This window comes from Lolium perenne, chromosome 1 (genome assembly GCF_019359855.2).
Source record: "Lolium perenne isolate Kyuss_39 chromosome 1, Kyuss_2.0, whole genome shotgun sequence".
Classification (NCBI taxonomy): Eukaryota; Viridiplantae; Streptophyta; class Magnoliopsida; order Poales; family Poaceae; genus Lolium; species Lolium perenne.
Window position 1 is genome coordinate 6,491,553 of NC_067244.2, and position 72,089 is coordinate 6,563,641.

The following is a 72,089-nucleotide window of genomic DNA, read 5'->3' on the forward strand; positions in this document are numbered from 1 at the left end:
CGTGCAAGCAAAACAACCTCGCAAGTCGCATACGACTGCAGAGGTGAGAAATTTGGCACCACTAGAGCTCATACACTCTGATCTTTGTGAGATGAATGGTGTATTGACAAAAGGTGGAAAGAAATACTTCATGACATTGATCGATGACTCTACGAGATACTGTCATGTGTATCTTCTGAAGACAAAAGATGAGGCTTTGAGCTTCTTCAAAATTTATAAAGCTGAAGCAGAAAACCAACTTGATCGAAAGATTAAGAGGCTAAGGTCTGATCGAGGTGGAGAGTATTTTTCCAATGAGTTTGATTCCTTTTGTGCGGAACATGGTATAATTCATGAGAGGACGCCTCCCTACTCACCCCAGTCAAATGGAGTAGCCGAAAGAAAGAACCGAACTCTAACAGATCTGGTTAATGCCATGTTAGACACATCGGGTCTCTCTAAGGAATGGTGGGGGGAGGCACTGCTGACCGCGTGTCATGTCCTAAACCGAGTTCCCACAAAGAACAAAGAAATTACTCCATTCGAGGAATGGGAGAAGAAAAGATTGAAACTCTCTTACCTACGGACTTGGGGATGTTTGGCCAAAGTCAATGTGCCAATTCCCAAGAAGCGCAAGCTTGGACCAAAAACTGTTGATTGTGTTTTTCTGGGCTATGCTTTTCATAGCATTGGCTATAGATTCTTGATAGTAAAGTCTGAGGTGTCCGACATGCATGTTGGTACAATCATGGAGTCGAATGATGCGACTTTCTTTGAGGATATATTTCCCATGAAGGATATGCCTAGCTCATCAAATCAGGGGATGCCTAGTACATCTATCCAGGAATTCACTACAATTCCTGAATCCACCATTCCGATAGAACACCTTGAGAATCTGAAGGAGGATAACAATGAAGCTCCTAAAAGGAGTAAGAGACAAAGGACTGCGAAGTCCTTTGGTAATGATTTCGTTGTGTATCTCGTGAATGACACTCCCACTTCTATTTCAGAAGCCTATGCATCTCCTGATGCTGACTACTGGAAGGAAGCTGTCCGAAGTGAAATGGATTCCATTTTAGCCAATGGAACTTGGGAGGTCACTGATCGTCCTTATGGTTGCAAACCTGTAGGATGCAAATGGGTGTTTAAGAAGAAACTAAGGCCGGATGGTACTATTGAAAAGTACAAGGCAAGACTTGTGGCCAAGGGTTATACCCAAAAGGAAGGAGAAGACTTCTTTGACACTTACTCACCAGTGGCTAGGTTGACCACTATTCGAGTACTACTTTCTCTGGCCGCCTCACATGGTCTTCTCATTCATCAAATGGACGTCAAGATAGCTTTCCTAAATGGAGAGTTGGACGAGGAAATTTATATGGATCAACCAGATGGTTTTGTAGTAAATGGTCAAGAAGGAAAGGTGTGCAAGTTGTTGAAGTCTTTATATGGTCTTAAACAAGCACCAAAGCAATGGCACGAGAAATTTGATAAAACCTTAACCAGTGCAGGCTTTGTTGTAAACGAAGCGGACAAATGTGTGTACTATCGCCATGGTGGGGGCGAGGGAGTCATTCTGTGTTTATATGTTGATGACATATTGATTTTTGGGACCAACCTTAATGTGATTAAGGAGGTCAAGGACTTTCTATCTCAGTCTTTTGAAATGAAGGATTTAGGAGTGGCTGATGTTATCTTGAACATCAAGCTGATGAGAGATGATAATGGTGGGATCACTTTGCTTCAATCTCACTATGTTGAAAAGGTCTTGAGTCGTTTTGGGTATAGCGATTGCAAGACTTCTCCAACACCATACGATCCTAGTATGATACTTCGAAAGAATCGAGGCACTGCTAGAAATCAACTTACATACTCTCAAATAATTGGCTCGCTTATGTATTTAACTAGCGCTACGAGGCCTGACATTGCTTTTGCTGTAAGCAAACTCAGTCGATTTGTCTCAAATCCTGGAGATGATCATTGGCGAGCTCTTGAGAGAGTTATGCGCTATTTAAAAGGCACTATGAGCTATGGCATCCACTATACCGGGTATCCAAGGGTACTAGAGGGTTATAGTGATTCAAATTGGATTTCTGATGCTGATGAGCTAAAGGCCACGAGTGGATATATATTTACACTTGGAGGTGGCGCTGTTTCTTGGAAGTCTTGCAAGCAGACCATTTTAACGAGGTCAACTATGGAAGCAGAACTTACAGCATTAGACACGGCCACTGTTGAAGCAGAGTGGCTCCGTGAACTATTGATGGACTTACCTGTGGTTGAAAAACCTATACCCGCAATTCTAATGAACTGTGACAATCAAACAGTGATTGTTAAGGTGAAAAGTTCTAAGGATAATATGAAGTCCTCAAGACATGTGAAGAGGAGATTGAAATCTGTCAGAAAAATGAGAAACTCCGGAGTTATTGCATTGGACTACATCCAAACATCTAAGAATCTGGCAGATCCCTTCACAAAGGGTCTATCACGCAATGTGATAGATAATGCATCAAAGGAGATGGGTATGAGACCCACAATATGAGTTTTCCACAGTGGTAAACCACTCTATGTGATCGGAGATCCCGTGAATTAGAATTGGGAGACAAGCTGTTGGTTGACTGAGAGGAAAGTATCCATATTTTAATAAACACCACTCCGTGAAGATGCAATACTTTCCTATTCTGCATGGCAGGTTGATATTTATCTTAATGTGTTCTAAGTGGCTTATCTTAAGCAGAGATGTTGTCCTGCAGAATATCTTTTGAAGAGCACACCTATATGAGCTTGATTGTTAACCGTCGCAGTCTATGAGAGTTGGGTGCTCTCTAACAAACTCATGAAAGGCCATGGAGTATGACGCATAAGCTCCACCCGCGGGGAAGTCCCACGGCAGCCTAGTATTGGTCAAGGCTTTGTGTGAAGCTAGGATGCAGCAAACTTGCAGTTCAAGGCATAGTCCACTGTACAAGTCGCCGCCTAGTGTAGCATAGAGTTCTAGGTGGAAGTTCAACTTAACAGTCTCCACTGCAGTACCAGTATATAAACAGTGTTTTGGAACCAAAGGCAAATTTACATGTCCCTCTGGGATCTGGTGGGGGATTGTTGGAATTTTGGCCCAAAATTGCCCAGTCCATTTTTTCCATTCCAATAATTCCTGAAAATCCTAGAGGCCCATGTAGCCCATTCATGCATGGCAAGAGGTGGGACAAATGTTTAGTCCCACATTGCTAGTTGAGAGAGAGCTGGAGTGGTTTATAAGGAGAGCTGTTCTAGCACTTGTATGTGAGTGAGAACAAGAGGGAATCCTCGCGCACTCCTCCTCCTCCTCGCTAACTCGTTCGTTCGTCACGACACGCCGCGGGTTGCGGGAATGCCTCGAGCCGAGAGCTTCTCTATCTTTTTGCCGCGCGTGAATGGGAAATAATCTGAACGGTTGCACAAAGTTGAAACGAATTTTTGGTAGTGGGTTTTTATTACGGCCGTTCGGCTCCGGCTGCTGTCTCCTCGGTTCGCCTTCCACTGACTGTTCGTTTCATCTCCCGTCGCCGTCTGTTCGCCTGCCTGCCTGTGCCTATAAAAGGGAGGTCGCTCCTCACCTCATGCTACAGGTTCTTGCAAACGTTTTCCACAGCACTGCGCTGCTACAGGTTCTTCTCCATCCCGTCTTGCGGCGTGCACCGCGATCCGGGACAGTAGGCCTCCGAAACCCCGCTTCTTCGAGTCCTGTACGGGAGAAGGGCGATAAGGTTTTTGGGGAGCGCTATCAGCGCGACTACTGACTTCATCACGGACTTCGACGACCACTTCCCCGACGAGGACTTCTTCCCCGACATCAGCAGTCTCTACCTCAACGACATGGCTGATAACGAGAACGTCAATGCCAACGCGGACGCACAGCTGTATGGTGTTTTCTTTCATCTTGTTCAGATCATCACCATGCTCTCTATTTGTGTCGCACCTATAATATATGGATCAATCTCTCCGAATGTGTTTTCATTATCTTTCTTCTCCTACATACATTGTTTATTTTCCATTAATCTAGTCATGTTTTTCTTGCGGTCTTTTTTGTCTAAATTACTTGGTAAATTGCTCTTTTTCTCAACAACAGCTGGCTCTTCCAATAAATTAATGATGGTGCCTCCCGCTTGCTATTTATTGTTCAGATCCAACCTTGGTTCTTGGCAGCACACAGTATATACTAGTAATATGGTTGACATTAGGGACATGTATGATAAACTTAAGGACCTAGGGCCTGCTAACTTCTACTACTCCAGTATACCTTGCTCAGGCGAGAACAGACCCAATCGCCATCTGACTATCGAACTCGAGCTTCATGTGAAGGATGGGTCACAAGAGAATCGACTCTGAGTGGAGGGAGGTACAGGTGATCAATGGCTATGCCGTGCTCATGGCATACTCTTTATTCGTGTTTAGAGGTGTAGGCTTCCTGGTGGTTACGTGGAGCACGGTGGTTCTTCTCGGTGGTTTCGTCTCCATGGTAGACAAGTTTGATTTCTGGAGTCTCACACTGATTACCTTCATTGAGATACTCTGGTTAGTACTATAATCCATCATCTCGTTTTATGCATCTTTATGTCTTAGTTTTACTTTTATCATGAATTGCTGGTTTTGTGGTTTTGTCGGTAAACTATGGCTAGTGCCAGCAATATGGAGTACAGGCCATATCTGGCCCTTGGTTTTAAGGGGTATTTTGGGCCAGATATGCGGGTAGTGCAGATCTTTCTCACGGTGAGGGGGCCATATCCGCGTGGAAACCAGCAATTGCAGATTTTTTTTTTCGTCCTATGGTGGTTTTACCCATTTCGCTTAACACCCAGAACTGAAATCTTCACCTAATCTGGTTAGCCGTTTTTTTTTAATTATTTGGAGAGAATGGTGGCTTCAAAGGTTTTTGGCATGAGCTCTTTTACGGCAAGAGCCCCATGCATATAGCATCATTAGAACACGAAGATTTGTTGGCAAAATAAAAGGAGCAAAGTCCAGCAATATATTTTGGACATTGTATTGACCAGGGAGTCGTTAATCTACTCATTTTTGGTTTCTTAGATTACAAGATAGCCGAATCTTTAAAAGTGCTCCTGAGCTCACGTGAGCTCCAATTGTTTCACTAGGCCCCACCGAAATCGTGCCATCCACGCCGCTACTTTTTTTTTCGATAAAGGGAATATATTAATATCAAAAGATACCAATTACATCTAGCTTCTGCAACAACACAACACCTTAATGGCAGTACGGATGCACACATCCAAAAAAGAGAAAAGAAAACTAAGAAACAAAAGTCCCGCTACAGCATCCCAGGCCTAGCAACAACAATACATCCACCAGCAAGACAACACCTGAAATACAGACTCTCCAAAAGCGACGCCTCCAAGAAGGGAACGGTGCACCAGCACCGTCGTTGTCCGACCAAAGATCTTAGGTTTTCACCGTAAAGATAGTCCCCGCTCTCAAAACAATGCCTCCAACAAAGTGATTGCCAGGCACAACCAGTTAAGGCCAGACCTTTGATTTCACACTGAAAGGTATAGGACTCTGAACTTCACTTGTGTTGCCGCCCCCACTTTCATACCACTGCTGCGGAGCCCGGAACACAAAGCAAGTCCCTCAACATCGTGGAGACATGAACCTCCCTTAGCTAGTCCTCCAATCCGGCCTTCATGCTATTCCCTTCTTCTGACTTCACCATGGACCAAAATGTCACTTGATGTCAATAGAGAACAGAGCTCCGCGCCGCTCCCTCCAGGACCAAGCGGTCAAAGTATGGGTGCACGCGACAGAATACCATCTGATACAGCAAACTCCAGGCAAAAGATGCATTGTTTCATTCGCCGGCGGAGCTTTCCGAAACTCATCACTCTAGCTAGATCAAGACGGATAGGTCTCTGGCAGGTCTTCATCTTCGCATGAGAGAAACCCGAGGACCACCACCATTATTGCTAAACCAGCAGCCCCCACGCCGCCAGTCACTCCTGCCGGATCACCAGAGAAGAATAAGGCGGCACGGAGCACCGACGATGGCTTGGCCAAAGCCATGGATCATGCGTCGATTGGGGCCAAGATGGCCCAAATCAGGCCTAGATCGCCACCACCTGTCGAACCGCCGCCGGGGGCGAAGGCCGCCGCTGGGGTCGCGAGGAAGGGGGCCTCCGCTGCCGTCTGGGAGGGGGTGGCAGGGGAGGGTTTCGGGAGGGGAGGGTTTTCAGCAGCTCACCGCTACTTTTTATGATCTAGGAGTATGTTATTTCATTTCAAAAATTTGAAAGGGCACCCACATGCATGTTGGAGCTGTTTTTAACACAATGATCCGGTCCTCCTTTCCTTTGCACAAACTTGAACTGACTAAGTACAGTTAACAAATAACTCAACAATCAACAAGTCTTGTTCATTTTTTGTCCTATTCATGTTACAATGCTCTTTTTTTATAAAAGGCACAAGGCCCAACGTTAAATTAATAACGCCCTTAACAGCGAAACAGATACAAGATGTTGAACCCAGCTTACAAGGCCAAACTGCGCGTGCGCGCACACACACAACTAGGGCCACACAAGATAACAACCACCGGAAATGTGAACCGCTGGCACGACTATGACAATCTACGGAGAGGAAGAGCAGACGTAGGATGGGATACGTTGTCGAAGCGGTGCTCACCCTACACGGGCAAACCGACAACCACCGCAACCAACAAGACATCACCACCGTCGCTGATGCCACCAGAGGCTGACCACCACTAGGAAACGACCAACATAGCTCACATACCGGTGAGGAACACCAAGGATGCGCCCAAACAAGAAACACCGCGGGTCCAGAACACGAAGCAAGCTTTGCCAAGGAGGGGAAACAGAAGGTGGACCTCCACCACCCAAACAACGGAGAGCAGCACGGCCTAGGAACTCCAAGGGTGGCATCTTCAAGATCACGACACAGATGCGCCACTACTACCCGATCCGAGGATCTTGGTTTTTGACCAGGAGTACGTGGATAAACCAAGTGTCGCCTTAGCGACGCCTATAAGAAGGGACGATGTCCACGGACGCCGCTATCGTGGCCCAAAGGGCAAGGGTTTCCCCGGAGAAAGCACTCTGCTGTCCTCACCGAGTAGTGGCCGTCACTGAAGCAACCACCGCACCACTGCTACACCACGCAGCTCGCCGGCTCCACACCGTCCACACGGCCGAGGAACACCGGCCAGCACCAGAGCCCATGGCACGCCCACCAACCACACATGCTCCCACCATCCAGGGCCGCCGCACCGGCTTCCCAACTCTACACACTGCGAACCTGAGGAACAATGAGGAACGTCGCATCTAGGCCACCGGACGCCGACCGAGGAGCAGGTCGGCCACCTCAACCGGGGAAGCACCACATGCCAGAGGCCACCTATAGCCCCAATGGCTGCCAGACACTTGCAGATCTGGGCGAAGATGGTCTCGGAACAGGCCCAAGGCCCCTGCCCTAGCCCAAACTAGAGGCGGCCAAATCCACCGCGCTGCACACCACCACGCTAGGAGCTCCACCGAACCAGGCCGAACGGGTGTCCGTGCCGCCGCACTCCGCGCCGAAGCCTACCCGCTCCATCCGCGCCGAAGTCTCCCACAACTAGGTGCAAAACCTCACTTGGTTCGCGAAGAAGCTCCTCGACGTAGAGGAAACGATGCAGAACGTAGGCGTCGTCATCATTCATGACCAAGAGTGCGGAGCACATGGCCGGTGGAGTCACGAAGCGCACCCAGTAGGTCCTAGGCGGTCGTTGGATCTGGTGATGGTGCGACGCACCAGGATCCTGACGTGGCAGAGATTCTCAATGTTCTCTCTGTCGCGGCATACCTTGTCAGAGTAGCACGCGTCGTGTACACTTGGTATTCGAACGTGAAGGAGTTGCACAACGGCAGCTCCCCTGGTTCCTCCCAGGTCCACCTTGCGTCCTCATCAAGGATGACGTCGAGTTACGCGTGCACGCACTTGGTGGACGGGACATACATCTTGTATGCATTGGATCCCTCCTCGTACCCAATAAAAACCATCATGGTACTTCTGTTGTCAAGCTGCTGCTGGTGAGGGTGTGTGACCTAGACATGAACAACACATCCAAAGACGCAGATGAAGCGCCCTTCAGGTTTTCTCCCATGCCATGCCTGAAAGGGCTCTAAAACCCTAGCGGTCGCCTCCTCCTCTCCTGCCCCCTCCCGGGCGGCGGCGGAGGATCTACCCGCCCCGCTCCGAGCAGCCTCCCCCAGACCGCCGCCCCTTAGCCGCCGCTGCTGCCGGCCTCGGCTACGGCGGCGGTGGCGGCACCCCTTTCGCCGAACGATGAGGGGGAGGAGAGGGTTTCCACGGTGGCGTTCCATGGGAAGTGATGAAGCGCCAGTGCAGGAAGCCAAGCGGCACGGCTACTTGGCCGGGGCCTGATGCCCTCCGTCGATAGCCATAGAGGATTCGGTGGAGCGGTGGCGGCCTCCGCCCGCGGTGACGGTTTTAGTGGTGGTACGCATGATCCGCGCCGCCGTCTTATTCCCTGGTGATCCGGCAGGAGGGACTGGCGGCGTGGGGGCTGCTGGTCTTGCTTTGTTTTTGGTGGCGGTCCTGGGGTTTCTCGCAAGCGAAGATGAAGATCTACCGGAGGTCAGTTTGCTTTGATCTGGTTGGAGAGATGAGTTCGCGCGCACCCATGTTTTTATTCTGACCGTTTGCTTCCGGAGGGAGCACCGCGAAGCTATATTCTGTGTTGACATCAGGTGACTTTTTGGTCTATGGTGAAGTCAGAAGAAGGAATATCATGAAGGCCGGATTGGTGGACTGGCTAAAGGAGGTTCGAGTCAACGTGATGCTGAGGTGTCTGCTTGGCCTTCCGGGCTTGCAGCAGTGGTATGCATGTGGGGGCGGCAGCACAGGAGAAGCTCAGAGTCTTATCTCTCAGGGTGCAAATCCAAGATCTAGTCTTAATTGGTTGTGCCTGACAATGTTCTTGTTGGAGGCATTGTTTTGAGAGTGAGAACTATCTTCAGGGTGAAATCCTAAGACCTTTGGCCGGGCGATGATGGCGTTGGTGCACTGTTTTCTTCTTGGAGGCGTCGCTTTTGGAGAGTCTGTACTTTATGTGTTGTCACGGTGGTGGCTGTATTGCTGTTGCTAGGTCTAGAAGGCTGTAGCGGGACCTTTATTCTTAGTTTTCTTTACTCTTTTTTGGCTGTGTACATCCTTACTGCCATTAGGGTGGGACGTTGTTGCAGAGACTAGGTGTAATTGGTATCTTTTGATATTAATATATTCCCTTTATAAAAAAAAAAGTCTGAAAGGGCTTCATGTCATCAACGCTTTGTGTGACTGCACGTGTTGAGGATGAACGCTGTGGTGATCACCGCCACGCCATGGAAAACAGTAGGTAGCTGCTTGGCCTTGAGCATGCTCCGTGCTATCTCTAGAACGGTTTGGTTCTGCCTCTCCACGACACTGTTTTGTTGCGGTGTGCAGGGAGCGGTTAGATGGCGTAGCATGCATATATGTCTCAATGCAGTGCTCCTAGAAGCTGGCGGAGGTGAACTCCCCGCCATGATCCGTACGCAGCACACAGAGTTTTTGCCCACCTCTACTGCTGCTTTGAATGATGATGATGCGTGCCGCTTCTTCCTTGGCATTGAGAAGCTGCTCCCAAATGTAGCGGTTGCAGTCGTCGATCAGCAGCAGGATGTAGCGGCGAGCTCCTGCTGTGGGCGGCGATTGGCACACACAAATATCCGTGTACGAGCTTGGTCGACTTCTCTCTGGGACCTGTACTTGGCCTCCTGAGAAAACAACAGCCGACATTGTTTGCCGGCGAGGCAGGCCTCGCACAGTTCTTCATCTTGCTCGCCGTGTGGGAGATCGCGTACCAGCTCCCACTTCACCATCCTCTGCAGCCTCTTGAAGTGTAGGTCTCCGAGTTTCGCGCGCCAGCGTCAAGCGTCGGACTCGTACGCCACAGCTAGGCACACTGGACAAACATGGGTAAAATTCAGTTTGTACAACCGATTCGGCGAGCAAAGTACCTTCATCACGGCGGATGCGGATGTTGTACTAGCTCTTGTCGAGCTGTTCGAGGCTCACAACACTACTTCTGACCATGGATATCATCCATGGTAGGATGAAAAAGACCTCCGTTAAGGTGCGGATAACCCTTCGGGTACTCGACATTGCCATACCCGGTGCAAACTATGAAGCTGGACCAACACGAGGACTCGACAAGCTGGACCTGCCGCGCATCAACTTGGACTACAAGGAAAGAAGACTCCAACACGAATCCTACTAGGACTCTTGTAAACCCTAGCCTGCCTAATATATAAAGCCAGGCAGGGGCACCCCTTAGGGGACATCTTCAGAAACATAGATCATAGAGGCGACAAGCCTAGACCTCGCAACCCGCGAACTAGAACTAGACTAGATCCAACAACTCCGTCTATGGCGGCCCCCTGTACACATGTTTACATATACTGGATTGCTAGCAGGACGTAGCGATCTTCCACCGCGGGGACGTGAACATGGGTATGTCGTGTACCGCCTCGCTCCCGGAACTTCTGTCGTCGCCTTTCTCTAAAACCCAAGCCCCTCATGGTGGGCATTGCCGAGGAACCGCCTCGACAATTGGCGCCGCCTGTGGGAAGCGCGGCGACTGGATTTCGTTATCCGGGCGGGATCCCTCTACATCATCATGAAGCTCGTCATCGACAGATTTGGCTGAGCCAACGTTTTCGTATTCCTCATCACGACAAGAATTAGCAATTTCGTGGAGACTTATGCCCTAAGACTTACGGAGATCGATCCGGGAAAAGCAAAAAAGAAGAAGATACGGTCACCTCACGGGAGCGGAAAATACATATACAAAGCATCAGCTGGAACAAGTCATAGAGAAAAAGCTTGCAGTGCATCAATTGGATCCTGGAGTCATCACGTGATCCTGATTCCTCGATTGAAGCAATCTCCTCTCCAAATACATATGCAGTAACGTGAAGGAAAAGGTGGATGGAGTGAGATTAGTCGGATTCAACCGACCAAACGACCAGAACCACCCGAGTAAATCATCGGTGGCGTCTCATCGTGGAGAGATTGTTCCAATTTAAAAAAAATAAAGGAGGCCTAGCTACAAGAACAAGGAGTATTCACGTTAAGCCAGGAAAAAAGGTGGTTATCGATCAAGATGCTAACTCCAAACGTACAGGCAGGCGTACGTACTTTTCAAAGACAGAATAGCAATTCGGCAAACCGCGGCTTGTACAATATCGATATCTTCATCTCACCGTCGCCATAAATTGGTTACCCGACATAAGGAGCATCAGGATTTTGCGCCACAATATAACTGCAGATGGAAATAAAGCTTCAACTATTCTGCTCGGACGATCGCGCCCGCCATCGCGCACTCTTCTTACTCGGGGGCTCGCTTGCCGCGGACCGGACATTACGGACCCGATATATTCGGGTGCTCGCCCATGGCGGATTGGACATATCAACTGTGTCCCCTTCATCATGTCATCTAGCAGCCGCATGGAGTATCTTAGGTGGCGGAATTTCTTCGATTGCACCTGCCGCATGGACTATCTCTGGCCGCATAATTATTTCGGCTGCGCCCGCCGCATGGACTATCTCTGGCCGCGGAATTATTTCGGATGCGCCTGCCGCATGGACTATCTCTGGCTGCAGAATTATTTCGGCTGCGCCCACCGCATGCATTATCTTGGATGGCGCAATTATTTCGACTGCGCCTGCAGAACTAAGTGTTCCTCTTCCTTTCGCCACACCCGATGATTGGGGAGGCGCCATGACATCGTTATCTCCAGTACTCTCGGTGGATTTATTTTCCCCGAATCGGTCAAAGGCTTCATCACCTATGATTACTCGATGGACTTATCCTCTTCAACCCTAATATATCCTCTCCCGATGCACTCTCGGGTCGGTGGATTCATCATCTGGAAAATTCAATGGATATCATATTATATAATGTTGACCCGATGTGCTCCCCTCGGGAGCGCTGGAATTACTTGGGAATGCTGGAACCCAAGAAGATATGAATACTCCTTACTCCCATCGGGAGCGCCGGTGTGATGGAATTATTACTCCCATCGGGAGCACCGGTGTGCTGGAATTAATCGGGAGCTCCTGGAAGATCTTCAACTATTATGTCTACTCCCATCAGGAGCGCCGGTTCGCTGGGCGCTGGTTCACTGGAATCCACGCCGGAATTCAAGAAGATATGAAGACTATTACTCCCATCGGGAGCGCCGGTTTGCTGGAACCCAAGAAGATATGAAGACTCAAGTTTTGAAGAATTGCAGTAATTCGGGACACCCAAACTACATCGTCAGGAACCTTGTTCGTATATTTCAACGAACATCGGAGCGATGGAAAATACGCCCAGAGATTGCACTCTAAAAAAGCCTCTGAAACTACGAGTGCTATGATGCAAAATCAATGGGGACCTTATTCTTTTCTTTTTCTATAGATGCCTCAAAGAGTGCCGCAGATAGCAAGGATCATGAAACAACAAAGACCTTGCTCTTTTCCTTTGCTATAGATGCCTTAAAGAGTGCCGCAAATAGTAAGGATCATGCAGCAACGGAGACCTTATTCTTTTCCTTTGCTATAGATGCCTCAAAGAGTGCCGCGGATAGCAAGGATCATGAAACACGTACGAAAACGACCCACGCTCGTTACTTTAAATTACAAAGGTATCAAAGAGTAAAGGAGTCATCGGCAGAGCTAGTGCTACCGATATGTTCGGGAGCTGCTGTCAGGACATGCATCGGTTGAAAGCAAAGTTGCACATACAACGTGTTTAGCAAGACCTGCAACACGAGCTGATCACTCAAATGATTTGCTGACCAACGAATACACATACGCTTAAACGGGCAATTAAGATTTGCTCCTTCGAAATTTGCCAACGGCACCTACATGGCATCAACGATGCTCAAGGTGCATTAAGAATTGCCCCTTGAAGTAAACAACAATGTGTCAACGGCACCTGAAGAAAACTGTAAACATCGGGTTGCTCGACTTGAGTCTATTGACGGTTGCAAGCATCAGTGCCCAGACTCGGGGGCTACTTCCATCGGGAGCGCTGGACGCGCACCTGATAAAATTATCGGCTCCTCTAGGCCATCATCCAAATCATCGGCTCCTCTGGGCCATCATCCGAATCATTGGCTCCTCTGGGCCATCATTCGAATCATCGGCTCCTCCTGACTATCATCTGAATTATCGGCTCCTCCAGGATATTGCCCAAATCATCGGCTCTTCCTGGGCCATCATCCCAATCATCGGCTCCTCTGGGCCATCATCCAAATCATCGGCTCCTTTGGGCCATCATCCAAATCATCGGCTCCTCTGAGCCATCTACGGTATTTGACCTAGCATTTTTTACACCCTATACATAACTATTTCATATTTATCTACAGGCTCGGGGGCTACTCCCATCGGGAGCGCTAGTCGCGCACCCGATAAAAAATATGGAAGCCTCGTCGACATCAACATCAAGACCTTCGAGTAGTACAACTTGAGTCTATGCGTGGCTGCAAGCACCCGCCCATAGACTCGGGGGCTACTCCCATCAGGAGCGCTTCGCGCACCCGACAGAAAGCAACTTCGACTCTACATCAAGCACAAGATTCAACAGATGATCAAGACATTCGACGAAGACAACTTTAGTCCCTGCCCGAAGCTTCACTTCGGCCAGGCACTCGGGGGCTACTGACGTGGGCATAACCCTTCGGGTACTCGACATTGCCATACCCGGTGCAAACTATGAAGCTGGACCAACACGAGGACTCGACAAGTTGGACCTGCCGCGCCTCAACTTGGACTACAAGGAAAGAAGACTCCAATACGAATCCTACTAGGACTCTTGTAAACCCTAGCCTGGCTGATATATAAAGCCAGGCAGGGCACCCCTTAGGGGACATCTTCAGAAACATAGATCATAGAGGCGACACGCCTAGACCTCGCAACCCGCGAACTAGAACTAGATTAGATCCAACAACTCCGCCTATGGCGGCCGCCTGTACACATGTTTACATATACTGGATTGCTAGCAGGACGTAGCGATCCTCCACCGCGGGGACGTGAACCTGGGTACATCGTGTACCGCCTCGCTCCCGGAACTTCCGTCGTCGCCTTTCTCTAAAACCCGATCCCCTCATGGTGGGCATTGCCGAGGAACCGCCTCGACAGTCGACCACGGAGCCTTCCATGAAGCGCACCTTGCCGGCGACGAAGTGATCGAATTAATTTAGAGAACGCGTCAGCCGAGCCCGTCATGTGGTTTGTCACGCCGGTATCCAAACACCACGCCTCGGCTCTCTAGGCATCAGCATGTGTGGGGCTCACGATTGCCCTCTGTTCGTTGAGGAAGACGTGGCCTCCGGTGCGAATGATGGTGTCATGCACGGGGCGCTCCATGATCTCCCCGACACATGCCTTTAGGGGCGTGTTTAGTTGGTCCAGAAGGCCTTTCTCGCACGGGGGAAACGAAAATGGGCTACCTGGTTATCCACGGGCTAAAGATTCCATGCATCGCACGAACTTTAAAGCAGCCAAAAAGTTGTTACGAATCAATTTCCATAAACTGTTTAAGGTTTTATGGAGTATTTGAATGGAAATTTTGTGTCCCTTTTGAACCTTTTTTGGCCTAATATTGTCAAATTTATCGCAACCGTTCGCGCGTATTAAAATTCCTTCGACGAGTAGCTTCATCTCACTGTCACACATGACTTTTGTATTCAAAGTTTTCAGTTTCGACATTCGTATAGGAGTAGATCTATGTCTTCCAAGTATAATATACGTTGTTGTAGATCTACTCGTTTACGAATGTCGAAACCGAAAACTTTGAACACGAAAATAGTGTGAAATAATGAGGTGAAGCTACTCCCGAAGAAATTTTAAAATGGTTGACCATGTGCAAAAAAATAACTAAGCTCGTCCACAATGGCTCAAAATAGAACATGAAACCGATTTTCAAACACTCGACGAAACGACAACCTGATGACGGGAATGGAATCGCAACGCCAAGGCGCATCTTTTTCATGTAGACCTTGTCACGAATCAATGAATGGTTAGGCAGATTAGAGGTGATTATGATTGAACTAGTTTAGTTAACCACGATCCTCCTCAACCTGTGGGCAACCAAACCAAATGCTTCTCGTTTCTCCACTCGAGCCTAAGTAAAATTGTTAGCATCCAAACAAAGTACTAAAGTTGGCCCAAGGCTTATTCCCACTCATACGGTAGCAGTTAGGCCATTTGCATGCGACAGGCCGAAACGCGAAATTTTCATGCGAGCAACCAATCAGACCCTAGGAATCGTGGGCTTTTATCTTCACGGCGCCCGACGTCACAGCCGCTTTCCCTACGTCATCGCATTGGTTCTTGCGGAACTACATGCAATTGTTCTTGTCAACGATGTTTCTGTTCTGGGGAGCGACTATTGAGGCTGGCGGGCCCCTCTTGGCTCTTGCCGCCCCCCCACCCCACCCCCGAGACTGCCTCTTGCGTGCATCCCACTACTGCTCCGTCAATAGGAGTTGGCCGCCGGCGTCCAAGGCCTGATCACCGTCGAGGAGCTGCTCCACGACGCGAAGGTGTCCAACCACTTTCTCGATGGAGATGGTGGCCGGATGAGAAGGGTATCGATTAAGGTTGGACGTGTGGGCCGAGTTTTTGACTCGGCCCGAGCTTTTCGTGGCTCAGCCCGTGGAAGTAGTGGACCGAGTCGAGCCCAAAAACTTGGCTCGCTAGGCTCGGCTCTTCTGATTTTAGAAAAGGCCGAAGGGCAAAGATGGGCTGATTTCTGGCTCGTGAAGAATCAAGCGTGGAGTCACGATGTCCTCTCCTCTCAGATCACTTCGTTCTCCAACCAACAGAGCCCACACGCATCGCCACCCCGATATCGCCACCACCTTCTCCTTCTCACCGCCTCCTAGTCGTAGGTACAGATCGATCCTTGCCCCGCCGCAGCAGAACTAGGCCTCCCGCGCCGCTCTACCCAGTTGCTGCTTCATATTCGCCACGGATTATGTCGGCGCTGCCTCGGACTGCTGCTGCGGGCCAAGTCACCGTCGTCCATGCCGCTCGGCTTTGCAACCACGTCGTCGTCCCTGCTCCGGCACACTGCTCTCCCTCGCTGTCATGCCTTCTTCATCGAGCAGGATCGTGCTACGCCGTCGCTGCCGCTGCTAGCGAAAAAGGGCCCACATGGCAGCGACTTGTGCCAACTTGGCTCACGAGCTGCACCGAGCTTGACCGAGTTTGTGTGAAGCTCGGGCCGAGCCCATTTTCTTGGCTCGCCTGCCAAACGAGCCAGCCCGAGCCGAGCTGAAAAGCTGCGAGCTAAAGTGCGGCTCGGACCGAACCCGGCACCGAGTCGGCTCGTGTCCAGCCTTATCGATCTAGAACACGATCTTCATGAAGTGCGTGGGAACAACCGACACGGATTTTCTCACCACTTTCTCTTCATCGCTGGTGTCATTGAGCGAGCATACTACTGACGCTATGTTGCAGATTCACATGGCTGCCTCGTCGATCCGCTCGTTGGGCTAGAAAGCGACGGTCTCGAAATTTGTCCGAAGGCGACGCAGACGCGAGTCACGCGCACGATTGCTTCCTTCGTGCTGGAGACGAATTGCCTCCCAAGCCGCCTTCACACTACCCTTCCCAATCAGCATATGCAATGCATCTCTGATGGAGTGGAGCGAAGCAGCGCTGCCAACGTCTGTTTGTCCTCCTTGCGAGACATGGGGTTGTCCTCGATTGCGTCCCAGGGCAACGCAACGTGAAGGTTCACCTCCATGACCATGGCCCAGTTGGTGTAGCCACCGTGCATGAGCATCGGGAAGTAGAGGTTGGAGCCGCTCCGCCGCGCGCTGGACTCGCGCACCACCTCCCGCTAGACCACGATCTCACTACCGCCACGGTGTACCCTGCTCCTACCGCGGCTTGGTGATCGCCATCGCTCGACGGGGGCAGGAGTCACCGATCTGTGCGGTGGAGGTGTGCCGCCACCGAGCCCACGTCTAGGACCGAGCGACATGATCGCATGATCGCAACGCTCTGATACACACCGCCACCATGCCCACGTCCAGCACCAAGCGATCCGATCACATGATCACAACGCTCTGATACTAAACGTTGCCATAGTCTCTATCTCGATCAAGTGATAGCGAGAGAGAGAACACAGAGAAGAACTATTTTTGTGCTGCGCTCAACCTTGCCTTTTTTCTCTTCCATCCCTTTTTTATTCAACAAAAGCAAAAAACGTGTCCAACCATCGTGCTCCACTACTGGCCGTGCCATCCAACAACCCGAGCCTCACGCTAGATGATCTACGACTAAGCCAAGATGCGGACAAATTGCGTCAATCTGGCGAGCTAAAAAAGCTAACATAACTACACCTATGACTAACGAAACTGAATGTGTGAACAATCGACACTTATCCAAATTCAGAAAATTCAGAATTCTACCGGAGGAGACAGGGTATAACACAACACCAAATCGCCTCCCTCAAAATTCTCAATCTATTCACTTGCCTCCCATTAAAATAGAACCAATGCACATTAACAAGACAGGCAGAGAGAAACTGGTAGTATCGGCAAATCGCCTCTCTCAGAATTCTCAATCTATTCATGTGTGCTTATTTTTTCCATGTGTGTTTAATTTTGTTGACCTCTCACTTAATATATATAGGAGTAGCATATACAGTCGACCTGTACCTAACATGGATCATACATATGTGCAACAGGATCAATAACTCCCAAGTCCGTGAAAGATTAAGCTATCTTGATGGTCTCTTCTCGAGCTTGGGTACGGTGAACAGGCTACTGAAGCGTAGCTGGAAGCTGGCAGACGATGACCCTGACATGCCAGTCGTCAAGAAACTCGTTGTAGCGGTTCGTGTGGTGATAGGGTGGGTTCTAGCGCCGGCTCACATGGTGGTGTCGTACCTATGCATCATCTCTCTGGGATGTCTCATGCTGTTTGGGATGGTCATCACCACCTGGATTTCCATAATCGGTTTAAAGCACCCTGACTATTACGGAGACGCGGATGATGAGAGAGCAAACCTGGATCCGGCCTGCAATATCTTGTATGTTCTGTGTGTGATCCAAGGTGCATTGTTCCTGCATTTTGCCATCTTAGGGTTTTCTCAGACAAGGATAGTGAAACAAGTGAGCCGGGCATACGGCTTCCCGGACGATAAGGCGGTTTCAGGCTACTTTCATGCAGTCTGGGCAGGATGCTCAAAGAGGCCCTCCTCCGCCAGAGAAAGGAACCTCATCACATATGCTATAGAGCTCATGGAGTCCAAGGAGCCTTATAGGTGCCTTTCCGGGACACTCATACTAGAGAGGCTACTCGTCCGGGAGCCTTCAGGCAAGCCTAAAGCTCCTCATAGTAATTTGACCAAAGGGACTGTTTTTGTGGATCAGCAGCGGTCAGAGGAGAATACAGGTGCTCATTCCAATACAGGAGTGGAGGAGCAACAGCAGAAACCGGAGATGGTGATCATCGAGCAGCAACGCAGCTTGATAAAGAAGCTCATCGGGTCTGCAGCCTACACCCACATCCTCCAGAAACTGCTGGAAACACTGGATTCAAAAAGCTCCAACGACAGAGAGATGAGGGTGGCAGCCGCGAGGATAGTGGAGCACGTTGCCACAGGTGGTGGGATTCGCCTGGAGCAGTTCCCACGAGGAATCCAATGCATATCATCCTTGATCAGCACGTTCCAAGAATCCGAGGCAGAATCATCCGACAACCAAGACACTGGGCGGCCATCCTCCTCGTCCAAAGTTAAGAAGAGCAACGTCGACAACACCAACCCGCTCCAAAGATACAGAGATCTAGTGCTGACGGGTTTTCGTATCCTCTGGAGCCTTGCAGGCAGCGAGGACAACATTATTGTCATAAGCAACACCATACATCTTGTCTCTAAGATCATGGCGCCTGTTACGCACGACCTAGTGCACCGCACCCATCACGGTGTGTGGTCCACTAATGTGGTAGAGGGATCACTGAAGGTGATTCTTCGATTCGTGACTGCAAAGGGGGAGCCTGCAGTCCAGATGCGTCGACAGATCTCGAGCAATGACAGAGCAATTGCCACCCTGGAGACTATAGTCAAGTGTAGGCAATGCAAAGGCGGAGAGCTGCAGATGAACGCCATGCAGATCCTCGCGCAACTATGCATGGTTAAAACTGCAAGCAGAGGTACTCTTACTAAGATCCTTGGGGATATCTTTACTAACGATGTTGATAGCTCCATCAGAAGTACGGCTGGTAAGACACTGGTGGAATTGTTTCTTGGCGGCGATTGTCTTGCCAGCACCCTATCCGAGGCCACTTTTGTAGGTGGTCTCGTTAAAATACTTCTACAAGTTGGGGACAATGGCACATGTAGAGAAAGTGCAGCAGAAATTCTGGAGCATCTATGTAATCACTCTTATGAGAATTGCGAGGACCGCAGTACACTCAAGAATGCCATGACCGATGTGATGCCAAAGGTATTCTATACCGGTTTTTCTAGTTCTTGCTTGTTTGAAAGTTTCATACTTCTTGTTTGGACCGGCTGCTGCAGGCGATGTCGGAGACGAGGCTGAGGAGCTGGCGCCCGCTCCACCGCCTCCCGTTCCACCTCCTTTGGACACCTCCACCGACGATGAAGAGGAGCTGGCCCCTCCGGTGCTGCCGGCTGCTTCGACCCTGCCAACCGAGGCAGCGCGCAGCGCTGCGCCTGGAGCTTCTCCTGCGCCCGGAGCTCCTGCTGCTGGCGACCTGGTGCTCTCTCCGGATGCGCTGGCCGCCCCATCCCAGCTGCCGGCTCCCGTGGGGAATGGGGTCCTGCTCGCCGCTGCTGCTCCGGCCCCTGCGCTCTTGCTGCCGCCTCCTCCGGATAAACTCCCGGTAAACTTCAAACCCACAATTGTCAGTGTGGATTCCATGGCGACCGTGGAGCAGGCTTGGGAGGAAGTCGGGGGACGGCGTCGGCCGAGGCTGGAGAAGGTGGCTGCTCCTCCTCCCAGGAAGGAGGCTGGGCTTCCTCGCGCCTTCAAGCAGAGGACTTTTGGCCTCTGCTTTCGGTGCTTGTCATCGGACCACTTCGTTGCGGATTGCCGTGGCGATGTCCGGTGCTTGGGATGTGGCCACTCCGGCCATCACGAGCGGGATTGCATGGCACGGCATCCTGATCGCCCCCGCGCATCTACTGAGCCTCGTCAGCGACCTTTCCCCCGCAGCGGAGCGCCACCAACCCCACCTCCTCGATCTGGTCGCACTTGGGCTTCGGTTGTCGCTCATCCTGACAGCTCTGCGACTGATGGTGTCGTGCCGGCAATGGCCTCTGTTCAGCTGGAGGAGTTGTTGAAGGCTGCCTTCACGGAGCAGGCGACAATGTTGCGATCGGCGCTGCAGGAGTTAGCCTCTGTTCAGCTCGCAGAGTTGAACAAGCCGGTGCGTGTTGTGTCGGCAGCTGACACCGATGTGCCTCCCGCTGTTTTGGGGTCGTTGCAGCCTCTCCTTGCAGCACAGGCGGAGGCGCTTAGCGCTGAGCTGCAGGCCATGTTCGCTGCTCGTCTTGAGGTGCTGTTCAAGCCTCTTCAAGACCTGGTTGCTGTTGTGGAGAGTTGGACTACTCAAGTCTCAAGCCTATGGGAACCTACGGAAGCTATCGGGGGCAGCCAAGCTCTTGCCAATGATGAATCTGCCCCTCCCGTTGTGGTCGATGGTGAGGATAGTTGTGCGCTCGATGTGGCTGGTTGCTCAGCTGAGTTGAGTGAGATGGTGCAGACCGATGTTGATCCACCTGCCTTGGACAAGGTCATGCTCGAGATGGTGCTCCCAGGCGTGCAGGAGCAAGCCTGGGCTCAACCTGGCAATGGCATGGTGCTGAAGGAGGTGGATTTGCCGTCTTCATCTACAAAGTTGGATGAGCTCTGGAGCAGCTTCAAGTCCACTGCGCAGCACTCGTTGCTCGATGCACTGATTCAAGTGCAGATTGATGGGGACTCAAGTTGTGCTGGGAGGCGGAGCGGACGTCTGGATAAGAAGAACAAAGACTGCAACATCCCGGTTGCCAAGCGTGCTGAACATAGGCTGGCGGAATCCTTTGGAGCTCTTCCAAAGGGATCAGCCCCTAAGAAAGGCTCCGAGGAGGATGTGCAAGAAAAGATGAAGCCTCTTTTGCGGTTATGCAAGACGCCTGCCTCGCCTTTGGCGACTCAGGCAATTCGTGAGTTGGTCCTGGCTAATGTTTAGTCGTTGTCTTCCTTTGGTTGGGCGCAAGTGCTCTTCTTGTTGCGAGAGTACTCTTGAGGTAGCGAAGGCTGTCTTGGTTGGGTATGAAGTGTTTCCAACGGTCCTAGGTCTTGGAACACTTCTATCTGGATCAGACGATGTCCCCTAGCTTTAGTCGGGTGGTGGTTTTCGCCGGTTTTCCTTAATTAACCGCGCTTGTATGGTTTTGAGGTCCAGTTTCCCTTATTAACTGGACCATTTTCCCTCTTCCTATAATGCAATGCGGGAGCTCCCCGCCCTCTGACGAGGTTCCGTCATACTTCTTGTTTGGCCCTAGAAAATAGTTGATCTGGCATTTAAATAAATGTAAGTTTGTACACAGGAACACCATATACCCTTTTATACTATATATCAACAAATTATCGCATCACTATGTACACTTCTATAGTTATATATGAAATTTTTGTAAAGTCCATTGAGAAATGTATCAGACAAACTAATAGGACAATATTATATTAGTTGTGCTAGATTGAAAATTTATTACAGCAAAGTGAACATATTTTTAAATGTACACAAAAAAATACAACAAAAATAGTCACATCAAGAAATCCTTAAGACTAGAGAACCCAAAGCACTTAGATGCCGTGATACAAGGGTATGCTTTGACCCAACTCGGGTAAACAGTCCTTGATGACCATCTATAACTGCATTAGTTGTGGTGCTCCAGTCGCTAAAACTAAAGCGTAGACCAAATACAGCTGTAGCTACGTACTACAGAGACAAATTTACTTTCTATTCTCAAAACCAACATCATTTTTACAAAGCTATTAACAAGATGATGTATATATTAGATGTCACCTGACAAACCAACAGTAAAAGAAGTGTTTGTGATCGTCTCAGCAAGATTGCAAGAATAACATTCTCATATTGTCCCTAGTTTAAAATTGTGCCTCAGTAATCAGTATACATACCAGAGGAAAGAGTCTCATTCTTAACGGGATTTCAAGTTTTGGATGTTCCCTGTTTCGAATTTCAACAAGTAGTAGTACATTCACAGGGCTGAAATTTTCCCTTTTTATTTATTAATATGAGGGTTAACCAATCAATACAAATGATTTTCATTACTTGTTACCACTGCGCGCAGGTGCTCAGAGAAATACTACTTGGTTGTGGGTCCACAGGAAAGAAAGGAAAACCTGGGTATGTCATACCAGAAACTGATGTCGAGAGTGGGAGGAAAAAGAAGAAGAAGAAGCATAAGGATGAGAAGAAGACAATGGAGAAAAATGCCTCCTCCTCTCGTCACAACAAGCACCACAAGTTGCATGTTACCCTTCTATCCCTCTGCGTAACGGCGTGTGAGAAACTAGACCTCGATATCAACGCTATTTCGCCAGGAGATGGAGACGAAGGAGACAAAGGAGAATGCGTTGCCTTTAATTTTGCGATGAAGATGGTGCAGCTGAACGGTGAACTCATCACCGTCAACTGCCTGGCACTGATGAAGCTAACCACCAGGATGGTGATAGCAGAGATGGTGAAACACAGGGGCCTCCTCAATCCAGCTGACCTGGAGGGCCACATGTGCTCGCTGTCCGCCGTCTCCGAGAACATGATAGATCTCGAGAGCTCCATGGTTTTCGACACGACGTGGGCGACGCCGGCCGCTGCCAAGACCCCCGCTGCGACGCTCGCCGTTGACAAGACCCTGGATGACCTCGTGAAAGAAGCACAGAAACTCCACGGTGAACTCAAGGAGCAGTACTATCTGGCAATGCAGACTGTCAGTTAATTTAGTCTGGTGTTAGAGTTTCAAGAGTTTCAGTTAGGGGTCGATTTCTTCAGCTAGCGTGTCAGCTATCTATCAGGTTCTAGATAGAATCGTTGTTTAGGTCTTTGATCCGATCTGTACGCTGCAACCGTTTAGCTCGCACGTCCATTATGGGCATCATGTAACAGACACAATTGATATCCTTGAGAATAAAAGGAAGAGAAAGAAACAAGAAAAGCTGTCGGTTGAACACAGCACCAAAACCTTGTGTCCATCTCTGAGAAAGTGAGGGTTGAGAGTCAGGGCGGGGTCAAAGGATTGGACAATAGCCGCGGCGCACGGTCGAGAAGAAGAAACCCACGAACACATCGCGGTCAGGGTCCAAGTCACCGTCGCGTTCCACTCGCTGCCCCACCTCTCTCTCGTTCGCCTGTTCGACGTGGACGGAGCCAGATTCATGGGCACGAAATGGTGGTTAGGGAGAGGCTTGTGAGGGACGTCACCGGCGGCTCATTGTGGCCGACCTTGTACGTGGATTGGTCGGTGATCATCCTTGTGCAACTGCAGGTGCACAGCCTCTGGCAAGCCGCGGCTCTCCACCACGCAGTGCCACCGGAGCTGGCGCGCACCCTCGCCGCCAAGAACAACACCAAGGCCGTATGGGACACACTAGCGACACCAAGGCCCCTACGTGCCAGGGGAAAATGAATATGTGGGCATGCTAGTGTAGATAAGGACATAAATGAAACATATGGAAACATGCATTTCTATTAATCTCTCAATGGAGAAACTAAATTACAAGATCCCTTTACATATGTGCTCCGTGACCTGCTAGCGTGGCCGATATGAATTGAGCGATTGTGTGTTCTAGTTCACGGGGCCTCGTAAGGCTCCCAATTAATTATGTCCGCTAGTCCACGTCGCGGACCACCTCCGATTAAGCTGCTGCAATGGTTGTCGTCTTCAAATCCCGTCTTCTTTATGCGTTTGGTGTAGACGATGGTGATGTGATGATGAAGTGGAAGGCAGTACGGTACGTCCATCGCCCCAGTGATTTTTACCCGTACTCTCCAGCGTGCCGATGTCCAGTGATGAAGATGCCTGGCCTCGTCACTAGTAGGAAAAAGGCTATAGGAGCAAGCTTATTGGCGGCGGACACTCTTAAACGCACGCCGACCGCACCCATCCCTGCCCACACCACGCCTAGCCGTCGCCATTAAATGGGCCGCCGTGTCATCGTTGTTGTTGTCGATCGCCGCGCGGGTACTCCCCCCCCCCCCCCCCCCCCCACCCCACACACACACACACATGCACACACCTCCACCCGGTATGAATTGTGCCCTTAACTTGCTCGACAAAATGCAGGTGATGATTGAGATGCTGGTGTGATTGAGATGCTGGTGACGAAATGCTGGAGTTTATAGTGTGTATATATATGAGTTGCTGAGGTTTTGCCAAAATATTGATTAATTTCCATTTTGGCAAATTTCTGACAACTTTGTATGTCTCATTTTTAGCAAAGGTCATGCCAAAATTTTCCGATAACTTTGCTGTTACTAACTAGTATATGAATTTTAATTTTAGTTTGAAGATGTTGGGAGACCACAACGACAAGGCGACGTGTTGTAACTCTTTAAGAATGGAAAGTGCAGTATGTACTTGAGAAGTTGGAAAATGAGGGTGCGAAAAATGATGGATAAGGTTGATGATTACTCCAAGGTCCACAAGGCATATCCCACAATTACGGAGCAGGAGTGAGAAACATTCAAGAATAATTGCGCTAGAAAGGAGGACAAGGAATTGCAGCAGTGGGGTTTCGACATGCGTCGCATGAACATAGGTTCCATCACTCTCAGAAGTCGTGGGTACGACGGCAAGAGGCCGAGGTGGGAAAAGGAGGATGCTAATCCTTTAATGGGTGCCAAAATCAAGCCCTGGGCAGAATTCGAGGACCGGCGATAACGTGAGGATGCTAAGCTCAGTGCCATCGAGACGAAAAGACCGGGGAATATGTAACAGGCAAGAAGACAGAGAAATTAATTGTTCAACTGTTAATTTATATATCGGTAGCTTTTAATCAAGTCGATTACATTCTAATAGTTACATTTCTAAAGTTTCCATATGTTTTTTTTGCAGGGTAAGCAAAATCAGCTGGAATGTGAAACCTCCTCCGATGGATCGGCCCCTGGGACCAACTAGAATCCCATCGTGATGACTACAAGAATGTAATGCATCCTAGATTAATCAAAAATAGATTTTGTAACATTTGACCAAGTAGTATGTAAGAAAACATATTATCAATACTTTCATAGTTTATATGAATCTAATGCATCCTTGTTTAGTCAAAACCATATTCTTTAACATTCGACCAAGTAGTAGTATGTAAGAAAACATATTACCAGCACCCAGGATCAGTTTTAATTTTCCGTTATATGTATTTGACGTCCCTCTGGTTTTGCCGCCATGTCTTTTTTGTTGTTTTTTTTTTGAACTGCAATAGCCATTTAATTTGGGTCAACCTTGCCAAAATATCAAAATGTCTATCAGAGGAAAATATATTTCTGTCCAAATTCTTGTGACCACTTATACAAATTTCCTAAGATTCTACACACACAAAAATGCACAGAAAACTTTTATTTCCTGTCGAATGCTCCCAGAGTGGATGGAAGTTACATGTTCCAAAGTTTGCAGTTGCAACAGATCAAATAACAGCATGTTCATATACAGCCTGGCAGAGTGAAGATCAAGGAACAGGGTGTGCAGAGCAGCAGAGATGCGCTGATGCTAACGCATGATTTTGTGCTGAAAGTATTCTGGAACCTGATTCAGAGCTTGCAACAGAACCGGGTCATACAACATGGCAACGACATTGACAGTCAGAGAGAGCACTGTTATGTCGATACATCTTTATAACATCATCATGAGTGCTCCTCTAAAGGCATCTAAAATCTATACATTCATCATCATCATCATCGCCTCTCCACCATCCAAGTACAGTATAGTCAGTACTCTCATGTCATCCGTACAGAGAAAACATGTAGGTGAGGAAGAAGTCATCGGCTAGCTAGACAAGGGTGGAGTTGGGAGGTGTGATGCCCATCATCCTGTAGTAGGCCTTCTCAGCATCCGCCAACCTCGTCTGAAATGTGCCCCACTCCTTCCGGCACCGCGCCCTCACCCCTTCCCATGCCGGCCTCCCGTGCTCCGCCATGCCCTGCCAATTGATCGCACATGTTAACAAATGCTTTTTTGCACGCTGTAAGACCTGGCAAGCAGAGTTTCAGAAGTGAATGATGACTAATTACCTGGTTCCCAAGAGAAGGAACCACCAGGTGGGTGATCCACTGAGAATCGACCACCCCGATCTTCTCGTGAGCAGGCTGTGATTGAGGAGCACAACTCAGATAAAGATGTCCAGAAGGGCATGATTGCGAGATAGCTAGGATGGTGAAATTTCAAAACCGATTTGAAGAGAGAAATGTATACCTCTACGCATTTCCTGAGGGCAAAGTCGAGGCCCCAACCATGAACCAAGTCATTCTGTGTATCCAGGAGCAGCACCAATGAATAAAGATAGAAAAAGGTTAACACGGGCGCTAACCAATGACATTTTCATACCTGAATCATATGCCATACACATCGCCACGCGTGTCTTGAGAAGACAGGAGCCATGATTTCAACAAACCTGTTTTACATCAAAGTGATTAGCTACAACGAAGAATCAGTTAGTTCTCTCTGCAATAGTAGATGCCGCAGGTTGACAATCATATAATAGGAAGGCTCCGTAAGCATAAGTAGGTAAACAGGATAAGAAGCAAACATACGCAGCACAAGGTGGAAGATGAGGGTCAGAGCACCACCCTGGCCTTTCCTCTGTCACCCTACAACAACACAAGTTACTGCATCAGAAAAAAGAAAAATATTCAACAGCTTTTTTATTTGCTTCAGATTAGAACTACTCCACTCACTTGTGGACCTCTCGGTCACCTCTTCTTTTGGTCATCTGCCATGTTAGTCCCCGGTCAGGCTCTAAACCAGGCTGGGAGATATCCAGACCATATTTCTTAACAAGTCTGATGTACCTGCAATCCAACAACAATATGTATATGTCAGTTAATCATATCAAGAAGCATTGAATGGAGAAGTGAAGGAAGGAAGCATACTCCTCCGCATCAAAATGATCCACCCCAAGGTCCTCATCCCAGATGAATATATACTCGTAAGCCGCCACAATATCAGGGTGCAAGAATCTTTTGGCATACCACCTACAGGTATGCATCAAAAAAACATTTAGAAGATACACATCAAACTGGAAGTACTGAAGGAGTGGACAGTACATTAGAGCACAGTAACGCACCACTTAGTTTGTTTGCTGACACTAACATGGATGGCTCGCTTTGACCACTCAAATTCCTCCCATTCGCTCACCCGACCATCATAGTGGAATAACAGGATGGCAAAATTATCAGAAAACTGCACAAATAGCAAAATAATCAGGATGGTAATCACGTGAAATGGCATATATAGATTGAATTTTCAGTTGCTATTGAAACTGGGGAAATTGGTATTTGATTGCTCAACTTGCTAGCAACATTACCTTCTTCACTGCTCTGTTTATATTTTCTTTTTGAGCATATCCAACAGTGAAAGTCACAAGGTACTTTGGTTTGAAGGGCAGATCCTGCATATTGATGATCAAATGTAAGCATACAAAGCATCAGACTTCACAAGGCTATACAGAGTTTAAGACTGTTTGGAATAATTTAAAAACCCCACCATGTGATGTTCTTAGTTTCTTACTTAATAGCAGCCAGACAGCATGAGATGGACATATTAAACATTATAATATGAACATTGATCTTAATGACACAGTTTTTTTTTGTAGGAAGGCAAACAAAACCTTGAAGAAAGAACAAGCATAAACATAAGGGATGCATTGCTTCTAAGTCTGATTACTAGTTTATAGGTTAGAATATTTTTGACGATAGTCTGTAGTAAATGACCTTACTTGGGTCGTGAAGGTACTCTGTTCTTATTTAACAATGACGAGAAGAACATGAAGAAACACATGGCACAAAAGAAAGAACAAGCATAAATATAAGGCATAAATACTTGTAAATCTGAATATATGCAAGAAAATAGAAAACACTTTGGAAATTCAAAACACTCTCATAATATCCAGTAGTAAGAAATTGAAGACCAGTTGGGTGATATGAGTATGCTGCACAAGAAAATGTACCTCACTTGGGTCTCCCCACAACCTGCGCAAATGGAAGTCAGTATCTGGCACAACAATGTCTGGTGCTAGCCGCTCTGCACCCCTGGGGTTTGTTGGGACATAAATCTATGATACATAAGAAAAATCTTTGTATTAGGGAACAGACTGTGGTGAAGGTAAACAGTGATAAGGGAAGGGTGCCCACAATATAGATGTTTAACCTGTATGCATGGATTATTCAACAAGAATGTCGTATCAAATGGATGGTATCCTAATGGTATACTTTATTATATATATATTTTTTGCTAAACTGTCTGTCCATGGCTGTCCAAACATACAAGTCATAAAACACATACCTTCAAAGTAGCGTTTGAATTTGAGTTTTGCTCAGAACTGTTCTCCTCCCTTGTATTTCTGGCAGAAGTCCAGGCATGATTCAGTAAAGCCTGCGTCGTGAGGTCAGAGCTTGTCTCGTCCCTGTATGAAACAAAGCTGGATGGAAAGTGCAGCTAGCACATTCCAAACATGCATAAGTTACTCCGTTCCGATCAATCAAAACAATGCGATTAGCTCGGTAAAAGAAGCGTCATTGTACCTTTGTGATGCTCACTGTTGGGAAGGAGATCCCAATGTAGAAGCCGAGGACCGCCCCAATGACTGTTACCATACCAATCCTCATACTTTCGTTTGTAAATCTGAGCACGCTGCATGCCACGAGAATTGAGTGGGGAAAATTTAGCTGTGGGGAAAAGTGCAGGCAGTTCATAAACGAATCAGAAGAAAGGAAAAAGGTAGAAACCTGCGACCAACAGCTGCGAGTTTCGCCATGATCCAGTACAAGAATGCAGACACGGGAGGTTCGCACTTGCAAGCGTGCGACGGCCGCTACTGATCATTCAGAGAGACCACAGACTGGTCGAGCAGCATGGCGTCATACGTCAAGAAAAACGAGAGCCTGGTAGAGAAACACAGCGCGAAATCCATGGTCAGAGACCCCGAGGATGCGCGCGGGACTGCAGAATGCATTTTAATGAAGTTTCTCATAAGTCACAGGATATGCATGATGAAATGCATGATGAAATGCATGACGACCTAATGACCAACCAGAACCTGTTGTAACGACCCAGACAACTGGCAGACGCAATTGTTCAACCTCAGAAGCATCATCAAGCAGCACAATGTATTGCAGTTAACAGGTGGCAGAAACACAGTGCGAAATCCATGGTCAGAGACCCGGAGGATTGCAACGACAAGAAGATATTATATGTAAATAAATATTCTAATGGCCTACAAGAGACCGATTTTTTGCAAATTTTCAACCTCAGAACCATCAAACATCGCAATACGTTGCTGTTAACAAGTATCAGTACTAGTTCAAATTTTAGCTGCGGATTACTCCCGCTGACCAGATACACAGGTCGATTAATTTAACTAAGACCTGGGAAGGAGTCCAAGTTCCAACTATGCTTACGGGAGGATTCAACCCCTAAACTAAAACTAGTAACAATTAAAATAATAATAATAATAATAGATAGATAGATGACGGATACATTCAACGCTAGGTGCAGTGTAAGCCAAGTCCCACCATCTTAAATTCTGGCGAAACTGCAGCCCCCAAATCCAGCCAATTCCACCTACCGAAAAGCTGGCTTTTAAAACAGAGAAAAGTATCTTTTTATTCCGTGCTTGGAAAGGTAGTGGAACAAAGCATGGAGATAAGGCAAGAAGAGGAAAGGAAATTCTTCTTGTCCGGACGGCCGGCCGGCGGCCCGCCGGAGCAGCAGCGCGATCCGACCCACTAGAATCGTCGGAGGAGAAAGGTTGATTACCTCGGGTGTGGAGGGTGTGCAGCTGGCCCGGCAGACGAGACCACCGGCCACCAAATCGAGCCCGCCGGCGCCGGTACTGACGGCCTGACTCGGAGGCGGACGGAATCCCGGCTGAATCGAGCACGAACCAAGAACAAGAAGGCAGATGCGCGGCGGCGGGTAGGCAGGAGCGGCGGAGCAGGAGGCAGCGCGTGTATATGTAGGGGGAGGGAGGAGGCGGGTGGTGGGAGAGGAAGTCGTGGGCGCGGGCGCGCGGCAACGGCGAGGGACGGCGAGAGTCCAACCGCACGAACAACAAACTGCCGGAAGCAAAGAGAAGAAGAAAGATTCAGTGTTCCCTCCAACTCCAAGCGAGCGAGACGCCGGTTCCATCTCGCGTGGTGGCGCGCGTCCCTTCCGACCGATCTCGACGGACGGCCAGGATGCGTCTATGGAGATGATGCGCTGGCGGAGGAGGACCAGCGGCCCGCCCGTCCGTGTAGGGCGTGCACCAACCTCCGTTTGCTTGGTTGTTTTTCCAGCTGCTGCAACAGAAAAGGGCAGCGCTGAGCGTCCCCCGGGGGATCATCGCCAGCCCTTAGATGCTAGCGACAGCGATCGTCTGATTAGAGAGTCACCGCTCCGACGCAGAAAAAAAAAAAGAAAAGCACGTAATCTCAGTCCCGCACGATCCTAGCACCACATGGAGATGTCAAGTCCCTGCAGTACCACCGCCCGTCGGCAGCACCGCCGCCCGGTCCGGCAGCACCGTCACCGCCGCCGGCCTCCTTGTAGCAGTTGCCGCTGCCTTTTGTAGCAAGCGCCTCCGCCCTTTGTAGCGGACGCCGACGCCTACTGTAGCACATGCCGTCGCCTCCCAGCCCTCGATGCAGCAGCGGCCATGGCCATGGCGGATGGGCCTGTAGCAGCGTCTGTCGCCCATCGCAGCAAGTCCGGCTGCCCGTGGCAGCAACGCGAGGTGACCAAAGTAGCAATTCCCGGATCGACCGGCAGCAGGCCACCATCGACTTGCAGCAGAGGACGGGGACATGGATGACGGCTGTAGCAGCGTCGGCCGCCCGTGGCAGCAACGCCGCCTCGCGATTCTAGCAGCGCCGTCGCCTGGGGCTTGTAGCAGCCCCGCATGTGGCATGTAGCGGCCCCGCCGGTCGCTTGTAGCAGCGCGGCCCGGGGCATGTAGCAGCGCGGCCGAAGGCATGTAGCAGCGCCGCTGGGACCATATAGGCGGCGCTCGGGATGGAGGCGTAAAGGAGTGAGTCCACGCCGGCCGGCGACCTCCCCTGGCTCTACCATGGGGGCAGAGCATCTAGGTGTTTGGAGCCGCGGTGGGACGAGCGGCGGCGCTTCGTGGGGGCCGTGGGGGGCGGCAGCGCTGTGCGCGGGCGCGCAGGGCGGCGCTTCGTGGAGTCGCTCGGCGGCATTGCGTGGGGTGCGGTCATGGCCTGTATGCCCGTGAGGATGACAGAGGAAGAGCAGTTGTGAGGGGATAAGGTTGTGGTGGGTCCCATCGCTGTCACCATCGTGGAGGACACGCGGCGCGTGTACGAGGCGGAGGAAAGAAACACGGGATCCCCCGGGGGATCAGTAGCTTTTCCCAACAGAAAATGGGAGCCACCAACCTAGCACGTACCGTAGCATGTTCATCAGCTTCTCCGAGACTAGGGCTCAGTTCTTTTGGCAGCTTCTCCGAGAAGCTACCCCCAAGATTTAAACCTCCCCAAATTTTGGGGGCGGCTTCTCCAGGAAGCTGGGGGAGGGCAGCTTCTTGGAAAAGCCGCCAAAAGAACTGAACCTAGAAATTGTACCTTGAAAACGATTTTGAGAGGCTTCTCGTATACGGAGGCACTTGGATATAAACGGATTGGATGGGACCGGATTCTGTGTACGCCATATCTTGTTAACAAATTTGGAGCGGATTGGGACAACGAGCATTGGATTCGAATACTGATATATGAAACCGCAGATAGGCTGCCTAAGATTAGCTTTAAATTAATAAAGCCAAGAAACTGTCATATACAGAGTGCATACAGAGCAAACACAGTTTACACTTATAGGACACAGAGAAGCAAGCAAACACGTGATAAAACTAGAACCTTCGCTTGACACGCCGTGGCCATCGTCTTATCGAACACCGACACCAGGAGAAGCAAGGTCGTATCACTGGTAATACGGGGTGGCTTTTGGACACCTCCTCCTCAAAACCGGCAAGCCCTCCTCGTGGCCCAATGGCACGAGCTCGAGCCAAAGCCATACACCAAGAGGTGAATTCGGTCATTTTCACGTATACACTTGATACCTCATTGGATGACATGCTACTTCATGCAAATACCCTGTATTCAATCAGGTACATCGATCAAGACGCAAGCTATGGAGACCAAGCCAATGGAGAGGGAGCTGAAGATGGAGAAGACGAAGCTCCAGCGCTCCAGCCGGAAGTACCGTCCCCCAGGACCGGAACTTCCACCTAGATGCCTCCTAGATGATGTCCAACGCCCAGAGAAGAGGATGCAGCCGGAACTTTCGCCTCCAAGGACCGGAACTTCCGCCCAAGTTCCGCCCTAGTTCCGAAAACAAGCTCACAGCCCCCGGGATGTTACAGTCATTTTCGGAACTAGGCCGGAAGTTGGCTGGCGGTGACCCAGCATACCACTACATGGTGTAGTACGCAAGTCGTTGACATAACAGAAGTGAAACACCGTTCCACTCATATTACATCCCTCAGAGTGGTACAACAAAAACATATGCGACTCAAAAGGCATGTCTATAGAAAGATACATAAACTGTTTACAGAAGATCAACATAGCCTCCTACTTTACAGTGAGGTAAAATTTCAAATAAGCTGCAAAAGAGCAACGCGTAGTCTATCTTATTGCTAACACTAGCTCTTGGAGATACTTGGCTTGCTATAGAACTCTAGCTAGTTAGTTGTTAGGATTAGGGAAGTGGTTCCCTTTTATTACTAGTCTAGGTTTCCATTCTAGCTGATGTAGGAGTTGACTCCACTGACTTCATTGATTGAGTTCTCCATCTTGTTGCAGTTGACTCCTTTGTCTTCGACTTCCACGGTAGTTTCTTCTTCGGTGACTTTGATCTAAGAAGGGGGTTCAAATGGGAGGGAATGAGTACGAGCATACTCAGCAAGTTCATTATATGAAATAGGTGTATCATGCACTAGCTACAGCCATAGACCAGAAAGTCATAGGCCAATGCAAGTTTTCGTAAACATTTCTTAAAAAGATTTATTTTATTCGGAAAACTATGCCAGTCAGTTTTCATAGGTTTATCAGAACTTCATGGAGTTCCTTTGTTGCCGCATTCGTAGTTCACTTCCCGGAACAGGGAGTGACAGCCACAATTTGATACACTCTGCAGAGGTGCGTTACTTTTCCCATAAGAGAACTTATCCTTGTTGCCAACCGGGCGAAATCTTTCCCGTCCACACTTCCTTGGTGTGAGGCCCAGTATAAGAACCAAGCCAATCACTGCCTTCTCCGCGACCCAGTAGACCCACCATTTTTGTAAGTCTATCCTGCTCTTTATCTATATGTAGACTGACTTAGGCATTTGTTCTCACCTATACCATTAAGGTAGACTGTTCCGAACAATTCTTATGCCCTATCCTATACACTATAGATAGACTATCCCAGACAACCCTTACAATCCATCATAGACCTTTAATAAGTCTGCCCTCTCCTATATCTATTGGTAGACTGTTTCGGACCACTGTCCTCACCTTTACCAATAGATAGACTGATCCAGGCAACCCTTATCACTAGTCCGTTGGTATGAGAGAGGGAAAATATACAGCTGTCTTCCCCAGAGCCATTATAGATCTCATGGTTAACGCGAAATGTACGGCGCTAGAATCACTAGAAGGCATTGGTGATTAGTCCTAAATAAGTAGAACCCTTGCAATCGAACCTCCACCATCAACACATACCATGGTTCCATTGCTCACCACATAGTCATATTCATAACTGTAAAGTAATGTTTTGATTTTCAATGTAGGAGTGATAAGTATAGTACTTTGCATATAATTTGATAAAAAAATAATCAAACGACATGAGCAAGTGATGAACTTGCCTTTCTTGACTGCAAGATTATGCAGGCAACAACTTCGATATGTGATAACTCCGAATTCTAAAATACCATCATCATCCGGTAAAGACAATGTTTAAAGAACTGACAAAGATGCTATAATGTTTGTATGAGATGCAATCGGCCTGAGTGTAACCTAATTTCGATGATTTATGATTGGTGAGTTGTAAACATTTCTTTAAGGTGCGTTTCACTTTTAGAATGGTTCTCAAACAAGGTTCTTATTAGGATTTGGTGATATGAATATCATAAACAAGTGATATAAGGTATCATAACAATCATACACACAAAAGAATAATGATTGCATAACATGTAAAGAGTAATTGTCAGTGTTAAGTCTTATAGTGCATGGTTGATGCTTACTTATTATATTTCAAAAGAATAACTTTTGAAGAACAGTTTAATTTAGAAATAATAAGTATTTCAAGTAAGAACTATTTGTTGTTATGGTTTGCTGGATATTTACTTCAAAATGATAACTTTTGAAGAACATGTTTAATAAAGAACAAGGGCTACTACAAATAGGAGCTATGTGCTTCTAGGGTTACTAAGTAAGATGGGTCCATATGCAGCAAGTGTTGGCATGTTTAAGCTAAACATGGTTCTACTAGGGTATGATGGTTGAGGTTGATTCCAATGGTGTGGTATTTAGGGATGGAGGTCGATGGTGTTAATATGAGAGTAGCAAGCTAGGGTTTGCACCTAAGTGCCACTAGTGGATTATATAAGGTTTATTCAAGAATGAAAACATGGAATGATCACTTCATGTGAGTTGGTTTTATTTTAGTAGATCTTGAGCATGCATTCATTTGTTTCTTATTAAGGTTATATAGGTAAAGGTGAAGTTTATATGATCACATGGGATAAACCCCTAGGGTTTTAGGACTGAAACTAATTTAGAGTGATCACGTAAAATAACGAGATCAACATTCTTGTTTATATTAGAACTAGGGTTTCGAAATTGTTTATATTGCCACCACGCGCGTCCCTTTCGACCGATCTCAACGGATGGCCAGGATGCGTCCAGGGCGATACCACCGTCATGCTGCGCTGACGGAGGAGGACCAGCGGCCCAACCCATCCTTGTAGGGCACATGCACCAACCTCCTGCTGGAACAGAAAATGCGTGCCACCACTAACACCTAGCACGTAGCATGTTCATCATCAGCCAGCTTCTACGAATAATACATAGATTTACACCTTCAAAACGATTTTTTCAGAACACACTACGACACAGACGCTCACAAACACTTCCATGCACACTCACCCGTGCCGACCTCTTCCACAGAAGCCGCGCGCGCCCGTTCCGATATTTGCGCTGCATGCCCCACCGTGGAGTTCGGTAGACACATGTTCTTCGGCTGCCACCTTGCGGCGGATGCTAATTTGGTCCCGGCTGGGCGCTTCTCCATTTGGGACCTCAGGCGGCCACCTCCCCATGTGCCCGGTGCCACTTGGCACTTGGGGGTTACGGCGACCCTCTGGTCTATATGGAAGTGCCGCAATGATCTCGTCTTCAACGGCAAGCCCTACACCTCGAGCTACGCGCTGCAGAGAGTGTGCGACGGCTGGCGGTGGCGCCTCCTGGTCGCCAACTGGGCGGCTTTGGATGTGCTACGGTCTTACATTCTTACTAGAGCCACTTGATTCTCGCGTTTTCTCTCTCCCAACTCCCATGTACGCTACCATATAGATTGGCTGCTTGCCCTCTTCGAGTAATAATAACAAGAGGTGGGGTCCCCCCTCCTCATCATCCTCGAAAAAACACCAGTGGAGTACTAGTCTTGTTACTTAGTTCAACAAGTTGAACCAAATTTATCGATGGCATCGTCATTTTAGAAAAAAACGGTTTATTTTCGAACTAAAGAAGGTAGACGGTACACTCTCGTTGTACCTCTTTGTTCTGTCCGCCGCGTGGAAACTTTCCCGTACAGACCGATGTGGCACGCCCGTCCATCCGAGATATATGCAGAGGGGGGTGTATGTAGATCGAGGTGATCATGAGCATGGTAGCATGCTTTCACCCTGCTTTGTAAATAGAAATCAGACGGTTGGAACCGATACAAAGTGACGAGGGGAACCTCTTATAAAGAATATCAAAGATACACACAAAGAAAGAACATGTAGAACCAAACTTGCCAATGATGGCAACAGAACACGGCTCAGGGATACCGAGGCTCCGCGATAACGCCCCCAAGAGGGTAATGATGTGTCGCTTCGCTGCTGTCAAGACCGACTTGAAGGGGTTCGCAGTAGAAAATAAAAATACTACCTAGCGTAATCCAAATGCACATATCTATCTAAGTGTAATGTTGTAACCGAGATGATTTCGCTGACATGTCCTTGTAGAACGAAAGCAGTCAACGTTCCGCTAGAACGTGCATGATGTAGTCGTACTCGTCGATGATGGCTCCCAAGTGCATGAGATCAATTATAGTACTGAATGGATCGTAGCGAACAAGAGGGGGGGGGGGGTGAATGGACGCTACGTCAAGTTTTAGTCTTTTTCAATTTTAGCGGTGCGGAAGGTAAAGGTGATAGCTTTAGCGATGGCGGTGTTCCTACTATGATCCTAGACAAGTGCAACAAGCGAAGGAATCAAACAAGATAGTAAGATTAAGGAGCGGGACAACCGAATGGCGCGAAGATGAGGCGAGGTTTGTTTTCCGCAGTTCCTCCCACAAAAGGGAGTACGTCTGCGTTGAGGAGGTGCTAGCCTCACACAAGAGGCTAGACGGCCACACCACGAAGGAAGGCCTCACCTTCTTCCTCAAGAGAGCTCCACGAAGGGGCTCTGTAACATCCCAAAAATTCAAAACAAAACAAATGAATTTCCCTAGTTCCAAATTTTGGAACCAACAAAAACTTTTATTAAATTAAGTGTGATACATAGTGATCTTGCTTAATTCTTGTGCTATTGCCATGATTGCTTGTTATAGTAGTTTGAAATAATCTTAAACCCTAAACCTCACCCCTCTTTTCACCATCCTAGTTAAAATAAAATAAAAGGAAATTAAATAAGAAAAAGGTATATGTGCCTATGGCTATATTTATAAATCTTTACCCTAAGCTCTTTTACTTTGTTTAGAGGTTTGGAAAACCTTCATAAACCTTACCTAGTACTTATCAAATCAAATCCAAGTGGAAACCAAAGAAAATAAAAAGAAACTAAAAATGCCATAGAGGCATATGAGAGTAAAATAGCAAATTTGTAAATTTAAGAATCTTGATCCTAAGACATGTTGTGAATGGTTGGATCACTCCTATATACCATTTCAACACTCAACAACACCATTTGGGTCAAGCCAAGTCAAAGTAAAACTCAAATGCAACATATGCATAGAGGCACATGTGACACATAGCCATAATACCCAATTCTTGTTCTATGACTTTAAACCTTGACCAAATGATGTGAAACCATCTCTAAACCTAATCTAACACTAAATTGACCCTAACCCATGCCCAAGTAAAGCAAGGGAAACAAATTACAAGAATAATGAAATTTGACATATCACCTCTTATGTGTTATGGCCATTTTTGCAAATCTTTGAACTAGACCTTTTGGAATAGGTTCAATGGTTTGGAAATGTTTCTAAACTAATAAGAATCACATTTGAGTCAAGAAAAGTCAAATCAAAAGGAGAGAAAACAAATAGGGAGAAAATCCCATTTTCCCTCACATACACATAAGGCCAATTTGGCAAATCATCACCAAAGGCCACCATTGCTTGATCTATTGCTTGTAGAATACTTATATATGATAAACAAACACAAATGCATCAAAGAAACCAGAATCAAATCCAAGAAAATCTCAAAACCAACATACATGTGATAATGGTCAAAATTGAGTTTTATGAAATGTTCCTCACTTTACCCCTCTGGTTTGGACTTTTCTTAAACCAAACTTGGTCAACCCTTGCCATGTAATCCAAGACCTTGTCAAGGTGAACAACTTTCATGTTGACCACCCATGCTAATTTTGACCAGGTTGACCAGAATAGATTTGACAAGTGGAGACTTTGAAATAAATAGAAGATAACCCCAAATTTGAATTCTCACAAACCTTCACCAAAATGAACACCACCACCACCATTCTATCACATTAAATATATAATTGAGCTCCACCAAAAAGAATTGCAAAATTCCAACATTTTCTTCATGCGGCCATTAACACAAACACCTTGCAGGCACAATTCTGAAAATGCAACACATCCTTTTAACCTCTGGATTTTTGCCTAAACCCCTTTTTATCTTTGATCATTGTTGCTCCTGTACCTCCTCTGCATCAAACCCTGCCTTTGGCACTGAGTAAAGTGGAGCTATGATCACCATTTCATCCATGCCATGTACCATGCCACCCACACAAACACTCAAACGCCCTGGTCCTCTCCTACCCATCTCACCTTGTCAGCAAGCCTGCCTACACTCCCCTGAGCATACTCGTACCAGCCCTAAGCAAAAAGACACACGCCCTTGGCCAAACGGTGCACGCCCAGTACCATGCCACGGCATGCCAGTGCATGCGGTGAGCGCGCCCAGACAACGTCCTGGACGCGCCAGTACGCCCCTCGCCTGAACGCTCTCATCCTCCTCTCCCTCTCTCACTTTGCACGCATGATCACCACACCTACAGCTACCCGCTAGACATGCTCGCTAGCTCGCGGAAGCACCGTCGCCGTCGCCATGATCAAAAGCTTGGCCGCCAGTACCGTGGCATGATAAGCATGCGCCCGAGCGATCCCATCGTCCCCTTGCTGCTCCAGCTACTCCCTGAGCATCGCCTAGCCGTCGCCTACACGACGCGCCCCCTATCTTGCCCTTTCGCGCCTCAGACCGCCATCGCCATCGTCGACCCTTCGCAGCATCCACGGCCCCCTCACCATCCTATAAAAAGAGCTCCCCCGCTCCTTCCTCCTTCACACCATCTCGATCACCTCGCTTCACCGTTTCGCCTCGACCCAACCAGCCACCAAATCATCGCCGGAGCGACTCCAATTTGAAGCCGAAGGTCGCCGGAGCCCTGAGATCGCCGCCGTCGATTCACGCCGCCCCAAGCCTCGCCACCGCCACCAGGAGCTTTCTCACCATCGACAACATCGCCTCGCACTTCGCACTGACTCGCGGGAACGCCGGCAAGCTCTCCGACCCCCTACCTCCGCCGCCAGTACGTCCTCCTCTCGCCGGAGAAGAAGACCACCCTCAGCCGTGCGATCGTCTTCTGATCCGACGGTCGACGTTGCGTACCGTTTCGGTAAGGAAAATCAGTCACTGACGCGTGTTTTTGATATAGTGCAGCAAACAAAGTAGTAACTAAAATAAAGCAAGACAAAAACAAAGTAAAGAGATTGGGAAGTGGAGACTCCCCTTGCAGCGTGTCTTGATCTCCCCGGCAACGGCGCCAGAAAAAGTTGCTTGATACGCGTACAACACGCGTCCGTTGGGAACCCCAAGAGGAAGGTGTGATGCGTACAGCGGCAAGTTTTCCCTCAGTATGAAACCAAGGTTTATCGAATCAGTTGGAGCCAAGAAACACGTTGAAGGTTGATGGCGGCGGGATGTAGTGCGGCGCAACACCAGAGATTCCGGCGCCAACGTGGAACCTGCACAACACAACCAAAGTACTTTGCCCCAACGAAACAGTGAGGTTGTCAATCTCACCGGCTTGCTGTAACAAAGGATTGGATGTATAGTGTGGATGATGATTGTTTGCAGAAAACAGTAGAACAGTATTGCAGTAGATTGTATTTCAGTAAGAGAATTGGACCGGGGTCCACAGTTCACTAGAGGTGTCTCTCCCATAAGATAAACAGCATGTTGGGTGAACAAATTACAGTTGGGCAATTGACAAATAGAGAGGGCATGACCATGCACATACATATTATGATGAGTATTGTGAGATTTAATTGGGCATTACGACAAAGTACATAGACCGCTATCCAGCATGCATCTATGCCTAAAAAGTCCACCTTCAGGTTATCATCCGAACCCCTCCGCATTAAGTTGCTAACAACAGACAATTGCATTAAGTATTGCGCGTAATGTAATCAGTGACTACATCCTTGAACATAGCACCAATGTTTTATCCCTAGTGGCAACAGCACATCCATAACCTTAGAGGTTCTTGTCACCCCTCCAGATTCACGGAGACATGAACCCACTATCGAGCATAAATACTCCCTCTTGGAGTTACTAGCATCAACTTGGCCAGAGCATCTACTAATAACGGAGAGCATGCAAGATCATAAACAACACATAGACATAACTTTGATAATCAACATAACAAGTATTCTCTATTCATCGGATCCCAACAAACGCAACATATAGAATTACAGATAGATGATCTTGATCATGTTAGGCAGCTCACAAGATCCGACAATGAAGCACAATGGGGAGAAGACAACCATCTAGCTACTGCTATGGACCCATAGTCCAGGGGTAGACTACTCACACATCACTCCGGAGGCGACCATGGCGGCGTAGAGTCCTCCGGGAGATGATTCCCCTCTCCGGCAGGGTGCCGGAGGCGATCTCCTGAATCCCCCGAGATGGGATTAGCGGCGGCGGCGTCTCAGTAAGGTTTTCCGTATCGTGGCTCTCGGTACTGGGGGTTTCGCGACGGAGGCTTTAAGTAGGCGGAAGGGCAGGTCTGGAGGCGGTACGAGGGGCCCACACCACAGGGCCGCGCGGCCAAGGGGGGGCCGCGCCGCCCTAGGGTGTGGCCACCTCGTGGCCCCACTTCGTCTCCTCTTCGGTCTTCTGGAAGCTTCGTGGCAAAATAGGACCCTGGGCGTTGATTTCGTCCAATTCCGAGAATATTTCGTTACTAGGATTTCTGAAACCAAAAACAGCAGAAAAACAGAATCGGCACTTCGGCATCTTGTTAATAGGTTAGTTCCAGAAAATGCACGAATATGACATAAAGTGTGCATAAAACATGTAGATAACATCAATAATGTGGCATGGAACATAAGAAATTATCGATACGTTGGAGACGTATTAGCATCCCCAAGCTTAGTTCTGCTCGTCCCGAGGTAAAACGATAACAAAGATAATTTCTGGAGTGACATGCCATCATAACCTTGATCATACTATTTGTAAAGCATATGTAGCGAATGCAGCGATCAAAACAATGTATATGACATGAATAAACAAGTGAATCATATAGCAAAGACTTTTCATGAATAGTACTTCAAGACAAGCATCAATAAGTCTTGCATAAGAGTTAACTCATAAAGCAATAATTCAAAGTAAAGGTGTTGAAGCAACACAAAGGAAGATTAAGTTTCAGCGGTTGCTTTCAACTTGTAACATGTATATCTCATGGATATTGTCAACATAGAGTAATATAATAAGTGCAATATGCAAGTATGTAGGAATCAATGCACAGTTCACACAAGTGTTTGCTTCTTGAGGTGGAGAGAAATAGGTGAACTGACTCAACAATGAAAGTAAAAGAATGGTCCTCCATAGAGGAAAAGCATCGATTGCTATATTTGTGCTAGAGCTTTGATTTTGAAAACATGAAACAATTTTGTCAACGGTAGTAATAAAGCATATGAGTTATGTAAATTATATCTTACAAGTTGCAAGCCTCATGCATAGTATACTAATAGTGCCCGCACCTTGTCCTAATTAGCTTGGACTACCGGATCATCGCAATACACATGTTTTAACCAAGTGTCACAATGGGGTACCTCCATGCCGCCTGTACAAAGGTCTAAGGAGAAAGCTCGCATTTTGGATTTCTCGCTTTTGATTATTCTCAACTTAGACATCCATACCAGGACAACATGGACAACAGATAATGGACTCCTCTTTTATGCATAAGCATGTAATAACAATTAATAATTTTCTCATATGAGATTGAGGATTTTGTCCAAAACTGAAACTTCCACCATGGATCATGGCTTTAGTTAGCGGCCCAATGTTCTTCTCTAACAATATGCATGCTTAACCATAAGGTGGTAGATCGCTCTTGCTTCAGACAAGACGAACATGCATAGCAACTCACATGATATTCAACAAAGAATAGTTGATGGCGTCCCCAGAAACATGGTTATCGCACAACAAGCAACTTAATAAGAGATAAAGTGCATAAGTACATATTCAATACCACAATAGTTTTTAAGCTATTTGTCCCATGAGCTATATATTGTAAGGTGAATGATGGAATTTTAAAGGTAGCACTCAAGCAATTTACTTTGGAATGCCAGAGAAATACCATGTAGTAGGTAGGTATGGTGGACACAAATTGCATAGTGGTTGGCTCAAGTATTTTGGATGCATGAGAAGTATTCCCTCTCGATACAAGGTTTAGGCTAGCAAGGCTTATTTGAAACAAACACAAGGATGAACCGGTGCAGCAAAACTCACATAAAAGACACATTGTAAACATTATAAGACTCTACACCGTCTTCCTTGTTGTTCAAACTCAATACTAGAAATTATCTAGACCTTAGAGAGACCAAATATGCAAACCAAATTTTAGCATGCTCTATGTATTTCTTCATTAATGGGTGCAAAGTATATGATGCAAGAGCTTAAACATGAGCACAATAATTGCCAAGTATCACATTACCCAAGACATTATAGCAATTACTACATGTATCATTTTCCAATTCCAACCATATAACAATTTAACGAAGAAAAAAAACTTCGCCATGAATACTATGAGTAGAGCCTAAGGACATACTTGTCCATATGCTACAGCGGAGCGTGTCTCTCTCCCATAAAGTGAATGCTAGGATCCATTTTATTCAAACAAAACAAAAACAAAAACAAACCGACGCTCCAAGCAAAGCACATAAGATGTGACGGAATAAAAATATAGTTTCAGGGGAGGAACCTGATAATGTTGTCGATGAAGAAGGGGATGCCTTGGGCATCCCCAAGCTTAGACGCTTGAGTCTTCTTAGAATATGCAGGGGTGAACCACCGGGGCATCCCCAAGCTTAGAGCTTTCACTCTCCTTGATCATATTGCATCATACTCCTCTCTTGATCCTTGAAAACTTCCTCCACACCAAACTTAGAACAACTCATTAGAGGGTTAGTGCACAATAAAAATTAACATGTTCAGAGGTGACATAATCATTCTTAACACTTCTGGATATTGCATAAAGCTACTGGATATTAATGGATCAAAGAAATTCATCCAACATAGCAAAAGAGGCAATGCGAAATAAAAGGCAGAATCTGTCAAAACCGAACAGTTCGTATTGACGAATTTTAAAATGGCACCAGACTTGCTCAAAGGAAAATGCCCAAATTGAATGAAAGTTGCGTACATATCTGAGGATCACGCACGTAAATTGGCATATTTTTCTGAGCTACCTACAGAGAGGCAGGTCGGAATTCGTGACAGCAAAGAAATCTGAAACTGCGCAGTAATCCAAATCTAGTATGAACTTTTCTATCAAAGACTTTACTTGGCACAATAAAACACTAAACTAAGATAAGGAGAGGTTGCTACAGTAGTAAACAACTTCCAAGACACAAAATAAATAGAAAGTACTGTAGTAAAATAACACTTGGGTTATCTCCCAAGAAGTTCTTTCTTTATAGCCATTAAGATGGGCTCAGCAGTTTTAATGATGCACTCGCAAGAAATAGTATTTGAAGCAAAAGAGAGCATCAAGAGGCAAATTCAAAACACATTTAAGTCTAAAATGCTTCCTATGTATAGGAATCTTGTAAATAAACAAGTTCATGAAGAGCAAAGTAACAAGCATAGGAAGATAAAACAAGTGTAGCTTCAAAAATTTCAGCACATAGAGAGGTGTTTTAGTAACATGAAAATTTCTACAACCATATTTTCCTCTCTCATAATAATTTTCAGTAGCATCATGAGCAAACTCAACAATGTAACTATCACATAAAGCATTCTTATCATGAGTCTCATGCATAAAATTATTACTCTCCACGTAAGCATAATCAATTTTATTAGTTGTAGTGGGAGCAAATTCAACAAAGTGGCTATCATCATATATAGGAGGCATATTGTAATCATGAAAGAAAATTTTCTCCTCAATGCTTGGGGGACTAAAAAGATCATGTTCATCAGAGCCAGCTTCCCCAAGCTTTGAATTTTCCATAGCATTAGCAACAATGGTGTTCAAAGCATCCATAGTAATAACATTCCCATTAGCATGCATATAAAGTTCCATGGGTTTTTTAATTCTCTCTTCAAACACATCATGTCCTAATTCAAGATAAAGTTCATAAATATCTCTCATATTTTTGTTGTTTTCCATTATGCTTAACTAGTGAAATAAAAACATGCATGATATTATAAAGTAAAACAAGTAACTAATTTTTTTGTGTTTTTGATATAGTGCAGCAAACAAAGTAGTAACTAAAATAAAGCAAGACAAAAACAAAGTAAAGAGATTGGGAAGTGGAGACTCCCCTTGCAGCGTGTCTTGATCTCCCCGGCAACGGCGCCAGAAAAAGTTGCTTGATACGCGTACAACACGCGTCCGTTGGGAACCCCAAGAGGAAGGTGTGATGCGTACAGCGGCAAGTTTTCCCTCAGTATGAAACCAAGGTTTATCGAACTAGTAGGAGCCAAGAAGCACGTTGAAGGTTGATGGCGGCGGGATGTAGTGCGGCGCAACACCAGAGATTCCGGCGCCAACGTGGAACCTGCACAACACAACCAAAGTACTTTGCCCCAACGAAACAGTGAGGTTGTCAATCTCACCGGCTTGCTGTAACAAAGGATTAGATGTATAGTGTGGATGATGACTGTTTGCAGAAAACAGTAGAACAGTATTGCAGTAGATTGTATTTCAGTAAGAGAATTGGACCGGGGTCCACAGTTCACTAGAGGTGTCTCTCCCATAAGATAAACAGCATGTTGGGTGAACAAATTACAGTTGGGCAATTGACAAATAGAGAGGGCATGACCATGCACATACATATTATGATGAGTATTGTGAGATTTAATTGGGCATTACGACAAAGTACATAGACCGCTATCCAAAGCATGCATCTATGCCTAAAAAGTCCACCTTCAAAGTTATCATCCGAACCCCCTCCAAAGATTAAGTTGCTAACAACAGACAATTGCATTAAGTATTGCGCGTAATGTAATCAGTGACTACATACTTGAACATAGCACCAATGTTTTATCCCTAGTGGCAACAGCACATCCATAACCTTAGAGGTTCTTGTCACCCCTCCAGATTCACGGAGACATGAACCCACTATCGAGCATAAATACTCCCTCTTGGAGTTACTAGCATCAACTTGGCCAGAGCATCTACTAATAACGGAGAGCATGCAAGATCATAAACAACACATAGACATAACTTTGATAATCAACATAACAAGTATTCTCTATTCATCGGATCCCAACAAACGCAACATATAGAATTACAGATAGATGATCTTGATCATGTTAGGCAGCTCACAAGATCCGACAATGAAGCACAATGGGGAGAAGACAACCATCTAGCTACTGCTATGGACCCATAGTCCAGGGGTAGACTACTCACACATCACTCCGGAGGCGACCATGGCGGCGTAGAGTCCTCCGGGAGATGATTCCCCTCTCCGGCAGGGTGCCAGAGGCGATCTCCTGAATCCCCCGAGATGGGATTGGCGGCGGCGGCGTCTCAGTAAGGTTTTCCGTATCGTGGCTCTCGGTACTGGGGGTTTCGCGACGGAGGCTTTAAGTAGGCGGAAGGGCAGGTCAGGAGGCGGCACGAGGGGCCCACACCACAGGGCCGCGCGGCCAAGGGGGGGGGGCGCGCCGCCCTAGGGTGTGGCCACCTCGTGGCCCCACTTCGTCTCCTCTTCGGTCTTCTGGAAGCTTCGTGGCAAAATAGGACCCTGGGCGTTGATTTCGTCCAATTCCGAGAATATTTCGTTACTAGGATTTCGAAACCAAAAACAGCAGAAACAAAGAATCGGCACTTCAGCATCTTGTTAATAGGTTAGTTCCAGAAAATGCACGAATATGACATAAAGTGTGCATAAAACATGTAGGTAACATTAATAATGTGGCATGGAACATAAGAAATTATCGATACGTTGGAGACGTATCAATGTACTACCCAAGCCCTGTGCAGTTCCCGGGTTGACGGTTTGTTTTCACCGGGAGGCCAAGCTCATGGGGAGAGGTGCCTATACTAGAGTATGTAAATGAAAGGTTAGGATTGGTAGTTCGCAGATCACGTACGATAAATCGGGAGCCGATTACCCCGACAAACTATTGCAATTGTTGTGGCGCAAGTGTACAACCTCTGCAGAGTTTAACCTATTCGAATAGCCGCGTCCGCGGTTATGGATAGTTGGAAAGGCCATACTGTTCCGTCATCAGAAATTTTCTAAAAAATATGAATGGTGACTTGTGACTTGAATTGAAAGGTGACTTTGACTTTGAATCACAACTGAGTTGTGGGAATGACACTAATGTTCCCACTTGAGTGAGTTAAATGAAGAGGTTTTGATTATTAAAGTGTTTATGAAATAAAACTGGCTTTATGCAAATGAAACTAGAGCTTAGAACCCCCTTACTAAAGTTGATAGTAGTTTACCTTAGTATTAGTTTGCGAGTACTTTAAAGTACTCATGGCAGTGTCCCTGGCTATTCAAATGGCCAGACTATGAAGACGAGTACCAGAACCCGGAAGAAGGACAGCAGGACGTCTACGACAACTAGGATCACTCCTGATGTCAACAGTTGCCTGTGGAATAGATGGACTACTACTACGCTATTTCGCTTCCGCTATGTGTTATGTAATGGATCAATAGAACTTCTATTATTGTAATGAGACTGGATCATGTGATCCTTTATTTGTAAGACGATTATGTGTTGTAATAAATGATGTGTTGTGATATCAATCTATTATGTCTCGCAAAAACAATATTCCTGGGAGTGCGAGGAATGGCATAATAGGCATCTGGACTTAAAAATCCGGGTGTTGACAAGTTGTTATCAGAGCCATTGTTGACCTTAGGAGACCCCAGTTAGAATGGACGTCTGAAAAATTTAGTTTCAAACCAAATGAAGTGACTATTTAAGAAAACTTATTCTCCCTCTTATCCTTGAGATCTTCTTCAAAAAAGTTATGCTCTATTCTTCTTATACTACTACATAAAATTTTGACACACTTCTCTAACTTACTCATCATAATTCTTCACAGATGGAGTACACCTGCAAGTCTTATCAGCTTGGCCATGGAGGAAACCTCATGTTCGAGAAGGATTTGAAACAACTGGTTGAGTATTTAGGACGCCTGTATCCCGAGTTCTTCGGAATACCCCTCAACAATCCATTAGGAGGACCACCTCGGTGGGAAGTTACTACAGATCTGAGAGGAAAGCTTGGAGCCCCAATATGGGAAACCATATGGTTTTCTGTAACGGGAAGCACTTGGAAGGAAGGACTAGTCAGAGCGATGCAAGAAGCAATTGCCCGTCTGTGCGGACAGAATATAAACAAGCTCGAGAATACCCGCTTCATTTACTACCCAGGACATGACACCATGGGAAGACCAATAATCAAGCCCCCACACCCGGAGATGAACCACTATGTTGCATACCTCGACTACATGCTGTACAAGACCCGCAAGGAGTTGGACAACGCCCTCGCCTTTCGCCAAGCACATTACCCGTGTAGACGAAGCATTCCCCCCTGAAGAGTAGTTTCATTTAAGGCACTTTCGTATGTGTGAGTTGTATCGGGATCCCCTTGTATCGTAGAGCGATGAATGGTTCTTCAAACCAACGGTGTTTAGATTTGTAATGTATGATGCTTGGTATGAATGAAAAAGTGTTGTTGGTTTTTACCCCCGCAACACTACTCAAATTTTCAATATTATGAACTTTTTAAACTTTAACAAAAAAACTATAGAAATTCCCTCTTATCTTATCATCTACCTCAATGTTCAGATGGCCCCACCAACCCGCAACACTGATGTCTACGGGTGCTTCTATTCTTGTAGACAGTGTTGGGCCTCCAAGAGCAGAGGTTTGTAGAACAACAGCAAGTTTCTCTTAGGTGGATCACCCAAGGTTTATCAAACTCAGGGAGGAAGAGGTCAAAGATATCCCTCTCAAGCAACCCTGCAACCACAAAGCAAGAAGTCTCTTGTGTCCCCAACACACCTAATACACTTGTCAGATGTATAGGTGCACTAGTTCGGCGAAGAGATAGTGAAATACAAGTGGTATGAATGTATATGAGCAGTAGTAACGGCACCAGAAAATAGCCTGATGCTACAACTGGCGTGTGGTTGATGGTGGTAATATTGCAGGCAGTACAGATGCAGTAAAACAGTAAACAAGCAGCGATTTCAGTATTTGGAAACAAGGCCTAGGGATTATACTTTCACTAGTGGACACTCTCAACATTGATCACATAACAGAATAGATAAATGCTATACTCTACACTCTCTTGTTGGATGATGAACACCACTAATTGTGTAGGATTACACGAACCCTCAATGCCGGAGTTAACAAGCTCCACAATATTCGATATTCATGTTTAAATAACCTTAGAGTGCATGATAGATCATTGCAATTACACCAAGTACTAACATAGCATGCACACTGTCACCATCACACTATGAAGGAGGAATAGATCACATCAATACTATCATAGCAATAATTAACTTCATAATCTACAATAGATTACAATCATAACCTACGCCAAGTACTACACGATGCACACACTGTCACCTTTACACCGTGCAGGAGGAATAGAGTACTTTAATAACATCACTAGAGTAGCACATAGATGAATAGTGATACAAAACTCATATGAATCTCAATCATGTAAGGCAGCTCATGAGATCATTGTATTGAAGTACATAGAGAGAGATTAACCACATAGCTACCGATATAGCCCTTAGCCTCGGGGGAGAACTACTCCCTCCTCATGGGAGACAGCAGCGGTGATGAAGATGGCGGTGGTGTCGATGGAGGAGCCTTCCGGGGGCACTTCCCCGTCCCGGCGGCGTGCCGGAACAGAGACTCCTGTCCCCCAGATCTTGGCTTCGCGATGGCGGCGGCTCTGGAAGGTTTCTCGTACCGTGGTTTTTCCGTATCGATGTTTTAGGTCAGGGACCTTTATATAGGCAAAGAGGCGGAGTCAGAAGGGGTCTGGGGCCACCAGACACTAGGGCGGCGCCCCCCCTGGGCCGCGCCGCCACCATGTGTGGGCCCCCTGTGGCCCCACTCTGGCGGCTCTCGGGTGTTCTGGAAGCTTCGTCCAATTCTAAGACTCTGGGCGTTGATTTCGTCCAATTCCGAGAATATTTCCTTACTGGGATTTCTGAAACCAAAAACAGCAGAAAACAGGAACTGGCACTTCGGCATCTCGTCAATAGGTTAGTTCCGGAAAACGCATAAAATCGATATAAAGTGTGAACAAAACATGTAGGTATTGTCATAAAACAAGCATGGAACATAAGAAATTATCGATACGTCGGAGACGTATCAGCATCCCCAAGCTTAGTTCCTACTCGTCCCCGAGTAGGTAAACGATAACAAAGATAATTTCTGAAGTGACATGCCATCATAATCTTGATCAATACTATTGTAAGCACATGTAATGAATGCAACGATTCGAAACAATGGTAATGCAATGAGTAAACAAATGAATCATATAGCAAAGACTTTTCATGAATAGTACTTTCAAGAAAAGCATCAATAAGTCTTGCATAAGAGTTAACTCATAAAGCAATAAATTCAAAGTAAAGGCATTGAAGCAACACAAAGGAAGATTAAGTTTCAGCGGTTGCTTTCAACTTGTAACATGTATATCTCATGGATATTGTCAATGTAAAGTAATATAACAAGTGCAATATGCAAGTATGTAGGAATCAATGCACAGTTAACACAAGTGTTTGCTTCTTGAGGTGGAGAGAAATAGGTGAACTGACTCAACACAAAAAGTAAAAGAAAGGCCCTTCGCAGAGGGAAGCATTGATTGCTATATTTGTGCTAGAGCTTTGATTTTGAAAACAAGAAACAATTTTGTCAACGGTAGTAATAAAGCATATGCATCATGTAAATTATATCCTACAAGTTGCAAGCCTCATGCATAGTATACTAATAGTGCCCGCACCTTGTCCTAATTAGCTCGGATTACCTGGATTATCATCGCAATACATATGTTTTAACCAAGTGTCACAAAGGGGTACCTCTATGCCGCCTGTACAAAGGTCTAAGGAGAAAGCTCGCATTGGATTTCTCGCTTTTGATTATTCTCAACTTAGACATCCATACCGGGACAACATAGACAACAAATAATGGACTCCTCTTTAATGCTTAAGCATTCAACAACAATTAATATTCTCATATGAGATTGAGAATATTTGTCCAAAACTGAAACTTCCACCATGGATCATGGCTTTAGTTAGCGGCCCAATGTTCTTGTCTAACAGTATGCATGCTCAAACCATTCAACTCATGGTAAATCGCTCTTACTTCAGACAAGACGGACATGCATAGCAACTCACATGATATTCAACAAAGAGTAGTTGATGGCGTCCCCAGAAACATGGTTATCGCTCAACAAGCAACTTAATAAGAGATAAAGTGCATAAGTACATATTCAATACCACAATAGTTTTTAGGCTATTTGTCCCATGAGCTATATATTGCAAAGATGAAGAATGGAAATTTTAAAGGTAGCACTCAAGCAATTTACTTTGGAATGGCGGAGAAATACCATGTAGTGGGTAGGTATGGTGGACACAAGTGGCATAGTTTTTGGCTCAAGGATTTGGATGCATGAGAAGTAATCCCTCTCAATACAAGGCTTAGGCTAGCAAGGTTGTTTGAAGCAAACACAAGTATGAACCGGTACAGCAAAACTTACATAAAAGACATATTGCAAGCATTATAAGACTCTACACCGTCTTCCTTGTTGTTCAAACACTTTACTAGAAAATATCTAGACCTTAGAGAGACCAATTATGCAAACCAAATTTTAGTAAGCTCTATGTATTTCTTCATTAATAGGTGCAAAGTATATGATGCAAGAGCTTAAACATGAGCACAACAATTGCCAAGTATCACATTATCCAAGACATTTTACCAATTACTACATGTATCATTTCCCGTTTCCAACCATATAACAATTTAACGAAGAAGATTCAACCTTCGCCATGAATACTATGAGTAAAGCATAAGGACATATTTGTCCATATGCAACAGCGGAGCGTGTCTCTCTCCCACACAATGAATGCTAGGATCCATTTTATTCAAACAAAACAAAAACAAAAACAAAAACAAACAGACGCTCCAAGCAAAGTGCATAAGATATGATAGAATAAAAATATAGTTTCACTAGAGGAACCTGATAATGTTGTCGATGAAGAAGGGGATGCCTTGGGCATCCCCAAGCTTAGACGCTTGAGTCTTCTTGAAATATGCAGGGGTGAACCACCGGGGTATCCCCAAGCATAGAGCTTTCACTCTCCTTGATCATATTGTATCATCCTCCTATCTTGATCCTTGAAAACTTCCTCCACACCAAACTCGAAACGAACTCATTAGAGGGTTAGTGCATAATCAAATACTCACATGTTCAGAGGTGACACAATCATTCTTAACACTCTGGACATTGCCCAAAGCTACTGGAAGTTAATGGAACAAAGAAATCCATCCCACATAGCAAAAGAGGCAATGCGAAATAAAAGGCAGAATCTGCCAAAACAAAACAGTCCGTAAAGACGAATTTTAAAGAGGCACCAGACTTGCTCAAATGAAAATGCTCAAATTGAATGAAAGTTGCGTACATATCTGAGGATCACACACAAAAATTGGCAGATTTTTCTGAGTTACCTACAGAGAACTCTACCCAAATTCGTGACAGCAAGAAATCTGTTTCTGCGCAGTAATCCAAATCTAGTATGAACCTTACTATCAAAGACTTTACTTGGCACAACAATGCAATAAAATAAAGATAAGGAGAGGTTGCTACAGTAGTAACAACTTCCAAGACACAAATATAAAACAAAATTACTGTAGTAAAAAAAACACATGGGTTATCTCCCAAGAAGTTCTTTCTTTATAGCCATTAAGATGGGCTCAGCAGTTTTAATGATGCACTCGCAAGAAATAGTAGTTGGAGCAAAAGAGAGCATCAAGGAGCAAATTAAAAACACATTTAAGCCTAACATGCTTCCTATGAAAAGGAATCTTGTAAATAAACAAGTTCATGAAGAGCAAAGTAACAAGCATAGGAAGATAGAATAAGTGTAGCTTCAAAAATTTCAGCACATAGAGAGGTGTTTTAGTAACATGAAAATTTCTACAATCATATTTTCCTCTCTCATAATAACTTTCAGTAGCATCATGAGAAAACTCAACAATATAACTATCACATAAAGCATTCTTATCATGAGTCTCATGCATAAAATAATTACTCTCCACATAAGCATAATCAATTTTAGTAGTTGTAGTGGGAGCAAATTCAACAAAGTAGCTATCATTATTATTCTCATCATCAAATATAGGAGGCATATTGTAATCATAATCAAATTTATCCTCCATAACATGCGGTACCAAAAGACTACTATCATTATAATCATCATAAATAGGAGGCAAAGTATCATCAAAGTAAATTTTTTCCTCAATGCTTGGGGGACTAAAAAGATCATGTTCATCAAAGCCAGCTTCCCCAAGCTTAGAATTTTCCATATCATTAGCAACAATGGTGTTCAAAGTATTCATACTAACATGTTGCATGGGGTTTTTAATTTTCGCATCAAACCATCCATGTCTTAACTCAGGAAATAGAATAAAAAGCTCCATGTTGCTTTCCATTATGCCAAACTAGTGTAAAACAAGAAACAAAAAGATGCAATTGCAGGATCTAAAGGAAATAGCTTCGAGTACTTACAACGGCGCCGGAAAATAGCTTAGTAGCCGAGATCCGGAGTGTGAGTACCTTTTACCTTTCCTCCCCGGCAACGGCGCCAGAAAAGTGCTTGCTGTCCAGGACTGGCGCGTAGTTGACGAGGGAGTAAATGGTGTAGCTTTCCTTCGTTCCCCGGCAACGGCGCCAGAAAAGTGCTTGATATCTACGGGTGCTTCTATTCTTGTAGACAGTGTTGGGCCTCCAAGAGCAGAGGTTTGTAGAACAGCAGCAAGTTTCCCTTAAGTGGATCACCCAAGGTTTATCGAACTCAGGGAGGAAGAGGTCAAAGATATCCCTCTCAAGCAACCCTACAACCACAAAGCAAGAAGTCTCTTGTGTCCCCAACACACCTAATACACTTGTCAGATGTATAGGTGCACTAGTTCGGCGAAGAGATAGTGAAATACAAGTGGTATGAATGTATATGAGCAGTAGTAACGGCACCAGAAAATAGCTTGATGCTACAACTGGCGTGTGGTTGATGGTGGTAATATTGCAGGCAGTACAGATGCAGTAAAACAGTAAACAAGCAGCGATTTCAGTATTTGGAAACAAGGCCTAGGGATTATACTTTCACTAGTGGACACTCTCAACATTGATCACATAACAGAATAGATAAATGCTATACTCTACACTCTCTTGTTAGATGATGAACACCACTAATTGTGTAGGATTACACGAACCCTCAATGCCGGAGTTAACAAGCTCCACAATATTCGATATTCATGTTTAAATAACCTTAGAGTGCATGATAGATCATTGCAATTACACCAAGTACTAACATAGCATGCACACTGTCACCATCACACTGTGAAGGAGGAATAGATCACATCAATACTATCATAGCAATAATTAACTTCATAATCTACAATAGATTACAATCATAACCTACGCCAAGTACTACACGATGCACACACTGTCACCTTTACACCGTGCAGGAGGAATAGAGTACTTTAATAACATCACTAGAGTAGCACATAGATGAATAGTGATACAAAACTCATATGAATCTCAATCATGTAAGGCAGCTCATGAGATCATTGTATTGAAGTACATAGAGAGAGATTAACCAGATAGCTACCGGTACAGCCCTTAGCCTCGGGGGAGAACTACTCCCTCCTCATGGGAGACATCAGCGGTGATGAAGATGGCAGTGGTGTCGATGGAGGAGCCTTCCGGGGGCACTTCCCCATCCCGGCGGCGTGCCGGAACAGATACTCCTGTCCCCCAGATCTTGGCTTCGCGATGGCGGCGGCTCTGGAAGGTTTCCCGTACCGTGGTTTTTCCGTATCGATGTTTTAGGTCAGGGACCTTTATATAGGCGAAGAGGCGGAGTCAGAAGGGGTCTGGGGCCACCAGACACTAGGGCGGCGCCCCCCCTGGGCCGCGCCGCCACCATGTGTGGGCCCCCTGTGGCCCCACTCTGGCGGCTCTCGGGTGTTCTGGAAGCTTCGTCCAATTCTAAGACTCTGGGCGTTGATTTCGTCCAATTCCGAGAATATTTCCTTACTAGGATTTCTGAAACCAAAAACAGCAGAAAACAGGAACTGGCACTTCGGCATCTCGTCAATAGGTTAGTTCCGGAAAACGCATAAAATCGATATAAAGTGTGAACAAAACATGTAGGTATTGTCATAAAACAAGCATGGAACATAAGAAATTATCGATACGTCGGAGACGTATCAAACACCACCCAGGAAGCCATGATGCAACTGCTGCAGACGATGATGGCAGACAGAGAAGCCGAAAGAGCTGAACGCCAAGCAAACATTGCTGCACTGCAACAGATAGCCCAGAACAATCAAGGCCATGGAAACCACGATCACCCTGGATCGAAGCTGAAGAACTTTCAGAACACCAACCCTCCGATATTCAACAAGACTGAAGAGCCCCTCGATGCTGATGACTGGCTCCAGACCATGGAGAACAACCTCGAAGTTGCGGGAGTTGAAGCCGCAGAAAAAGTACTGTTTGCCACCCACTACCTGTCAGGACCTGCCAGAGCCTGGTGGACAAGTGCCCGTGCAATGAATGCGGGACAGATGATGACCTGGGAAGACTTCAAGCTGAAGTTTAGCAAATACCATGTGCCCCAAGGACTGATCAAGAAGATGAGAGATGAGTTCCGTGAACTCAAGCAAGGAAGGATGTCCGTGGTGGAATACCGCGACAGGTTTCTCACTCTGTCAAGGTACGCCCCGGATGAGACCGACACCATTGAGAAAAGAAAGGAAAGATTTCTGAATGGACTGCATGATGAGATGCAAACTATGTTATCGAACATTCCGTTCGCTGACTTGGAGGCCCTCGTAGACTCAGCCATACAGATGGAAGGAAAGCTGCATCAGGCCAATGAGAACCGCAAGCGCAGAATGATGAACCAGAATGGATCCCACCATACCCAGAAGTACCGCAACAACTCCTCTGGAGGATTCACCCCAAGATACAACAAGCCCCCTGCTCAGAGTTATCGTCCCAACTACACCAACAACAACGGAGGACCCCCGAAGCCCGGAGGCAACCACAACAACAGCCACAACAACAACAGCCCTCACAACAGCAACAACAATAATGGAAACAACAACAACAACACCAATACTGCCCCAAGGACTGGAAGCAATGCTACCCCCATCTGTAGGATAACGTTGCATAGAAAACAAAAAAATTCCTACCGCGAACACGCAATCCAAGCCAAGATGCAATCTAGAAGACGGTAGCAACGAGGGGGTATCGAGTCTCACCCTTGAAGAGATTCCAAAGCCTACAAGAGGAGGCTCTTGTTGCTGCGGTAGACGTTCACTTGCCGCTTGCAAAAGCGCGTAGAAGATCTTGATCACGATCGGTTCCGGCGCCACGAACGGGCAGCACCTCCGTACTCGGTCACACGTTCGGTTGTTGATGAAGACGACGTCCACCTCCCGTTCCAGCCGGCAGCGGAAGTAGTAGCTCCTCTTGAATCCGACAGCATGACGGCGTGGTGTCGGTGGCGGTGGAGAACTCCGGCGGAGCTTCGCTAAAGCTACGCGGGAGATATGGAGGAGAGGGGGGCGGCTAGGGTTTGGGAGGGGGTGGCCGGCCTCAAGGGGTGCGGCCAACTTGTGGCTTTGTGGTGGCCGGCCCCCTCCCCTATGCCCCTCATTATATAGGTGGAACCCCAAGTGTTGGTATCCAAGTCTTCGAATAAGACCCGAACCAAAAACCTTCCATATGGAGGGGAAACCTAGCCAAGCTAGGACTCCCACTAGAGGTGGGAGTTCCACCTCCCATATGGGGGGGGTGGCCGGCACCCTAAGGGGGAGTCCACTTGGGACTCCTCCCCCACTAGGGTTGGCCGGCCATGGAGGTGGAGTCCCATGTGGACTCCACCTTCCTTGGTGGTTTCTTCCGGACTTTTCTAGAACCTTCTAGAACCTTCCATAGAACCTTCCGCGACATTTTAATTCACATAAAGTGACATCCTATATATGAATCTTATTCTCCGGACCATTCCGGAACTCCTCGTGATGTCCGGGATCTCATCCGGGACTCCGAACAAATATTCGAACTCCATTCCAGATTCAAGTACTACCATTTCAACATCCAACTTTAAGTGTGTCACCCTACGGTTCGTGAACTATGCGGACATGATTGAGTACTCACTCCGACCAATAACCAATAGCGGGATCTGGAGATCCATAATGGCTCCCACATATTCAACGATGACTTTAGTGATCGAATGAACCATTCACATACAATACCAATTCCCTTTGTCACGCGATATTTTACTTGTCCGAGGTTTGATCTTCGGTATCACTCTATACCTTGTTCAACCTCGTCTCCTGACAAGTACTCTTTACTCGTACCGTGGTATGTGGTCTCTTATGAACTCATTCATATGCTTGCAAGACATTAGACGACATTCCACCGAGAGGGCCCAGAGTATATCTATCCGTCATCAGGATGGACAAATCCCATTGTTGATCCATATGCCTCAACTCATACTTTCCGGATACTTAATCCCACCTTTATAGCCACCCATTTACGCAGTGGTGTTTGGTGTAATCAAAGTACCTTTCCGGTATAAGTGATTTACATGATCTCATGGTCATAAGGACTAGGTAACTATGTATCGAAAGCTTATAGCAAATAACTTAATGACGAGATCTTATGCTACGCTTAATTGGGTGTGTCCATTACATCATTCATATAATGATATAACCTTGTTATTAATAACATCCAATGTTCATGATTATGAAACTAATCATCCATTAATCAACAAGCTAGTTTAAGAGGCATACTAGGGACTTCTTGTTGTCTACATATCACACATGTACTAATGTTTCGGTTAATACAATTATAGCATGATATATAAACATTTATCACAAACATAAAGATATAAATAATAACCACTTTATTATTGCCTCTAGGGCATATCTCCTTCAGTCTCCCACTTGCACTAGAGTCAATAATCTAGATTACATTGTAATATACCTAACACCCATGGCATTCTGGTGTTGGTCATGCTTTGCCCTAGGGAGAGCTTTAGTCAACGGATCTGCTACATTCAGATCGTGTGTACTTTGCAAATCTTTACTTCTCCATCTTCGATGTACTCGCGAATCGAGTGGTAACGCAGCTTGATATGCTTCAGCCTCTTGTGTGACCTTGGCTCTTGTGCATTGGCGATGGCACCCATGTTATCACAAAATGATTAATGGGTCCAATGCACTAGGAACCACACCGAGCTCTACAATGAACCTCTTCATCCATACCGCTTCCGATGAAGCCTCCGAAGCCGCTATGTACTCTGATTACGTTGAAGACTTCGCCACCGTGCACCGCTTCGAGCTTGCCCAGCCATCGCAGCACCATTCAATATAAACACGTACCCAGATTGTGACTTAGAGTCATCAGGATCAGTGTTCCAACTTGCATCGGTGTAACCACTTACAACGAGCTCTTGGTCACCTCCATAACAAAGAAACATATCCTTAGTTCTTTTCAAGTACTTCAGGATATTCTTGACCGCTGTCCAGTGTTCCATTCCTGGATCACTTTGATATCTGCTAGTCAAACTAACAGCATGTGCTATATCCAGTCTAGTACATAGCATGGCATACATGATAGATCCTATCGCCGAGGCATAGGGGATTTTACTCATCCTTTCTCTTTCTTCTGCCGTAGCCGGTCCTTGAGTCTTACTCAAGACTTTGCTCGGTAACATAGGTAAGAACCCTTTCTTACTTTCGTCCATTCTAAACTTCTTTAGAATCTTGTCCAGATATGTACTCTGTGATAGCCCTATTAGGCGTCTTGATCTATCTCTATAAATCTTGATGCCTAATATATACGATGCTTCACCAAGGTCTTTCATTGAAAAACTATTATTCAAATAACCTTTAACACTGCTTAATAGTTCTATATCATTCCCGATCAATAATATGTCATCTACATATAATATCAGGAATGCTACAGAGCTCCCACTCACTTTCTTGTAAATACAGGCCTCTCCATGACACTGTATAAACCCGAAGTCTTTGATCACCTTATCAAAGCGTCGGTTCCAACTTCTTGATGCTTGCTTCAGTCCATAGATTGAACGCTGAAGTTTGCATACTTTGTCAGCATTTTTAGGATCGACAAAACCTTTGGGTTGTACCATATACAACTCTTCCTCAATGTCCCCATTAAGGAACGCCATTTTGACATCCATCTGCCAAATCTCATAATCGAAAAATGCAGCTATTGCTAACAAAATCCTCACAGATTTTAGCTTTGCTACAGGTGAGAAAGTCTCATCGTAGTCAACTCCTTGAATTTGTCGGAAACCCTTTGCGACAAGTCGAGCTTTATAGACAGTAATATTACCATCAGCATCTGTTTTTCTCTTAAAGATCCATTTATTCTCGACAGCCTTTCGGCTATCAGGTAAGTCTACCAAAGTCCATACTTTGTTATCATACATGGATCCCATTTCGGATTTCATGGCTTCTTGCCATTTGTTGGAATCTGGGCTCATCATCGCTTCTTCATACATCGCAGGGTCCTCATCATTGTTATCCACAATCATGACATTTAGACAAGGATCATACCAATCAGGAGTGGTACGTTCCCTTGTCGATCTGCGAGGTTCAGTAGTTTCCTCGTTCGAAGTTTCATGATCATTATCATTAGCTTCCTCTGTTGCCGGTGTAGGCGGTACTGGTACAACTTCTGGTACTGCGCTACTCTGATCAACGAGTATAGATTCATCAATCTCATCGAGTTCTACTTTTCTTCCAGTCACTTCTTTAGTGAGAAATTCTTTCTCAAGAAAGGTTCCGTTCTTAGCAACAAAGATTTTGCCTTCGGATTTGTGATAGAAAGTATACCCTATAGTTTCCTTAGGGTATCCTATGAAGACGCATTTCTCCGCTTTGGGTTCTAGCTTGTCCGGTTGTAACTTTTTTACATAGGCTTCGCAACCCCAAACTTTTAGGAACGACAGCTTAGGTTTCTTATTAAACCATAATTCATACGGTGTCGTTTCTACGGATTTTGATGGTGCTCTATTTAAAGTGAATGCGGCTGTCTCTAATGCATAACTCCAAAATGATAACGACAAATCAGTAAGAGACATCATAGAACGAACCATATCTAAGAGAGTTCGATTACGACGTTCGGACACACCGTTTCGTTGAGGTGTTCCCGGCGGTGTCAATTGTGAAAGTATTCCGCATTTCTTTAAATGCATGCCAAACTCATAACTCAGATATTCACCTCCACGATCAGATCGTAGAAATTTGATCTTCTTGTTACGTTGATTTTCTACTTCACTTTGGAATTCCTTAAACTTCTCGAAAGTTTCGGATTTATGTTTCATGAAATAGATATACCCATATCTACTCAGATCATCTGTGAAGGTTAGAACATAACGATAACCACCGCACGATGCTACGCTCATTGGTCCACACACATCGGTATGTATGATTTCCAATAAGTCAGTAGCTCGCTCCATCGTACCAGAAAATGGAGTCTTTGTCATTTTTCCCATTAGACATGCTTCGCATCTATCAAGTGACTCAAAGTCAAGTGATTCAAGTAATCCATCAGTATGGAGTTTTTTTATGCGTTTCACTCCAATATGTCCAAGACGATAGTGCCACATATAAGTAGAATTATCATTTAATTTAATTCGCTTAGCATCAATGTTATGTATATGCGTATCACTACAATCGAGATCTAACAGAAATAAGCCATTCTTTTGTGGTGCTCGACCATAAAAGATATTATTCATAAAAATAGAACAACCATTATTCTCAGACTTGAATGAATAACCGTCTTGCATTAAACAAGATCCAGATATAATGTTCATGCTCAACGCGGGTACAAAATAACAATTATTTAGGCTTAAAACTAATCCCGAAGGTAGATGTAGAGGAAGTGTGCCGACAGCGATCACATCGACTTTGGATCCATTTCCAACGCGCATCGTCACTTCATCTTTCAGTAGTCTTCGTTTATTCTTTAGTTCCTGTTTCGAGTTACGTATATGAGCAACCGAACCAAGATCAAATACCCAGGTACTAGAACGAGAACCAGTGAGATAAACATCTATAACATGTATATCAGATATACCTTCTTTCTTCTTCTTGACAAGGCCGCTCTTCAGATCAGCCAGATACTTGGAGCAATTACGCTTCCAGTGTCCCTTCTCCTTGCAGTAATAGCACTCAGCATCAGGCTTAGGGCCGTTCTTAGGTTTCATTGGAGGCGTGGCAGCTTTCTTGCCACCCTTCTTGAATTTTCCCTTAGACTTGCCCTGTTTCTTGAAACTGGTGGTCTTGTTGACCATCAACACTTGGTGCTCTTTCTTGATCTCAATCTCAGCAGCTTTTAGCATGCCAAAGAGTTCAGGTAACTCCTTGTTCATGTTCTGCATATTGTAGTTCATCACAAAGTTCTTGTAACTTGGTGGCAGTGATTGAAGGACACGATTAATCCCCAGTCTGTTAGGAATCACTATTCCCAAGTCACTGAGTTTCTTCGCATGCCCGGTCATGGCGAGCATGTGCTCACTAACGGAGCTGCCTTCTTCCATCATGCAGCTGAAGAATTGTTTCGATGCTTCATAGCATTCCACGACCGCATGAGTCTCAAAAATAGCTTTCAACTCTTTCATCAACTCATGAGGATCGTGGTGCTCAAAACGTTTTTGAAGATCGGATTCCAGACTGCACAGGATGGCACACTGTACTTGAGAGTACCGAATTTTCCGAGTCTCGTAAACAGCTTTTACTTCATCGGTTTCAGTTTCTGCAGGAGGGTCACCTAGCGGTGCATCAAGCACATATAGCAGATTTCCGCCAGAGAGGAAGATCCTCACATGACGGAACCAGTCGGTGAAGTTGCTACCGTTGCTCTTAAGTTTCTCTTTCTCTAGGAACTGATTAAAATTGATTGGGGACGCCATCTCTACAACATATATTTGCAAAAGTTTAGACTAAGTTTATGACAAATTGAGTTCAAATTTTAATTCAACATAATTAAAAATCTAGGTGAACTCCCACTCAAAACAATATCCCTCGCATTGTCTTAGTGATCACACGAACCAAATCCACCGCACCTATGTCCGATCATCACGAGACAAGGTGTGATTTCAATGGCGAACACTCAAAGTGTTCATCATATCAACCATATGATTCATGCTCTACCTTTCGGTATCACGTGTTCCGAGACCATGTCTGTACATGCTAGGCTCGTCAAGGCCACCTTAGTATCCGCATGTGCAAAACTGTCTTGCACCCGTTGTATGCACTTGTTGATTCTATCACACCCGATCATCACGAGATGCTTCGAAACGACAAGTCTTGGCAACGGTGCTACTAAGGATGAACAATTTATTATCTTGAGATTTTAGTGAGGGATCATCTTATAATGCTACCGTCGCGATCTAAGCAAAATAAGATGCATAAAAGGATTAACATCACATGCAGTTCATATGTGATATGATATGGCCCTTTTGTCTTTGCGCCTTTGATCTTCATCTCCAAAGCACGGACATGATCTCCATCATCTTCGGGCATGATCTCCATCATCGTCGGCGTAACGTCAAGGTCAATGGCGCCGTCTTCATGATTGTCCTCCATGTAGCAACTATTACAACTACTTTGAAATACTACTCAACATGAAATTTAAAGACAACCATAAGGCTCCTGCCGGTTGCCACAATACAATAATGATCATCTCATACATATTCATCATCACATTATGGCCATATCACATCACCAAACCCTGCAAAAACAAGTTAGACGTCTCTAATTTGGTTTGCATATTTTACGTGGTTTAGGGTTTTCGAGAGAGATCTAATCTACCTACGAACATGAACCACAACGTTGATACTAATGTTTTCAATAGAAGAGTAAATTGAATCTTTACTATAGTAGGAGAGACAGACACCCGCAAAGCCTCTTATGCAATACAAGTTGCATGTCGAACGAGGAACAAGTCTCATGAACGCGGTCATGTAAAGTTAGTCCGAGCCGCTTCATCCCACTATGCCACAAAGATGCAAAGTACTCAAACTAAAGATAACAAGAGCATCAACGCCCACAAAACCATTGTGTTCTACTCGTGCAACCATCTATGCATAGACACGGCTCTGATACCACTGTAGGATAACGTTGCATAGAAAACAAAAAATTTCCTACCGCGAACACGCAATCCAAGCCAAGATGCAATCTAGAAGACGGTAGCAACGAGGGGGTATCGAGTCTCACCCTTGAAGAGATTCCAAAGCCTACAAGAGGAGGCTCTTGTTGCTGCGGTAGACGTTCACTTGCCGCTTGCAAAAGCGCGTAGAAGATCTTGATCACGATCGGTTCCGGCGCCACGAACGGGCAGCACCTCCGTACTCGGTCACACGTTCGGTTGTTGATGAAGACGACGTCCACCTCCCATTCCAGCGGGCAGCGGAAGTAGTAGCTCCTCTTGAATCCGACAGCACGACGGTGTGGTGTCGGTGGCGGTGGAGAACTCCGGCGGAGCTTCGCTAAAGCTACGCGGGAGATATGGAGGAGAGGGGGCGGCTAGGGTTTGGGAGGGGGTGGCCGGCCTCAAGGGGTGCGGCCAACTTGTGGCTTTGTGGTGGCCGGCCCCCTCCCCTATGCCCCTCATTATATAGGTGGAACCCCAAGTGTTGGTATCCAAGTCTTCGAATAAGACCCGAACCAAAAACCTTCCATATGGAGGGGAAACCTAGCCAAGCTAGGACTCCCACTAGAGGTGGGAGTTCCACCTCCCATATGGGGGGGTGGCCGGCCCCCTAAGGGGGAGTCCACTTGGGACTCCTCCCCCACTAGGGTTGGCCGGCCATGGAGGTGGAGTCCCATGTGGACTCCACCTTCCTTGGTGGTTTCTTCCGGACTTTTCTAGAACCTTCTAGAACCTTCCATAGAACCTTCCGCGACATTTTATTTCACATAAAATGACATCCTATATATGAATCTTATTCTCCGGACCATTCCGGAACTCCTCGTGATGTCCGGGATCTCATCCGGGACTCCGAACAAATATTCAAACTCCATTCCATATTCAAGTACTACCATTTCAACATCCAACTTTAAGTGTGTCACCCTACGGTTCGTGAACTATGCGGACATGGTTGAGTACTCACTCCGACCAATAACCAATAGCGGGATCTGGAGATCCATAATGGCTCCCACATATTCAACGATGACTTTAGTGATCGAATGAACCATTCACATACAATACCAATTCCCTTTGTCACGCGATATTTTACTTGTCCGAGGTTTGATCTTCGGTATCACTCTATACCTTGTTCAACCTCGTCTCCTGACAAGTACTCTTTACTCGTACCATGGTATGTGGTCTCTTATGAACTCATTCATATGCTTGCAAGACATTAGACGACATTCCACCGAGAGGGCCCAGAGTATATCTATCCGTCATCGGGATGGACAAATCCCACTGTTGATCCATATGCCTCAACTCATACTTTCCGGATACTTAATCCCACCTTTATAGCCACCCATTTACGCAGTGGTGTTTGGTGTAATCAAAGTACCTTTCCGGTATAAGTGATTTACATGATCTCATGGTCATAAGGACTAGGTAACTATGTATCGAAAGCTTATAGCAAATAACTTAATGACGAGATCTTATGCTACGCTTAATTGGGTGTGTCCATTACATCATTCATATAATGATATAACCTTGTTATTCATAACATCCAATGTTCATGATTATGAAACTAATCATCGATCCATTAATCAACAAGCTAGTTTAAGAGGCATACTAGGGACTTCTTGTTGTCTACATATCACACATGTACTAATGTTTCGGTTAATACAATTATAGCATGATATATAAACATTTATCATAAACATAAAGATATAAATAATAACCACTTTATTATTGCCTCTAGGGCATATCTCCTTCACCATCATCCCCAAAGACAAGGCAACAATCAACTGCTATGAATGTGGAGTTGTGGGTCACTACTCCAACGAGTGCCCCAAGAAGCTTGCCAAGATTGCCGCCAATACCGCTGCACCTGCTCAGCAACAGCGTCGCTTCGCAGGTAGAAGGAACCAGAACAACAACAACGACCGCCTCTACCACATGAATGCCACTGAAGCTCAGGAAGCACCCAGACCATGCCAAGTATGTCTTCCTGTTAATCAGAATACTCAATCTCTCTTAGGAACCTAACTTTTCTTAAAATCTCGGGACGAGATTTGTTTAAGGGGGAAGGGTTTGTAACATCCCAAAAATTCAAAACAAAACAAATGAATTTCCCTAGTTCCAAATTTTGGAACCAACAAAAACTTTTATTAAATTAAGTGTGATACATAGTGATCTTGCTTAATTCTTGTGCTATTGCCATGATTGCTTGTTATAGTAGTTTGAAATAATCTTAAACCCTAAACCTCACCCCTCTTTTCACCATCCTAGTTAAAATAAAATAAAAGGAAATTAAATAAGAAAAAGGTATATGTGCCTATGGCTATATTTATAAATCTTTACCCTAAGCTCTTTTACTTTGTTTAGAGGTTTGGAAAACCTTCATAAACCTTACCTAGTACTTATCAAATCAAATCCAAGTGGAAACCAAAGAAAATAAAAAGAAACTAAAAATGCCATAGAGGCATATGAGATTAAAATAGCAAATTTGTAAATTTAAGAATCTTGATCCTAAGACATGTTGTGAATGGTTGGATCACTCCTATATACCATTTCAGCACTCAACAACACCATTTGGGTCAAGCCAAGTCAAAGTAAAACTCAAATGCAACATATGCATAGAGGCACATGTGACACATAGCCATAATACCCAATTCTTGTTCTATGACTTCAAACCTTGACCAAATGATGTGAAACCATCTCTAAACCTAATCTAACACTAAATTGACCCTAACCCACGCCCAAGTAAAGCAAGGGAAACAAATTACAAGAATAATGAAATTTGACATATCACCTCTTATGTGTTATGGCCATTTTGCAAATCTTTGAACTAGACCTTTTGGAATAGGTTCAATGGTTTGGAAATGTTTCTAAACTAATAAGAATCACATTTGAGTCAAGAAAAGTCAAATCAAAAGGAGAGAAAACAAATAGGGGGAAAATCCCATTTTCCCTGACATACACATAAGGCCAATTTGGCAAATCATCACCAAAGGCCACCATTGCTTGATCTATTGCTTGTAGAATGCTTATATATGATAAAAAAACACAAATGCATCAAAGAAACCAGAATCAAATCCAAGAAAATCTCAAAACCAACATACATGTGATAATGGTCAAAATTGAGTTTTATAAAATGTTCCTCACTTTACCCCTCTGGTTTGGACTTTTCTTAAACCAAACTTGGTCAACCCTTGCCATGTCATCCAAGACCTTGTCAAGGTGAACAACTTTCATGTTGACCACCCATGCTAACTTTGACCAGGTTGACCAGAATAGATTTGACAAGTGGAGACTTTGAAATAAAGAGAAGATAACCCCAAATTTGAATTCTCACAAACCTTCACCAAAATGAACACCACCACCACCATTCTATCACATTAAATATATAATTGAGCTCCACCAAAAAGAATTGCAAAATTCCAACATTTTCTTCATGCGGCCATTAACACAAACACCTTGCAGGCACAATTCTGAAAATGCAACACATCCTTTTAACCTCTGGATTTTTGCCTAAACCCCTTTTTATCTTTGATCATTGTTGCTCCTGTACCTCCTCTGCATCAAACCCTGCCTTTGGCACTGAGTAAAGTGGAGCTATGATCACCATTTCATCCATGCCATGTACCATGACACCCACACAAACACTCAAACGCCCTGGTCCTCTCCTAGCCATCTCACCTTGTCAGCAAGCCTGCCTACACTCGCCTGAGCATGCTCGTACCAGCCCTAAGCAAAAAAGACACACGCCCTTGGCCAAACGGTGCACGCCCAGTACCATGCCACGGCATGCCAGTGCATGCGGTGAGCGCGCCCAGACAACGTCCTGGACGCTCTCGTCCTCCTCTCCCTCTCTCACTTTGCACGCATGATCACCGCACCTACAGCTACCCGCTAGACATGCTCGCTAGCTCGCGAAAGCACCGTCGCCGTCGCCATGATCAAAAGCTTGGCCGCCAGTACCGTGGCATGATAAGCATGCGCCCGAGCGATCCCATCGTCCCCTTGCTGCTCCAGCTACTCCCTGAGCATCGCCTAGCTGTCGCCTACATGACGCGCCCCCTATCTTGCCCTTTCGCGCCTCAGACCGCCATCGCCATCGTCGACCCTTCGCAGCATCCACGGCCCCCTCACCATCCTATAAAAATAGCTCCCCCGCTCCTTCCTCCTTCACACCATCTCGATCACCTCGCTTCACCGTTTCGCCTCGACCCAACCAGCCACCAAATCATCGCCGGAGCAACTCCAATTTGAAGCCGAAGGTCGCCGGAGCCCTGAGATCGCCGCCGTCGATTCACGCCGCCCCAAGCCTCGCCACCTCCACCAGGAGCTTCCTCACCGTCGACAACATCGCCTCGCACCTCGCACTGACTCGCGGGAACATCGGCAAGCTCTCTGACCCCCTACCTCCGCCGCCAGTACGTCCTCCTCTCGTCGGAGAAGAAGACCACCCTCAGCCGTGCGATCGTCTTCTGATCCGACGGTCGACGTTGCGTACCGTTTCGGTAAGGAAAATCAGTCACTAACGCGTGGGACCCCATGTCAACTGGCCCGCATCGTTACTGGGCCAGTTTCCCTGTTCAAACCATTTCGGCCCATCCAGTTCCCGCCTAGCCCACTTGGGTTTATTTCAAATAATTAGTTTCATCTAAATTCAAATACTGGTGCCCCCTTCAAATTTGGATAACTTTAAAACTACTGCACCAAATTTAGCAAACTACATATCTCTGGAAAGCCCATGAAATTATCTACATTTTTGCCGCTGGTCTCAACCTCATATCTTGTGTAGATTTTGAATAGCAAAAATAACAAAACAGAGACATTTCAGTATTCAAATAAATCTTAAAAATCAACCAATTTGAATTTTTAAGTGAATCCAATTGCAATAATTCACATTTCACCAACTCTAATTTACTATGTAAAAATATGATATAGGTTTTGTACATGATCATGGGCTAGAAGCAAAATATGGGCTATGTAGTCAATTCTAGTCCATTTAAACTATTTCAAATTTTAGGAATTTAAATCTATGAGGTGTAGCACCTCATTTAAATCATTTTATCAAGTATTATGAAGTAATGTGATGACCTCTACTGCTTAGGCTCATACTTGCTCACTTATGGATTTTAAATCAATATAGTTTTTAAATTGCAATGGTTATTTAAATCACATGAGATGATGAATCTCATTTAAATTATTTTTCTCAAATGATAAGTGTGAAGTGCTGACCTTGGTCAACATTTGATCATCCCTGGTTATTTGAGAAGATTAAATCTTAAGAAGATTCAATGAGAGGAAATTATTTCTCCAAACCAAAGAGAAACCCTAATTTCCATTTTCAATGAGAGGAAATTATTTTCCTAATGTTAAATAAAGAAACCCTAGCATAATTTGTGAATAAATGTTAAGTAGTGATGCTAGATCATTTGTGTGAGCCAATAAGGAAAATTAAGACTACTTAAGTGTTGTTTGGTGATTGTATCCTCGTATTCGTTTATAGACGCTAGTACCGGAGACTATCAAGAGGAAGAGGTCTTCTACCAAGAGGAAGAGCAAGAAAACTTTGATCACATCACCAATCAAAGGCAAGCTTTTACCAATGCAAGCTAGACTAATGCAATCTACTTTGTGCAAAGCTCTACAAGAGCAAGGCACCACTACATTTTACCTTATGGTCCTATCCCAAGTTTTTACTTTACAAGCTTTATTAAATTTTGTTTATCAAAGTTACTTTTTGATTTATGATTCACTTGGTTTAGCTATGGAGTAGTACAAGAGCATCACACTTAGATTAGCAAGCTCCAAGATACTTGGCACCCCTCATAATTAGTTGCTAGTGCTCAATATTAAAAGTAACTACTCTAGTTGGGAATTTGTGAATTGAAATGACTTTGAAAACCTTGGAATGATGAGTCATTCTATTGAGAGATTTTGAAGGTGAATATGACTGGTGAATGACTTGGTGAATTTTACCAAAACTGATAGTTGGGTTTGGATGCGATACCATTCCAATTTTACAAGTACCCCCACAATACCTGAATCTGGGTAAGGCTTAGCTGGAAACTTATGTATTTTAGTATGGGTTCCCTCTTAACAAGCGTCATAGGGGTTATGCCGAGGCTGCCTCCATTGAATGTGAAATGACGTGAAATGAGGTGAATGTACTACCCAAGCCCTGTGCAGTTCCCGGGTTGACGGTTTGTTTTCACCGGGAGGCCAAGCTCATGGGGAGAGGTGCCTATACTAGAGTATGTAAATGAAAGGTTAGGATTGGTAGTTCGCGTACTACGTACGATAAATCAGGGCCAGTTACCCCTGACGAACTATTGCAATTGTTGTGGCACAAGTGTACAACCTCTGCAGAGTTTAACCTATTCGAATAGCCGCGTCCGCGGTTATGGACAGTTGGAAAGGCCATACTGTTCCGTCATCAGAACTTTTCTAAAAAATATGAATGGTGACTTGTGACTTGAATTGAAAGGTGACTTTGACTTTGAATCACAACTGAGTTGTGGGAATGACACTAATGTTCCCACTTGAGTGAGTTAAATGAAGAGGTTTTGATTATTAAAGTGTTTATGAAATAAAACTGGCTTTATGCAAATGAAACTAGAGCTTAGAACCCCCTTACTAAAGTTGATAGTAGTTTACCTTAGTATTAGTTTGCGAGTACTTTAAAGTACTCATGGCTGTGTCCCTGACTATTCAAATGGCCAGACTATGAAGACGAGTACCAGAACCCGGAAGAAGGACAGCAGGACGTCTACGACAACTAGGATCACTCCTGACGTCAACAGTTGCCTGTGGAATAGATGGACTACTACTACGCTATTTCGCTTCCGCTATGTGTTATGTAATGGATCAATAGAACTTCTATTATTGTAATGAGACTGGATCATGTGATCCTTTATTTGTAAGAAGATTATGTGTTGTAATAAATGATGTGTTGTGATATCAATCTATTATGTCTCGCAAAAACAATATTCCTGGGATTGCGAGGAATGGCATAATAGGCATCTGGACTTAAAAATCCGGGTGTGGACAGGCTCCCCCTTCTCCACTATGGCACCGGTCGAGGCGGTGATTCCTTCACAAGGTTGGGGCGAGCTCCACACCACAAGGAGGCTCCCAACTACCTATGGAGCTAGCACAACACCAAGCTAGCCTCCATAGCTGCACTTTCTCCAAGATCCCACCATAGGAACCCTAACACCAAGATCCACTAAGGACTAGCAAGTATTGGTGAAATCTCTCTTGGTAGAACTATAGATCGGGGTCTCCTCCACCACTCCTCAAAATTTGGGCAAGATTTGTTGGATGGTTGGGGAGATCCTCAAGGTTTAAGCTCAGCAACAATGGAGGAGAGAGAGAGAAGAGATAAAATCGTGTTGGGGAGGAAGGACCCTTTAAATAGGCCCCCCGAAATCCAACCGTTATCTGCAGTTTTTGCCTAAGCGGTACTACCGCTTTGGGAAGCGGTACTACCGCCCTGGATTCGAAATCCCACAGAACTTATCCACGTGGACACATAGTTGTACTACCGCTCGCGGTACTGCTCGAGGTACCGCAATGGGGTCCAAACCTTACTGGACCCAAAGCGGTACCGAAGCGGTACCAGAGCGGTACGGTCGTAACTCCATTACGGTACTTAAGCGGTACCTCGGGCGGTACTACCGCTCTCAAGCGGTACTACCGCTCAAGGTACCGTAAAGGTACCGTAACATGTTCTGTGGGACAAAACCAGCGCAAAACTCCAGAGCGGTACCATGGGGCGGTACTAGTAGGGGTAGCGGTACTACCGCTACTAGTACCGGTAGTACCGGCCTGACAAAAACTGCTTTCTCCTCTTTTCCTCTCCAATCATGTTACCTCGCGATACACACACAAAACCGGAAAACCTATAAGCTATGCTTCAGTCCTCCGATCTTGACGTGTCCAGCAAGGTCACCGTGCACTTGAAAATCTAACAAGAAAACTTGGAGCACACGGTGAGATTGTTCAAGTGTTGTCATCAAACACACAAAACCCGGGGATTAGACTTTGCTCTTTCAAGTACTTTTCAATAAAAAAGATTGTCGAATCCACGAGTAGCTGAAGGTATTGGTTAGCGGAGTTGACAAGTAAACAATAATAGCAATGTGGTAGTTTTGGTATTTTCGTGTGTATAGTTTGCAATAAAATAAAGTGCGGAAAGTAAATTTAACTCAATCTGACTATATACCATCGGCAAGGTAGTACCTCATTGTGTACTCCCTCCCGTTCATGGTGTAGTTGCAAGCCGGCGCATCAACTTTAGCTATATGGGCAAGAAGATGAGATCTATGCAACATATTGATACCATTGGGAGAATCCGGCAAACCAAAAAAAAAAGCTATGCCAATTCTAAAAATCCTGAGATGTAATTGCTTCAAGCACAATCGTCGGTTTTTTTTTGCTCTAGCCACAGTACAAGCCTTACCAAGCTTTCAGACATTTTTTTTCATGTCCAATACATAAATCAAATCAATGATACCTAGCATACCGGAGACTATACATGTCCAAAGCTCGGCCACAACTATCGAGTATCATCAACCAATGACGCTACATAGCGCACTGACTCTTCATCTTGAAATGCAAGACAACAAAATTAAGGGGGTGAAATACTGGAAGAAATTCAGCTTCCTTAGTCAATGGAAAATACAAAAACAGAAATTTTCAATTAGAATAGGATGAAGGCACCATAGTTGGCGTGGTTAACTTGAAATTTCTTATTACAGAATACTATATATATAAGAAACTATTTGGTGTACCGGCTCTAAAATCTTGTTCTTGATGATTGAGGAACATAGTTATCATATTTTAAAGTTTTCAAAAGCTGAGAGTTGCATCTTAACTACTGAATTCACGGAGAAAGAGTTCTCTGAGGTCATTTCTCAAATGAAACTTAATAAGACTCCTAGGCCTGATGGGGTTCCCAATAGATTCTATCAGCATTTTTTGGATGCCCTCAAATCTGATCTAACGTGTTTGTTTGAATAGTTGCAATCCGCAAATTTTTCTTTGTTCAAACTAAAATTTGTAGTTATAAATTTATTGCCGAAAAGGATGCCTCTAGCATGGAGAAATATAGACTGATCTATTTGTTGAATGTTTAGTTTCAAAATCTTTGCGAAGGTTGAGACTAATAAGATAATATTTGTTGCACAGACTGTTGTGCGACCAAATGATGTGACTTCCATGCCTAAATTGTTGTCCTGCATGAAATAATTCATGGGTTGCATAAGAAATAGTTGGACGGTGTCCTCTTCGACAAAGTGAATTGGTCTTTACTTCAACAAACTTTGCGCCACCTAAGTGGTCTGAAGGTGGTGAGGTTTTGTCCACGGTGGTAGTTTTCGTATCAAGGTCAACG

General features: G+C 45.7%; 2 protein-coding genes across 2 annotated transcripts; one reads left to right on the top strand and one right to left on the bottom strand.

Annotated features, from left to right (window-relative positions):
• Positions 1 to 4,192: 4,192 nt before the first annotated feature.
• LOC127342162 (uncharacterized) lies at positions 4,193 to 23,192 on the top strand. Its single transcript, XM_051368110.2, has 3 exons — positions 4,193 to 4,530; positions 17,750 to 19,511; positions 22,385 to 23,192. The coding sequence occupies exons 1-3, from the start codon at positions 4,319 to 4,321 to the stop codon at positions 23,030 to 23,032; spliced, it is 2,622 nt and encodes an 873-aa protein (XP_051224070.1). The 5' UTR covers positions 4,193 to 4,318; the 3' UTR covers positions 23,033 to 23,192.
• A 2,614-nt stretch (positions 23,193 to 25,806) lies between these two features.
• LOC127342168 (uncharacterized) lies at positions 25,807 to 30,381 on the bottom strand. The gene is made up of 14 exons (XM_051368121.2): positions 30,059 to 30,381; positions 29,029 to 29,184; positions 28,825 to 28,933; positions 28,586 to 28,738; positions 28,251 to 28,355; positions 27,609 to 27,692; positions 27,369 to 27,484; positions 27,175 to 27,276; positions 26,980 to 27,093; positions 26,836 to 26,892; positions 26,630 to 26,696; positions 26,498 to 26,551; positions 26,317 to 26,391; positions 25,807 to 26,225 (listed from the first exon to the last, which is right to left on the bottom strand). Exons 2-14 carry the CDS (start codon positions 29,055 to 29,057, stop codon positions 26,076 to 26,078), a joined length of 1,215 nt encoding a protein of 404 aa, XP_051224081.1. The 5' UTR covers positions 29,058 to 29,184; positions 30,059 to 30,381; the 3' UTR covers positions 25,807 to 26,075.
• Between the last annotated feature and the right edge of the window lie 41,708 nt (positions 30,382 to 72,089).

Bases quoted from the DNA above. Each gene is read 5' to 3' on its own strand.
- LOC127342168 (XM_051368121.2), bottom strand. From the start codon at position 29,057: ATGGCGAAACTCGCAGCTGTTGGTCGCAG. The intron at 26,893-26,979 runs GTGAGTGGAGTA...GTGTTGTTGTAG, and splicing joins GGTGACCGAGAGGTCCACAA to GGTGACAGAGGAAAGGCCAG. The intron at 26,552-26,629 runs GTATGAAAATGT...CTGGATACACAG, and splicing joins GTGTATGGCATATGATTCAG to AATGACTTGGTTCATGGTTG.
- LOC127342162 (XM_051368110.2), top strand. From the start codon at position 4,319: ATGGGTCACAAGAGAATCGACTCTGAGTGGAGGGAGGTACAGGTGATC. The intron at 4,531-17,749 runs GTTAGTACTATA...TATGTGCAACAG, and splicing joins ACCTTCATTGAGATACTCTG to GATCAATAACTCCCAAGTCC. The intron at 19,512-22,384 runs GTATTCTATACC...CACTGCGCGCAG, and splicing joins TGACCGATGTGATGCCAAAG to GTGCTCAGAGAAATACTACT.